At 44.3% G+C, this 71,635-nt stretch overlaps 1 protein-coding gene across 2 annotated transcripts; it reads left to right on the forward strand.

Moving 5' to 3' along the window:
• Positions 1-12,407: 12,407 nt before the first annotated feature.
• On the forward strand, positions 12,408-48,568 carry PDGFRA (platelet derived growth factor receptor alpha). 2 transcript variants are annotated; one of them, XM_062575557.1, is made up of 24 exons: positions 12,408-12,434; positions 12,553-12,581; positions 18,875-18,935; positions 20,376-20,690; positions 23,808-24,071; positions 24,946-25,076; positions 26,476-26,647; positions 26,751-26,940; positions 27,455-27,570; positions 28,047-28,173; positions 28,986-29,179; positions 29,611-29,705; positions 29,820-29,952; positions 34,730-34,834; positions 36,232-36,342; positions 36,621-36,774; positions 37,929-38,095; positions 39,287-39,402; positions 39,977-40,099; positions 40,714-40,825; positions 42,985-43,084; positions 43,214-43,319; positions 44,075-44,310; positions 45,156-48,568. In XM_062575557.1, exons 3-24 carry the CDS (start codon positions 18,887-18,889, stop codon positions 45,301-45,303), a joined length of 3,264 nt encoding a protein of 1,087 aa, XP_062431541.1. In that variant the 5' UTR covers positions 12,408-12,434; positions 12,553-12,581; positions 18,875-18,886; the 3' UTR covers positions 45,304-48,568. The 2 variants fall into 2 exon arrangements, with proteins under 2 accessions (XP_062431541.1, XP_062431540.1); XM_062575556.1 differs by lacking the exon at positions 12,408-12,434 and having other exon boundaries at positions 12,501-12,581.
• Positions 48,569-71,635: the final 23,067 nt, after the last annotated feature.

Below are 71,635 nucleotides of genomic sequence, written 5' to 3' on the forward strand. Positions count from 1 at the left end.
TGCTTTTTTAGAGCATGCTGCTCTGCTGTGAGAGGTTGAGGAATCTAAGCGAACGGTCAACTTTTTAAGATTTAGGAAACAGTCTGGTATTTAGGCTAGAGTAAAACCAAATGTTCCCTGGAATGGCAGATGAAGATGGTGTGTTTCACTTCCTGGAATTTAGGGTTGGCAAAGAAGTAGTCATTTTAATTCGTATCATATCAAGGTCTTCTGCACATTCCTTCTGAACGGGAGATGCTGGAAGTGGAAAATTGGCTCTGTTTTTTGTGTATTTCCAAAACAAAATCCTTTCAGTGGTATTCTTAACATAGCTTGAATGATTGAGACGAAAACACCAGAAACTTTTCTTAGAATCCCACCTTTTGGATACGGATTTTTCTCAGCAACATCTAACAGATCTTTGTAGATTCATTTTGTTATGTATAATGTTGTCCTTATGGATATTCTGTTTTACCATTTCAGTTCTCCAAATGTGAATTGCATTATGGGTGATCACTGTAATCTGAAAAACGATAGGCTAACACAGTGGGGCAACTTTGTGAATTTAAACTGCATTATTCCTCCTTTACACCGTTGCATTTGAGAAGTCACTGGTCTTTTTTTCCTATGCAGCTAGCAACAAACATTAGTTGATCTATCTCATCTAGTCAGTTAGACTCCATCTCATCTAGTCAGTCAGACTCAATCTCCTGGACTGTAATTCTCAGACAGCTGTATTATATATGATATACATAGGCCTAAGGATTTCTACCCTAATGTGATCAGAAATGATAGGTTGTCTAACCTCGCAACTTTGTGGATGTGCAGTTGCTTTAATTAATTACCAAATGAATAACTAGCTTAAATTCTAGCAAGAGAACATAAGCTTCTGCCTATTCTTCCTCCACAGGCTTACCTGTTTTTTCTTACCCTGAATTTTCTCTTCACCAGAAAGACTCATGCTCCTAATGTAGAGCTAACTGCTACACCTAATTGAATTGTCAGAAAAATATCCCCTGTCCATTTGAAGAATTGAAGGGCTGACATTAATTTATTTCAATAGGTGACTGTTACAGTGCGATTCTGAGATGTGTCACAACCACTTTAAGGACTAGTAGAGTGCAAACTCTTTCTGTATTCACAAGATGCATTATTTCTTTTACTGTGATCATATTCAGGTTCCAGAGTTTCTGCATAATTCATGGATTCCTGAGACCATGGGCTATGCCAAGGTCTTCCCTGATAGAAATAGCCTTTGGAGATATCTGTCAGGCCACAGCGCACCTTTGGTGCATACCCCACCAGGTGCTGGGGGGTGGGCAAAGCGTTGGATATCAATGACCTCTGTAATGAGGGTGGATTTTTGTCATTTCATCATCAGTGCACCCATTTCCCTTAACACTGCAAAGGATATTCGATCCTTCTCCCAGCAAAAGATGTAGAACAGTGGCATTGCAGCCTGTTGTGCAGAGATTATCAACATGTGTGTGCAACGCAGCCCAGACTTGCTCTTGCCTCAGCTCTGCCTCCATTATTAACCTAAGGAACAAAACAAAGCATAAATGTCAAACTTCTTGACTGTTTTAGAGCTTCCGTACAATCCCTCCTTGTTTCTCCCTTCTTCCTCTGGTCCTCAGAGTGACAGCTAAACCCTACTGATGCTCCAGACGAGGAGTACCAGGGGTGTCCCTTTCCAGGCTCCTAAGCTACATGCTTACTCTGCAAGGTAAGAGTGGCCTCGAGAGCAGCACAAGCACTGCGTGCTTGACGTCTTCACATTCTCTATCCACGTTTTGCCTCCAGGAGAGCCAGGGAACTGCCAGGGCATGCTGTCAAGCGTGTCCTTGAGCATATTGCTGTACACTCCCTGTGGTCACTTCTGCAGGCTCACTGTGTGGTGGGGCTGGGCCTCCTCAGCAGATGATAGAGGCTTCTGCCCCATTCAAATAAGTTAGTTATTACATTGCCATATCCAAGCACCAAATTCAAGCTATGATGTCAGGGTGACATCAGATCTCACTTAGTGCTGATTCCTTACCAAAGAAAGCCAGTGTTGGAATATTTTCAGATTTGCCAGCTGCTCTTAAAATCAAAACAGGGTCGCTCTCAGTAGATTTTAACCTCTGTAGAGATTTGAAAGCTTTTCTCCCTGAAGGATGCCTCTCCATAGTGTACTTTGGATTTGAATATCATGATATCTCCTTTCTGCTGCTGATCTTGGAGATGCCACAGAGGTTCTAGGGCAGGCGAAGCCAAGTGCTACTGGCCCCGCGGAGCTGGTCGAGGGAGCCCATGGTGTCTGTGCTCACAGCCTCTGCCAATTTTATTTTTGCTTCTGGGTGGGAATCCAGCAGTTGGTTTTAATCTCAATTTAGAACACATCCTTTTCAGAGTCTGGCTCTCTGCTTTTGTAACATTGCAATGCTGAGATATTCTGGGCACTTTTACTAACTATTGCAGATATGCATTCTTGGAGACTGGAGTGAGGGTGTTTTTCTGTGTCGGGCCACATGTTTTAGTGATTCCAGCTGGGAAACCCACTCTCTCTGGTGGTCTGATGGAGCCCAACTTTATTGACCTTCATAAAACTGTGCCACCCACCACAGTAAGATCCCGCCCCCCCCCCCAATGCCACACACATCTTACTTCTCACTGGTCATCCCAGTAACCTGGGACTTTACTCCTGCTACCTCTTGATTTTGGCCAGACAAGACAGTTCAGCAGCTAGGATGGCACACAAGGAGAAAAGACGGAAAGAGGCTACTGTGAATGACAGCCTTCATTCAGGCACCAGTGGACTCTAAGGGATCCAGCATGTTTGTGAAAGCAAATTGTTACATTCTTAATTCCCAGTAATCTCTGCTGCTGGAATGGGACACAAACATTCTCCACTGTGATCCTGCTCCTCTCCTACTTTTCTAAATAATGAGGAGTGATATTTACAAAAGGTAACTGCCTCTCCTAGTTTCTCTTGTGACCTTTATCTCTATTCAGACGCTAATGATAGTTTAAGCCAATGTTTGTGATTCAAGGGCCTAAAGCAAAGCTAGGCAGAAGGTCTCTTAGACCGTAAAGGAGCTAGCTATTTTTAACTCTCCTTCTTTCCTAAGTCAATATTGGGATAGGCAGCAATGAAGAAAACCAACATACGGCAAAGGAATTTGAAGGAGGGAGAGTTTTAGAAGCAGGCAGAACAAGCAGCCCCACTGGGCAAAGGGCAGCAGAGGGGCACTGGCAGGTGCTAAGTGGGCTGTGGGACCATTTGTCTCCCAGAAAAAAGGCACTCAGCTCCTCAGATATTTACAATGGCTTCTGTCTGCTTAAACTGTGTGACTACCTATATATTTTAACCTCCCGTAACCAGAACTGCTCGCTTCTCACATCCCTGTTAATGACAGAGTCTATGGTTGTGCTTCTGAGAATTGGTTTGATCGGCTCCCAGCTGTACAGCTGCTGATGTCTCTGGAGTAAAGCGTTTCCTCAAACCCTTCATCTTGTCAAGTTGACTAAATCCTACTATGTTTTGGGAAAGGACAATTATAACAGGTGCCATACATTCATTCAGATGACCACAGTCTGTGCCTGCAGTTTTCTTAATGAAAAGTTCCCAACAAAGTTTCACAAAGGTAAGGATTTATACATCTTTTTCTTATAGTAGGGTAAGGCACATTGGGAGAAAAATAACTAACTAAGAAGAGAAACTAAGTTATCTGATGGATAGATATTGCAAGAATTTATTTGGATTTACTTTGGCTCTACAAATGCGTTCTTCCCTTGCAAAAAGAGAGGGAAAGTAAATTCTGAGTTCTCATGACAATGAGAAGAGCATGTTTCTATTCCCTTTGATTACGAAGACAGAAAATAGGGATAGAGCCCATCCCTGCCATCTTCCTTCCTTCCAGTGATCTGCACTTGTGGACAAAAAAAGCATTGAGTACTACTCGCTCAGCAGCTCACCTGTCAGCTCTGGGCAGAGGAGGCAAAGCATGGATGGGAATGGGAGCCAGAGAGGTGAGGTGTTAGAGCCCACTATTCATCTTTTCTAAAAGAAATCTCAAATTGATAAAATTGGAATGGGCCCCATTTTCCGGGTTCTTGAAGGGCAGGTCTACTCAGAGGTGCGTTCTGGGCTTTCTTACATTTGTTTTTTATCTCTCTGCCCCTCTCCGAAGCACCCACGCAGGACAGGAGAAGGACGGTGGATAAGCTCATTGCAGCACAGAGTGCATCCCATACGCACTCTGTGGAGTACACTGCCTTCATTTTTTTGGCTGTGACTTGTCAGTCTCAGGAGGAAAGCTGAAACATGACCTTTGTGATTGTGCTTTAAATCTGAAAGCTGGGTTTTCTCTACCCCAGTTTTTCCTGACAGTGAGTTGGGGTAAGGGCTTTTGCTATCAGAAGCAAGAACAGTATGAATCTGCAACAACTGGTACTGTTGTACCAGTGTAATGAAGAAGACAATTGGATCTGGAAATTCTGTTTATTTTTTATCATGTTCTGATGTTCAATAAACAGGTTAAAAGATTGCTTAGTGAAAGAGTCAGCTTTATCACAGACATTTTTGTTCATGGATTCAGTAGGGAATACTCCAGCCAAAACAAGGCTGACAAGACTCAATAGTCTTGTACCTCTGAAATAGCAAGAAGGATTTAATTCCTCCTACTTCTCAACCTCACTTTAAAAGAGCAAAACACATTTTTCAAGTCCAAGTCAAGTACCACAAGGAATCAAAGACAGGCACAGCTGAATCTTATTTTCCCCCTCTTTTCCTACACACCCTTAAGAAAGATCTGATTAACCTGTGGTGAAAATCTGGGACCACTAAAGAGAATGACAAACCTTTTGGTCATTTCTGGATGTCAGATGTGGAAAAATTGCTGGCTACATGGGAGCAAGCACCAGTGCCTTCTCACCATTTACAATCAAATTATGGTGAAATAGTTTCTATTAGAGACATAAGCCTAACAAATGAAGTGATGTTGGACCAAGTAATTTTTAAATGACATCTTGTCATCTGATTTTTAGCTCATGGGAGCTAAAAAAAAATGTAGTAATTTATAGGTCTTCAGTTTTCCAGCTTTCCTTTACAGACTCCATGCAGAAGTTTGCTTCCCAAAGAAAGTAAACAATTACATTTGGAAAATTGCTTCTTCTTAGTGTGCAGAGATTACCAGTCAGACAACAAAGCCTTCACCAGGTGAGGTACAAACTTCACTGCAATTCCCTGCAGTGCCTCTGTGCCTTTGGCTAGAAGAGTGAAATGCATGGCTCCACCAGCAAGTTTGCTGCTGCTAAAATTACAATTATATGATTTTAATGGATCACATATTTTTTTCTTGATAATTTGGTGAATCTCCTGAAAAGTGATAAGTTTATGTATATATCATCTATATTAAACACCCTTGGTTATCAAGGGTTAACTTCGTTAGTAGAACCAAAGTGAAAGTTTTAAAACACTGCTGCCATGGAGAACAAATGCCTTCAAAGTGCCTATAGCATATGTTATTTAAAAGAGCCCTGAAACAATATTCTGGTTTGAATTATTTTTCTTCGCAGTACTTCTCTAACTTTATTGCCAAAGAAAAGACTTCCAGAGCCAATTTTTAATCTTAATTATTTCAAATTGAAACTGGACTATTTCCCTTGAAGTTAGAGTTACACCAGATATATACAATGAAGAATCTGGCCCTCTTTCCGCACTTTTTCAAAAGATAATTGAGGTTAAAAAGCGGGGTATCTGACCAACACAGCCAGCAGTCAAAGGCCAGCAGAACAAAACCTACCTAGATGCTCCCATATCTCCTATCCTTGAGTCCCACCAAAGTTTTCCTGTTTGAGCTAAGCCCAGAGCTGTAGCTTCACATCCACGGCTGTAGGGAACTGTCCTATGCCTATGTTTTACCTGTCATCTCACTTTTCCATTTCTCCCACTGTAACTAGCTCACTCAACTGAAGGGCAAATAGCTGAATTCTCTAAAGGACTGCCAATAATGAACAGGCAAATAAACATGTAACTGAAGCAGGAAGTATTTCCTATTGAATTTGATGAGGTATACACTAAAAACTGGTAACCTCAGACAAAAAGTAAAGCCCTGTTAGTCTCAGAGGTCCCTTTTATAGAAGTGGCAGAAAAGAGAGGAATGATTTCCCCTGACTTTTCAGTGTCAGTCCCACCTATCTCCAGCTGAAGAAAACAACTGATCATGAGAGCTTTAGTCACTGGTACCTCTCAGTATGACCCTAGATACAACTGTGTGCCTTTTTGATTTCTTCCATCCCAGATCAGGATCATTTGAATAACCTCAGGCTTGTGTTTGCGTGCAGGAAAAACACATAGCACCACATGAAGAAAGACAAGGACCTTCACCCTTCCTGCCCAGACACCTTGGCACAACCTTGACAGTGCACAGAGGAATGGTCACATTAATTTCCACGCCTGGAGCTTTTTGCTGACTGTGCCAGCGAGGATGCTGATTCTTGCAATTCTTAACATTGGTTTTGGGCCAGACTGGTTTTGGAAACTATTGGGTGAAACTCACAGCCTCCACCGTGTCCACAGAAACCCCAATTCTGCAAGCTCTTAGGATGCACTAATGGCATTCTCTCTTCTTCATCCTTGGGACGGCTGACACCCATGTCCAGAATCTCTCCATGCCACAGAGATGGAATGTTTTGCTTGTCTTGATATTTTGGAGCATGCAACACCTGGGGCAGAGGAGGGAGCCATTTTTAAAGCCAATTACAGTTCAGAAACCTTAGCCACAGCTCCAGTTATTCTACAGTGGATTATCCCAAAGGAATGTATTGTTAATCCCTAGGCCCCAGAGGAAAACTTGCCATCAGATGAAGCAGAAAAATGATATCCCACATGTGGAGCATAGGCAATTCAGGATAGTCAGTGAGCATAGGTGGTGGGTCACTCCTGAATTTGGCACTTCATAATGCTCAGCCTACCTTGGCTCTTCTGCTCCCGCAGGAGGGACACGCGGTGGACACAGCCAGCCCAGGCTAGCACTGGGGCTTCCACCGAAGCAAGGTGAGGCTGCCTGTGTCCGTCGCATCAAGGGTGAGGGTGGCTGCCACACGGAGGATGGCCTCTGCACCAGCCAGCTCCACCCTGCAGGTCTCAGGGCTGGGTTTCCTGGCAAGGCGGCCCGAGGGGAGAAAGCAAGCACGAATAGTCAATAGACACAGAAACAAAGCAGCCTGGTTTGACTGCGTCTGTGAGCTGCCTAATCCATTAATTGCTGCAACCTGGCAGAACAAAGGCAAAGATAATGGCCGCAGCGGTCAAGGACCGAAATCAAACCTGGGCTGGACCAGCAGAGGCGGTCCTTTGATTTCGGAGGGAAGGCTTCTCACCTGCGCCACGGGAGCAATTGCCCTCACAGCTTTACTTGCTGCTTGCCACATCGCCTCAGACTGTGGCCTGGGGCAGGGCAGCCGGGACAGTGCGACCCCGCGCAGATGCTAAGATGGTCCCGCTTCCAGGTTCTCTCTGAAACCAGTTGATCCCTAATTAATAACAGCAAAACCAAATGCTTGCGGGTGCATCGTGACCCACTGAACTTCGTCCCGGGCACGATGACTGCTTGCAGGCTATATTTGGGAGAGAAAATAATCGCCCCCAGCTGCAAGCCGCAAACGCGCATCCGAGTGCGCTCCACTCTGCAGCCGCGCAGCTGCCCCGCGGCCTAACTGAGCGGGCCAGCATCCTCGGGGGAAATCTGCGTAAGGGGAAAACTAGCCGTGCGCGAGAGGAGCGCGCCCGGGGCCGGGCCGGGCCGGGGCCGCTGGCTCCTGCCGCGGGCTCCGCTGCCCTCTAGTGTCCCGGGCCGCGGCGAGGCGGCGGAGGCGGCAGCGCTGCCCCTGCCCCGGGCTCGCCGACGGCCCCCGCCCCGCACCGCGACGGGGGGCAGGATGGAGCCGGAGCCGGCTGCGGGGAGAACCGGCTCTCCCTTGCCTCTCGGGCTGTATTGCCTTACCCTTAGGCCGGGTTAGGGCTGCTTCTGGACCGGAGCAGCCTGTTTATTCTGCCCCAGTCAAAAACTCAGGGCGGGAGTAGAAAGAAAACAAAGCCTGTCTGCAGAGAATAAGGTTTCCACGGCTGCTTTGGCATCTTCTAATGTCAAAAGCCAAATGCAGCAATGAAAGCAAAACAGCTCGAGGTTGCGGGAGCAGCGGCCTTAGTGGGAATACGGCGGGCACAAGGAGCTACCTTAAACAACCATGTGGTGAATCAAAATAAAGGTAGGGGAAGGGAGGCTGGGGAACGGCGGATGAGCCTTAATTTCTTTTGTCTGGCTCACTTCTCCCCTGATGACACGGCATCTCTGCTATTCAGAGCCAAATTATGTTGAGCAAACAGAACGAGCGGAGCTGGTGCTGTGGAAAGGGAGCGAGAAAAACCCTGGCGAGCCTGTAAATGTTTGCATGGCTGCGGGGTGCGGGGCCCTGGGCTGGCCCGGCTGCCGCCCCCGCGGGGCAACCCGGCGGTGCCCAGACCTGTGCCCCTTCTGCCACGGGAAACCCTCGCTGCCGTATCCACCTCGCTCGCCAAGAGCTGTGTGTGCAGATTTATGGTGACAAGCGAGAAGAGGCCGCACAGCTTTCTCCCTCTCTCGGGGTTTGATGGGTTTCTGCTCCAGACTGGAGCCACACTTTTAAATGCAGGGGCTGCTGGTTTGCATTTGGGTTTGCACTCGGGGAGGAGGTGGGCTGCTGGGGGGACCAAAGCACTAGCGACCTGGAGCCCCTCGTTCCCTGGTGGCTGCAGGGATCTGCAGGCACGAGAGTCTTTGCTCTCTGCTAAAGAAGAAAGCACCACTGACCTCCCTTCTTTTTTGGGGGGAGACCTTAAAAAAGAAAAAAGAGTGAGCTGCCCGTGGATGACCCATGCAAATACAGCCTAGCCGGTATAGAGCTGTCCTCTATATCCATAGGGGAAGCTCAGCGTTTTACGGGTCCAGATAAGCACCCTGCGTTTATGGGCCTTCGGAAGGCCGGGCGGGAAGAGCCAAGCTGAGCGGGCCGCGGCCCGGCCTGGAGCAAGGCGGGTGCCCGGGACTGCGAGGCGGTTTCAGGGGAGCTCAGCCGGCGCCGTGTATCAAAGCAAAGGCTGCGAAGTTCCCTGCGAAGGGGGGAACAGTAATCAAAACCAGAGCTCCCTTGCCACCGCCGCAAAGGCCCCATCCCCTCGACGGGGCTTTTCGGCGGGGCCTCGGCCGGGCGGGCGGCGCTGCGCGCTGCCGAAGGAGGTAGCCGCGGCTGCTTGGAGTCCAAATTAACCACCTATTAGCCTGCCTAATAGCCTTCAGCTAGTTAAACTCAACCCAGCTCACCCTTGGGGAGAGCGCTGCAGGAAAGGGCTCATTATTCACAGCAAATTGGGACTCCTCCGGAGGGCTGAGCGAGGCCTCTCGCAGGCTCCCAGCCCCTCTGGAAACGTCTGAGACGGCAAAGAGCTGCCCTGGAAAAAAAGAGGGGAAAGCGCTGCTTTCCTCAGCGCGGCCTCTGCGGGCGCCGTGGGCTCGGGGGAAGGAGCTGCCCCGGCGGCCCCCCACCCCGGAGGGCACGGCGGGAGCGCCAGCGGCGAGCGCAGCCCTAACGCGGACGCTGCTGGAGACGTGCAGCTTCCATCTGTTGCCACATAAACACACGCGAGCGGGATGCCTTATGCTCCAGCCCCCTATGGGGGGAGGTAGGGGGGTGGGAGGAGAGCAGGGAGACTTGGGGGCAGCAGTGGTGAAATTCCCCCCCCCCCCCCGCCTGTCCTTTCGGTAACCCCGAGTCCCCCGCGCCTCCCTGGACGGGACCCCCCTGAGCCACACGGGGCGGGTGGGGAACCAGCTCCGGAGTCGTCCTGAAGAGTTTATTTTAAATATCACCTCCCCTGCTCGGGACCAATCCATAGGCACCGCCAGCGCTTCGGGGGCCGCAGCGGAGGGAATGGCCCAGCCGCTTGCAGGCCCTTGCAGGCGGCTCTGCGGCCCCTCGCCCGACGCCGCGGTCGGGGGCTGCCCGAGGGCTGCGGGCAAAGCCCGGCGCGGCTCCCGGGGAGGGCCCGGGGGTCCCTCCCGCTGCTCGCCACCCCGGCGAGATCCCCCCACACACCCCGCCTTGCCCAATCTCTCGCCCTGCCGCCCCCGGCCCGCTCCCCTGCTGCTTGTGGGGGGCTCCTCTCCCGCGTCCCTCCCCGCGGGCGCCCCGGCCCTTGGAGAAGGGGAGTCACGTCGGGGAAATGCGAGCGCTGCCCCCGGAGCGGTCCCGCCGGCCCAGGAGGAGCTGGCGGCGGGGACCGCGCCCGCCCCGTCCGCTGCGCCGGCGGCTGCGCCGGGCTCCCCGCCCGCAGCGCCGGGCCGGCCTCGCAGGCGGCTTCGCCAGCGCCGACTTCGCAATTTTTAGTTTTTGCTCGGCCTTGTGAGATCCCACATGGAAGCCGTTAACGAAAGCTCGATAATGATCATGACAAAGGCATTATTCAAATGAGGCAGGTAATTGCAACCAGAAGGCGCGTTCTCCCCTTCCTTTTCCATCTTTCTCTTTGCAAGAGTAACTCTCCCATTACATCTGATCCTGACGGTACCTCGCCAAGAATCACCTTCATCGCTTTGCCCGTTAAACCAGATACATTTACGCCGATAAATCAAAACCAAAACGAAGCACGACCGTGCAGAACCTCCTCAGAGCTCACAGGAAACTGCTGCAACCGATCTGAACTTTTAAATCTTCGTGGAGCTTAAATCTGCACGTACCCAGAGCTCTGATCAAATTAATGATAGGATTTTTCTCCTCAAGCCTCCACAAATTACGGGGGTCGAGGCTGCTCTGATTGATTGCACCCCAAGGTAGATAATTCCAAGGTGCAGTCCCTTTTTGCCTCGCTTTCTGCTCGCTTGGAGCCTGTTGTTTGTTCACAAGCATTACGGTATCCTGTTAGCATTCCGAACAAGGGGCTGCTCACAGATCTGACTCCGATGATTTCCTGGAGGAACATGTGGAAGCAATAGCGGGGTTGTGCACTCACCCAGGCTGAGGATGCACTAGTGGAGAGCATGCAAAAGGCTGTGAGCACCACCGGGGACCCTGCAAACCCAGCCAGGGGGACCTCAGCTTGAGCATGCTTTTCACAGGAGTTGGTTCTCCCTTCTGCCCCCATTCCCTTCAGGGGATCCGCGCTTCAGAAGCTTAATTCTCCTTCTGTTAGGAAAGAGAAAAATCACTGGATCCCGTTGCTTGACTTCGAGAACAAACTTTTCTTTGGTGCAATACTAAACGGGGGTGGTGTGTGTGTGTGTGTTGGGGGGGATGCAGGCGCGTAGGGCGGAGGGAGAGCCTGGCGAAGCGAGGATGGGGGCAGCGGGCGGGAGCGCGGCGCGCTCCGTTCCTGGGGCTGCACTGCCCCCTCGCCCGCGGCCGCCGCATCGCCCGCCGCCGGCCGCGCCGCCTTTCGCACGGGCTCGCCAGAAAAGAAAAAAAAAAAAAAAAAAAAAAAAAAAGGAAAAAAGAAAAAAAAGGCAAGAGCAGCTCCCTGTGAGCTCCCACGGCTACCTCTTATCGCCAGCAAATAGCAAGAGCCAACAAAGAAGAGATACCCGACTCTCCCCAGCGGGGATCAAAGCCCTGTCCAGAGCGTCTTCAAACAGGAGCAGCGCAGACGTGCGCAGCCCTCGCCTCCCCGGGCACCTCCAGCCCTCGGCAGTGCCCCGTGGCTTCGTTATTACTGGGTCTTGTTTGCGTTGAGCAAACCAGAGGAAGAGAGGAGTAGAAGAGCTTTCCCGATCCCGCCAGGGCGCCAGGCTTTGGCGTGGCTGGCTCCTTGTGAAGGTTACCTTTCGTTGTGTCTTTCATTCATAAATATTAGTGATTCGTCTGTCCCCCTCTCTCAGTGCCTCCTGCTTCTGGCTGGCACCCAGCCGTCCGTCCAGCTCTCTACATCAAGCCCAAGCTCAGTAGTGTACAAAGGACTTGAGGAAGCTGCAAATTCGTTTCCAGATCAAACTCCCCATCCATAAACTCACACCGTGACCGTGGACGCCGAGCCCGGCGCCTGTCCCACCTTCCTAGAGGGTCTGAGGAGGAAGGCTCATTCATGAAATTGGGAACACTCGGAGTTTTCATGAAAGTTTTTGTCCCCCCCCCCCCCGCCCCGCTGCAGCGCAAAACTCTCAGATTCCCCCTTTCCTCCCCCTCGCCCCTGCCATATGGCTAACCTCCCCCCTCCCCTGCAAGGCTGGTGAAATCTGGAGGCTGAGACTGGCCCCCCTGCCTGCGTAAGAGCCCGCCGCCGGCACGGCGGCCGCCGGCCGCGGGGCGGGGGGCGCCGAGCGCGCCAGCGCGGCTCTTATTCTGAAGGGGCCGGAGGGGGCTTCATTTCCTGACAGCTATTTACTTAAAGCAAATGATTAGTTTTGGAAGGATGGACTATAACATTGAATCAATTACGGGACGCGGTTTGTGAGACCATTACAGTCGGATCTGGAGGGAGGGCGAGCGGGAGGGAAAGAGCGCGGCGGAGCGGGGAGAGTCACAAAAGACGTGGACATATTTTGGATACTTTACAATTTGCAGGGCTGTAACTGCGGATTACAAAGGAGGAGGTAAGAGGTGAGAGGGAATTTTCCCACCTTTTTTCCCCCATCCTTCCTCCCTCTTCTTCATTTTTGTTTGTTTGTTTGTTTGTTTTTTCCTCTCTCTTTCTCCCTCCCCCCCCCCGCCTTATTTATGCGGGCTTTTTCAATGCTCTGCCCGCGGAGCCCCGGCGCGGTTGGAGCCCGCGGCGCTCTCCGCGGCGCTCCGCGGGCCGTCGGGCGCGGCGGCGGCCACGGCGCCGCGCTCCTGCCGCGGGGGCCGGAGCGCCCCGACGGGCTGCGCGGGCTGCGGCGGTGCCCGCCCGGGGCGGCGGCGGCGGCGGGGGGAACAGGCGGACAAGCACCGACCAAGCGAGGTAGGGTCGCGGCCAGCCACTGCCCCTCTTCTCGCAACCCGTTTAATTCCCACCTCTGCCCTGGCTTTCTTCACCCCCAGTGCTCTCCGGTCCCTTCCCCCATCCTTTGTTTTTCACCTCCTTCCCCTCTTTAGAGCCCCCTTCACCACCTAAGTCCCCCCGATCGGGTAGTCTAAAGAGCCTGAGACCCCGGGAAGGGGACGCACAAATACCCCCCGTCCCAGGCAAGCCCAGCTCCATCCCGGCTCGCCCCGTCTTTTTTACACGTCTCGGCGGAAGGGAAGATGCTGAATTCAGGCAGCCCGACTGGTACCTGGAGGCTTTCCAGCCTACAGTCCCACTTACAACGGGAACCCAGCGCTGCTCCTCCCCAGCGGACTGCCGGAGCCCACCGCCTCGTACCCCGGGGGCGGGCAGAGTCTTCGCGGCACTGTCTGGATTTTGTCAAGAGCGGAGGTTGCAAACTTGCCAGCCTTTGCCAGGCTGGAGTCCCCTGGAAAGCCCTAGGAGCAAGTAGGAAATGGCTTTTTGGCTGTCCGCAGCATTGCTCAACATTTTTGGACGGGGATCCAGCAGCCCAGGAGCCGTTCCAGAGAACAGGACTTGGACAGCTTTTTCTGGAGTGAGCAGCGACACATTTTGCGAGGTGGCAGCAGCCCCTGAGCCGCAGCAGCCGGCCCCTGGGGCTTGCTCACATCCCTGCGGATGGCGGGAGGCGGCTGCAGGGCAGCGGCCAGTGCCCTGAACGCCCCCCCCCCCCCCCCCCCGAGCCCCGAACACGCTTCCTGCACCCCTCGACGGCCTTTTTGGCAAGTCTCTTGCAAATCCAGAAGCCGCCTGGCACGCCGTTGGTGCCCGGACCCCACCAGCCGGGATGGACTGGCTTTGCCCTGGGCCGGGGGGTGCCTAACGGACCCGTTGGTGGGTCTGTGCACACGTCGCTCTTCCTTGGCCCCGCTGCCACGATGTGGGACATGATACTGTCTTATGCCCCTGGCGATTCCCGGCTGCCCCTCAGCCCCCTGGGGGGAGTGGGTGCAGTCCTCTGAGGGGGTGCGGGAAGGTCCATGCCTGGCCAGATGGAGAGGGCTGGGAAAAGAAGCCCACAGCTCGCATCAGTCAGAGCGCCAGCCGTATTTAATCAGCTCTGCAGGGAAACGCGCGTTTGCTCTCGCCCTCTCTTCTCCCCATCTCTCTTTTCTTTTTCCTGGCTACCTCGCGTAAAAAAAATTTGCTCCAGCTTGGCAAAGACTTCCCTATTGTTTCCTAGACAAACAGAGACGGGCTGGGAGCTGCCGTCTCTGGTCTCTGCAAGGTTTGCTGGGTGTCCCGGGCAGCCTTTGGGCATTCACGCAGCAGGGTGTGAATGTAACCTCTCCTGCCCCAAAACTGCCAGCCAATAGTGCGGTTGCCCCCTGGCCAGGCCATGCTCTGCGGCAGGGGGTGCCCAGGGCAGGGGGACTCGATGCTGCGGGCCAGCCCCGCTCCCATCCCGCTGCAATTCCCCTGCTTTGTGCCCTGCCAAGTGGGGCTGGGGGCAGTGGTGAGGCAAAGGCACCTCCGGGCACCCCCAGCATCCCAGCTGGACTCCCAGCTTCGTGTGTTGTCTCGGTGTCCCTGGATGGGGCAGGAGATGGGATCTGGCAGAACAAGGAGACAAGCATCAAAGGTTCTTCTGTCGGCAGCTGGAGCAAAATGTGAATTGTGGAGATCTGGCTTTTAATTATGGGTCTTGAAGTGAGAGAGGAAGATCTCCCAGCAAGGGACTTCACTTTTAGCTTCTAGTTAACAATGAGCATTTTAGAAAGGCCCTCTGCTAAACAGTGGTTTAGTCAACCTTCCTCTCAGGGCTTGAAAAAAAAGTTTAAAGAAAAATGAGATCATACAAAGCACTGGGATTTAGGAGTCTGCAAGCAAAACAGCTCTCCCAGCTTGCAGGCAGTCACCCGTTGCTTAAAATGAGATTCCTTGTACTGGTACTGCTCTATAGGCATCAACAGGCCGAAGGTTTGCCAGTACGGCGCTGATCAGGCACTGCAGCCATCTGGCCATCACTCTGCTACTTGCTGCTTGATGAATGGCAGATCGTTGGGAATAATATATATGTATTAGATTTCATGAAAGTGGGAAGTAATAAACATTTGAATAACATACCTCCCCACAGTACTACAGTATCAAGCTAGGATTCGAGTGTCATTTATATAAGCCAAAAAAGTATTGCATACCACAGAACTTGTTGGTTTGGTTATTTCCAACTATATCACTTGGTCTAAAAAAGAATGTAAAATGGATTACCTTATGCAAACCTTGCCTTGCTTGTATCCTTTGTTCATCATGGCTAGAATGGCACTAGTCCTACATGTGAACTCTGAAAACTTTAGTAGAATACCCTTACTTCACTTGTTTTTAAAGACTATGGCATGACTTCTGAGAGGTCATTTTTCTGCTGCTGACAAGAATAGATGATAATTTAAAAGAAGTAAGCAGTCCCTTCTCTCCCTCTTGCCTCACTCTCCTGGTTGATTTACCTCTTTCAAGCCAAAAAAACTTTGCGTGGGCACCCAAGGGAGAGGTTCACAAGGGCTGCCTTCCTAGATCCTGTAGTCAACAGAGATGAATTGTTTTTTCCATGCAATGCTTCTGAGTGCCTAAGTTGGGTTCTGAAATGTTCTCTGAAGGTCCTTGTCTGATTTCTTGGAAATGCCAGTCTTTGACTACTGAGACAGTCTGGAAGTCCTTTAAGGAAATTTAGACTTTGCAGATATCCTCCTACCTTTAGCTCCCAGACTGGTGGAGTCTGGCCTCCTGGCCGGAAGGCTTGCAGGAGAGCAGCCGTCTGCGCTGCGCCCTGCACAGCACGAAGCGCCCTGCAAGAGCTCAGCGCTGTGCTAGGCTCGCTGCGTAGTTACTTACTCCTGCACAGCTCTAGTTACTCCCGCCTGCCTCAGAAGAGGCATACAGGCTATGCTGGATACAAACACTTGTAAAGGGATGGGGAGGGAACCTCGGTTTAGGAAAATACTTGTGCTACACTTTTTCAAGAAATGGAGAAGTTTTCTTTTCTTGTTTGTGCCTTTCCCCAGTGAAACCTTCAGAGCCTCCTATTCACTGTGCAGGACAGTTCTGCTTTTGTGGAGTTCTCTGAGGAAGGGAATTAAGAACCAAGAAAAATTTCAAGAGGTCCCATCTAAACATTTAAATTCAGCTAGTGAAGTATATCACAAGGAGGAAATGATTTCCTCTTAGGCTGGCATTAAATCTTCCTAGGAAACATCAATTTCCCCAGAAGGACAAACTGCCACACTGACAAAATTGGCATGGAAAGTATCCAGCTCTTCTCATAACAAGGATAATCACGTTATTACATACTAAGATTTGCATCCTAACTATTGTCATACTGCTTTTGTAAATACAGAGCAATAGGGATTTTTTTTCCAAAAAAGTGGAACTCGCATAAAGCGAAAATATAAATAATTTGAATTTTAAGTTGATCCAGGAGACCTGGTTTAGATTCCATCTGCTGCTTTGGAGACTAACGTTTCCTTCTGCTAGACAAGAATTTTTTCTCATTAATGTGGCTCAACATTGCCATCCTGTGGCCAAGACGATGAATTGTAGTGCAAGCGACTAGGTAGCTGAGAGGAAAGGAGTTTGCTAGTCTCCAGTCTTCTGACAGATGCAATATTTTTCTATCTTGAAAGAGTTCTTTATTTGATTTACAACAGTAAATCTTTCCTCCCCAGATGGGGGGGAGGGGATGCTTTCTCTTTGGTTCATGCATCTAAAACATACTTCCTTTAACATTCTGGATATTGATTTTAGTTTGGCTTTAACAGCAGTCAGTGAAGCCACTCTTTGTAGAAAGCCCCGAGCTTGGCAGCGAGGCATTGGAAGATTAGCTCCTTGACAGTAAAAGTTCTTCTGATGTTCCTTTCCTATTTCTTTTTTTTTTTTTATCATTAAAACACACAACAGAAGTACCAAATCTCAGTCAGTATAGTTAAAGTAGACACAATGAAGTACAAGTAACACTTTGGAAATACAGGCCAACACCTGGATTTACATCAGTGTATTCACCGGGCTTCAGCGCCCCCCCCTCCCCAAGTACTCATAGAGCAACCATGTAAGTCCACTCGAGCAGAGCTTCTCCAGACTTACTCGTTGTGTAAGAGATGAGTTAGCTTTGTGTTTTCTCTTTCTGTGCTGCATGACTTGCACTGAAAACTCTGGAAAAACAATGCATTTGGGGAGAGATCTGCCTTTTCAAGACAGAAAGGGCAGAAGGAAATTTGGCAGACAGCAGGGTAACATTGTCTTGTGGATTTTGGAAACTTAGAAGTCAGATCAATAAAGCAGACCATGGGAATTCTTTCATGACTTATAGTCAGTTATTTTATCTGAAAAATTACAGGATATAAATGTGATAAAAATGAGAAAAGAGGCTGAAGCCAAGGGACTTCTTTGATGTCCAAGAGTCTGTTATCAATGGGAGAGAGATGCATAAACACATGACAATTACTGCTAATGGAAGACTTGGGCAAAATGGCTCGACTCTGCTGGAATGTTGTCAGCCAAATTTCTGAAGTTGTTTGTACATGTTTTTCTTGGGCTCATACTTTGTAAGTCTCCTAATCCTACTTCTGAGACCTCCATGTTTTATTGTAGTATCAAACACTTTTTGCTTTGCAAAAGACCACAGCCTATTCCACATGTTGGTTGAGGAAAGAGGGACTAGGTCAGAAATATTTCTTGGCATTTGGTAATCATTTAACTCCTGTCCAACACTGGCATAGTCTTAATAACGAGATACACCTACGTGCTTTCCTGTCTCAGAGTCAGGAGTTGAATACTAGAGGATGAATAGAAACTGTCCAGGACCTTTGAAAAGTAGTCCCTGTCTTGGCACATCATCCTTTTATTTACTCCTTGATTTGAGCTTCAGATCAGAGGCTCTTCTGTACAGTCTTTATTTAATCTATATTGGCTTTGGGCCAAATTCAGTTTCTATTAAAATGACTAACAACACATCCATTGATTTCAATGGGAGCAGGGACTGTAGGAGCTTTTCCTTTGGAAATTACCTAGCAGGCTGGTTGAGGATTTTAATCAGAAATGTGATTAGATAGCACACAAATTTCACAGATGCTTATTTCTGTTTTTTGCCACTTTGAGGCTCATACTTCATGATTATTTGCTTGAAAGAGGAAATTATCTCAAATAATCTATGTCTCTTCATACTGGTAGGGGAAAGAGATGCTCTCTTTATGCTGGCCTATAGTCTGTCGTATGTTTATTCTTTTAGAAAATTTCAGTGTAAGTTTTAGGCAGCATGTCTCTTGATCAAGGATATTCTTACAAAATATGAAGAAAACTGTTGTATTCATATTGTATTTAATAAACTATATATATGCATATGTACAATGGCAAAAGGAATATCACTGATGATAGTACTGTTTGTAATAAAAGTGGCTTTTAAATATACTTGTCCTCCCATAAAATTGACTTGCAGCTAGAAAGTCAGAACTTTCTTGCATAAAGCCATTGCATCCTCGCAGGCTTGTGTGGCAATACTGTATCTGTGCAGGGGTGTTTCGACAGGCTCCATCCTGGAGGCTGCGATGGGCACCAGAGCTGGTCGCAGCTGCAAGTGCCTCCTTTCAGCTTTGTGCCCGGCATAATTTCTCAACTCACAAGGCTGAGGGGTAGGACCTGGCTCCTTGTGCTGTCGGTGGAGAGGTCATGGTGTCCAGCTGCGTTCACTGTGCAGAGAGTCTGGCCCTGTGCACCTTGCGGGAGGGTGGTGGTGCTGGGCTGGGTGGCCAGGGCCATTCCTTGCTGTGGCGATCTGCAGAGTGCATGTTCACTGGCCTGGCGCACTGGGGTTGCTGCATCTTACATCTGTTACCAGTCTGCTAACTAGCTTATTCTTCCTTCTTTCTGTTTCAGTTGTTGATAGCTATGGGTACTTCCCCAAGGACATTCCTGATCCTGGGATGTTTCTTCACAGGTAATATTCCTCAGTCCTCTAAACCTCACCAACCTTACTCCTTTGTAAATTCGTGTTTAAGTTTGCTTCCTCTGTGTCTACAATAACAAATGCCAAACGGTTGGCAGCTGGCTGCAGCCACCATTCTTCTGGTCTTGTCTTTAGTAGATGAGACAAGAACTCCAGAAAAGACAGTAGGGCTTTTGCTAGCCTATGTTGGCTACCTTGGCACCTCTACAGCTCCTATAACCACCTGCATTATTTGCCTGCCTTCACAGGGAAAATGGGCCTGTGTACCTACAGCTATCCTAGCCCTGCCACTCCGGAGTTTCTCCAGCAGCCTGGTACCGACGAGCCCGCCTGTGTGGGCTCCCTGCATCCTTCCACTCCACACCACATAACCACACTTGCTGGGCTGCCTGTCCAGCTGGCCACATCTGCCGAGCGAATGGCAGTGGGAGGGGAGGGCAGGATTGGCCACAGGGTGCCAAATATAGAAAGGGCCTGTAGACTGAGATAACGTGCAAAAGTGAGAAATGGGTTTCAAACAAAGTCTGGATGCACACAGAGCCCACTTTCACACCACGGACCTAAAAGTCTTTTTATCAAGGATTACTGTATGGGTTTTGTGCAGGATATTTGATACTCTGAAACAGCAAATCTGTCTCCTTGGTGAATTGTTTTCTCTCCTTCTGTGGGGCTTAAGATGTGGATCCTCTGATTTTTTCTTCTGGGAGTTGGACCTGCAACAGTCCACCTACAAAACGTGTAGGCTTGAGAATCTGACTCTACAATCTAGAGTGCATCTGAAAAGCCGTGCCATCTACAATATCTAGTTTGTTGAATTGCAGTTTTATTTGGCTATACATTTTCTGTATATTTTGGCTGGGGGTAGACTTGGTGCATGAAGTTAGGTGCTGAGCTCCTGCTCCAACCCTTTGCAGAAACAGAGGCCAGAGGCAAAGCGCAGGTGCTGGCCTAGAGAAGTGGCCCAGAGAACCTTTTGGACTGATTGTCAACTGTGAATGTCCTCGTGGGCTCACAGAATTGCAGATTTCCTGACCGTTACTGTGAGGATCTGTAGACCAGCTTGTAAAATGCCAGGGAACCACGAGCCCCAGGGGGGATTCACTGGCCTGCAGCAAAGCAGTGCCCACATTTGGGGTGGGAAGCTGCGGTGTGGATTGGGACCCATCTCTAACTTCACCTCGTCTTTCACCTCTTGACTTGCCAAACCAAACTCAGCAAGCAAACTTTTCTCTACTTTGCATTTCAAAGGAAGCCATTTGCCCTTCATTGGGAAGAGCTCTGGCTTTTAACAAAGGCAAATGTCCTGAGATACCAGTGTGTCAGAAATCATCATAAAAGCATCTGCTATGGATCTGTTCTTCATTCTTTCACATCCCTGTGCTGAGGATGTTCTCTGTGTTCATACGCTGTTTATTCTATTCTTTTTTGCAGGACCATTTTTAACATTTTGCCAGCTTCCTCTGCCAACTATTGTTCCCAGTAGAAACAAAATGGTTGTACAGTTGAATTCCAATTTCACTCTGAAATGCTCTGGAGACAGCGAGGTGAGCTGGCAGTACCCGGTGATTGAGGGAAGCCACAGGATAGACATCAGACATGAGGAGAACAACAGTGGCCTCTTCGTGACGGTGCTGGAAGTAGGAAATGCCTCGGCCGCGCATACTGGCTTGTATGTTTGCTATTACAATCACACTCAAGTGGAGGATGGAGAAGTGGAAGGGAAGGACATCTACATCTACGTGCCTGGTAAGTGGGGGAAATCACAGCAAAACTCACGGGTATGAATGGGAGGGCTGTAACGTGGATGTTTAGAAGATATATAATAGCGGCAATTTGTTGTGAGGGGAAGAAAAATAACCCCCATGGCCATTTCCTAACATGTAAGTTAAAAGCAGCCCCTCTGAGTCTATGGATATGTTTTTCCATATTTTTTTTCCATTTCTCTAGTAAGACTTTTAGTTCTCAAGAAGAGGGGTGAACTCACAACCTCATAGCCTGAAGTCTCCTGACCACCAAAGGCCGGGCGAATTGGCCATGGTGGCCAGAGCAAGCCACAGCTCCACCTGGAGAGGCTCTGCGGGAGTGTGTTCAGACCTTGTGTCTGCCCAAGGCCTGGTCCTCGCGCTTGCAATTCCTCACCGAGCAACACTGATGTCGGTTGTTTCAAGGGAGACTTTGCTGGACGTTTTGAGACTTGTACTGAGCAAACCAGCACCATGTTTGACACTAAAGCAGTCACCAGATGCTAAAGACCATTTCTCACTTTTAGCTTGAGTAAGGCTTGAAGCAGGAATCTGTGACCGAACGCTTGCCAGAAAGTGCCCACATGTGCAAGGGGCACAAGAAGCAAGGCAATAAATAAAGCAGCAGAGTTATCTTGGGGTAGCTGTCACAAAAGACGTCAACAGAAGAAATATTACTGTTGGCCAGTCTGATGCAAGATCAAAAATATGGTGTTTCCAAGCATCATTTCTCTCAGTGCCCTATAATTTTCATAGTCAACACAGCCTGTCCCCATGCCACTTTTCCCTTTAGTAATGGAAAATCTCTTGGGCCCAGAAGAAACGACATCCCTTATTTTTACAGGAACCCATCAGCAGCTTTGCCCTCCCACCTCTTTGTTCCACTTGCAAATTCCTTTAACAGCTTTCTGTGCTGGTGATGGGATCAAAATCTTTTCTTGTGGTAGCTGAGATAGGCACCCTGGGCTGAGCCATAGCCAACTGACTGCCTTTGTAAAGTGCTATCGAGATGTTTTCCGAGCATTGGCTGGAGCTCAGGGGATGAGTGGCAGAACTGCAGGATCACAGAAGATTAGGCTAGTGAATTTGCAGTAAATATTTTGAACGGGAAATGAAAGAATGAAGAAGACACCGCAGATTATCCTGTAAAGCTTAAATACGGTTGTGAGGGAAATGATGTCTGAAACTGCGAAGAAGGTCTGAAACTGCGAAGAAGGTGGTGGAAGGGGAAAAAGGCAGAGCATGCCAAGGGGATCTTTTAAAGCTATTTTGTCACAGTATTAAATCTGTGCAGATCATGATATGTGATTTGACTGCCGTGATTCTTCCATAATTTCCTCTACATTTCCCATAATGAGCTTGAAGCAGCAGTATTCATTCTCGAGGCAACAACAGTTTTCAGCAGAAGTTGCAGAGGCTTTGGCACACGTATCTTAACTTCCAAACAACTCTAAACAAACCATCAAAAGATTTTGATGCTATTAAACAGTCTTGTAACTTACTTAACACAGAGATTTCCACACAATAAAGGAGTATAAAAGCAAGAGACGGACAACTCCTTCAAGAGTGTTTTTTTGCTTCAAATTTTAAATGCCTCTAGATTTCAGCCTACCAGATTTGCAGGGCAGAAACACCCTGTAATTTTTTCTGTTCACTAAACATGAAGATGTCAGAAATGCAGAAACATATCCTTTTCTCCAAATTATAGAGAATGTTTCTGTTCCCACTATAAAGTCTGTCTTTACAATTGTTTTTTTTTCCTGCAATGAATCAGGAGGGCAATGGGTGGCAGCAACCCACTTTAACCAAGGCAGATTGCTTTGAGACTTCACACAGGATCCCAGTTTCACTAAAAGCACACACAAAACTAAACTAGGTGAATCCCGCCTCTGCTTCAAATTACATTGGGAAAATAAATACATGGAGTTGGCAGAGTGTTTGGGAGGGAGTGCTGTGTTGGGAATACTGCTACAAAGAGCCTGCCAGCACAGCACAAATTCTGCTGTTGGCAGGATTTGTATCACTATTTATTAGATTTCATTATAAAGCTTTGCTCAGAAGCTTCAGGCTAGCAGAGATTATTTATTTATTGCAGACAGCCAAATTTAGATAATTTGAGGCATGTCGTTCTAAGGCTTGGTATGTTATGCAATTATGTTTTGGATTCGGAACAGGGATTGGTTGGATAGGAAAGCTGGCATCTATTTTGTTGGTTTTTAAAAAAATACAAGCATCAGGTGTTTGTTTGCTTTTTTATGGTTAAACATCGTATTTTGGAAACCACATGCTATGACCATAATTAGCTATACCTCCTAGCCATAATGTTGGACACGTTAGAAATGTATGAAGATAAGTACTTGAAGTTATTTTTGATAGAAAGTGGCTTTAACAGTGTTAGCCATAAACAACTGCAATCTGACTTCTGCTTTTTCACTTTAAAAATTATTTTTTTCTAGAAGTGCTTACATACCGTTTAGGGGACAGCTAATATTACCAAAGGAAAAAAAAGTCTAACTGAGGAAGAAGAGGAATGAGCTATGCCAATACAAGGCAGGATCTTTATTTAATATATGTTTTTAATGCAGTGAAGATTATACCTGAGTGCAAAATCTTGTATCATAAAAACAGAATGTTAAAGTCCAAATTTTGCCCTAAAATCCTTGCTCCCCCAATATCTTGACTGTGACAGGGAAAGGGCATTCATCTTTACATTATTCCCCAGCAACTGCACAAACATTTCACATCCTTTAGTGATTTTCTTGCTTTTTGTCCCTTAATATTCTTTTGTTCTCACTATGGGAATATATCTGAACTAGATCTAAGGGGAATAATAATTCTTATTTTTTTTCCTGGAGTCCTTCACAGTACTGCTTTTGCCTCCTGAACAGTCTCAACAGAGGCCTTTCCTGTGTTGCATTTAGGCTGAATGTCTTGCTACATATCACATCAGAGAGGAAAAATGAGATACTACATACCATTTAGCATGCCTTAACTGCAATCTCTGAAGACATGGTGTGATGAACTGTACTAATTTAAGATCTATAACTGGTCATTAATCCTGTTGTTGTATATGAACCTACTACAAACAAGACAAAGTTAAAACACCCCTTGTTTTTTGCAGATCCAGACATGCCTTTTGTTCCTTCCATACCAGAAGATCAGTTCATCCTAGTAGAAGAAGGTGATCCCACCATTATCCCTTGTCGTACAAGTGATCCAAATGCTCAAGTGACTTTAATTAACAGTTTAGACAAGGCTGTCTATGCCTTCTACGACAGCAAGCAAGGCTTCATTGGGAATTTTCCTGCAGGCTCATATACATGCAAAACAACAGTTAAAGGTGTGGAGTTCAAGTCTGAAGAGTTCCTCATCTATATTTTAAGAGGTATTTATTTTTATTCATTAAAAAAAAAGGAAGTAATAACATTCAGCTCAGTTCTTTTCTCATACTGCATCCCAGGATTCAGTGTAGGCTCCAAATTTACCCTGGAAACTGAGTATGAGCTGCTTCCCCCACACTGAGCTTCTTGCCAGTAGCGCCTGAGCTAGGCAGGTTAAAGCTAGCTTGGATACATGTCTGCATAGTGTTGTTGTCTTCATAGTCAATACAATCAGAGTATCAATATAGTCTGAATCACTTTTGAAAACTGGCCCAAGAAATCTGATCTCAGTAGTTGCATACAGTTTTGATGAGAATAAAATGTCCTCAACTTCACCTCATCTCCCAAACTGTTGCTGGAAAAATCTTCTGCAATACATGTATTTTCCTCCTACTTGCTGAATTTCTCAGTGGCTTCATGTCTTAGGACTCTGGGTAGTGTGAAAAACTGCAGGGTTCAAACATTTTGAAAACAAGATTTTTATTGGTCAGCAATTGATTCTCAGAGTCAGTCACTGATTAGCAAAAAGGGAAATGGCTTTTGTGCTAAGTGTGTTTTCACAAAGGCAACCTACCTTTCAAGACAGGAGCTTCTACTTGAAATTTTATGCGTGGATCCTTTCTTTGTGGGGTTGAACTCAATGCCGGTAAACTTTGTGCTTTAAATACACAATGTCTGGGTAACTGTTAATAAAATAGTTAAGAAGGGACCATCTTCTATTTTTGTTTACATCTCTGTAAATCAGAAATGCTTTCATTGAATTTTCCAGGGTAGTTCCTCAGTAGAGAAAGTAAAACGGAAATTTACCCCTGAAATCACACCATGCAAAAACTGCATACAGTTTTAAATTAAATCTACTCTCTCTCTCTTTATCTTTAGCTACTTCACAGCTGCCAGTTGAAATTGAAGCTCTTAAAACTGTCTACAAAACAGGCGAGACCATTGTAGTAACTTGTGTGGTCTTTGACAACGAGGTGGTTAATTTACAGTGGAATTATCCTGGGAAAGTGGTAAATATCTCTTTTTTCAATTGAATGATTGTTTTTACATATTAGAGAAGAAGGTGGGACTGTAAAACATTCTTCTCTTTTCTGATTGAATGTGGACCGCTGTGGAGAGAAAACAAAATAATTTCTTTTATTTTCAGGTTATCACAAAAGAAAGTCAGTATCAAAAGTCAGAGTTCATGGTTAGTAAGTATGCAGAGCATGAAAGGAAGGTGAGGTGTGACTAGGAGCGCATGTGCCAAGGGAGGAATGCTGACTCTCAGGTCTTGCCCTTAGAAAGTTTTCTGGGACAAAGAAAAAAAAAAAAAAAGAAAAGAAAAAAAAGAAATGTTGTGGAAATAAACTTAGAAATGTGTCTGACATCCCTGTATAACTCTGTTGATGAAGTGCAGGTCTGAACCTTTAAAATGATGCTCTTAAATCATGAACTCTTGAGCATAAAAAAGGACAATGAAGAATCAAGTTCTTAGTCTTAACTGTTCTTTATTGTGCAGGTGTAAATTAAAATGACTGTTACAGTCAGCGTAGCTACATCCTAACAAGAAAGCCTTAAAATTTTTGGAGACTCCCACAAATTTTTCAACTTCCATAACATTCTTCTACAGCAAAAATTTTTATTCAGTGAGAATTGATTAGAGCCAGCCAGGTCCCCTGCCAATGGAGAATTTTGGTGTGTCCCACGTAAAAAGTCTGTTAACTGGAAGTAGTTGAAATCGCTACCTAATTGTGATCACAAACCATAGCTTTCATTTAAATAAGTTAAGAGCCCAATACAAAAAATGATTTCAGAAGATTTTGTTCTATTTTCCACATTACACATCACAGTCTCTGCTATTTGTTGCCATTCAAAACTATCCCAAGCATATTTTTTATTCCAATCTCTCATAATAACCTCACCTACCATTCTCACCGTCCTTATTCTCACCAGAATCTTCTCCTTGCCAATAAATTATCCCCATTTTTGAGAGCAGACAGAACATAGCATTTAGCAACTGGTCACTTTTTGTCTGGTGGAGAGCATAAAAATCCACCTTACTTCACAGGAACTAAACAAAGAAAATACAGAATAAAAACCTACTGCTTCTGAGGAGAAGGTAGCATAAGCAATAAAATGCTCTTTCAGGCTGTTCACCCAGATTTTGGATAGTATTTTACTTTGTGCGAACCAAATATGAGCTCTCAAACTCCTCAGCCTTTTGTAGCTGCTCCCAAACGGGTGTATTCCTATGGATGTACCTTTTGTGCCTGTGGCTAAAAATACACCCCCAAATGAGTAAGCAAGTCTTTTGCCATATGAGGTTTAGATCATTGCTCTCACTCCAGTGGCATCGTAAATCCTCAGTGCTATGCTTTCAGCTCAGTTACTTAAGTAAGATTTTTCCTTTCCTTCTCCAAACTACAGAAAGAAAAAGGTCTGATAAAACTTGATGATATCAAAGTCCCATCGCAGAAGCTGGTTTACACCTTGACCATTCCTGAGGCATCAGTGAAAGACACAGGGGATTATGAATGTACTGCTCGTCATGCAACTAAGGAGGTCAAAGAAAATAAGAAAGTAGTCATTACAGTACATGGTATAGTCTGTTTTTAGTGTCCAAAAATTATTAACATTTTGGAAAATACCATTCTTGCAATATGCTGCACAACATTATTTATGCAAGGCTTTATCTTTTACAGACAAAGGGTTCATTCATCTGGAGCCTCAGTTCAGCCCTTTGGAAGCTGTCAACCTACATGAAGTCAAACATTTTGTTGTTGATGTGCAGGCATATCCAGCTCCAAAAATGTACTGGTTGAAGGACAATGTGACTCTGATTGAAAATCTTACTGAGATTGTTACTAGTTCAAACAGAGTCCAGGAGACAAGGTAAAAATATTCTTACGAATCTCACTTTGTTATATTGACTTGAGTATTTCTCCTCCAGAAACCTCGGCACCACTCCTGGTCTTTCTTTTTTTCTGCAAATCGTTGCTTCTTCCTCAAGCACATTAAAAATCCATTCTTTGGTTTCTATTCTAAAGGGTAATGCCTAGTCTGCCTCCTTTTATCCTTTTGCAAATATTAACCTCTCCAAACTACAGAAATCTTGGCTTCTGGGTACTAATCCTCTTCAGTCTCTCCATAAAGTCTCTGTTCAAAAAACTTCTAGCTATTTCCAATAATACCAGGTGCTTTGTCAGATCCCTACAATGCTCTCTTGATTTTCAGTTGTATTTTGGAAGTCATTTACCGTTTGAATAATGATTTTAGAATAATGATGTGCTGGAAATGCCAAATGTTGACATATTACGATCTCCATATAGATAGATTATAAGTTGTATTGAAGTGGGTTTTTTTATGTCTGCTTTAAAAATACAAACAAAACCCCTTCATTCTGCAGGTTTCAAAGTATATTAAAATTGATCCGGGCCAAGGAAGAAGACAGTGGGTACTATACTTTGGTTGCTGAAAATGAAGATGAGATTAAAAGATACACCTTCTCATTGCTCATTCAAGGTAAGTATCCCCAAAGCCTTGCTCACCAGAAGTGATGGCACACGACAAACATTTGATCTGCTTAGCCATGGGGTAAACACTGAGTATTGGATTGCCTGGAGTCTGGAAACAAGAAAGGCATGAATTGGTGTGTCCAGAGGAGCGCGTGCATGCTGAGTCCTTGGAGCACTTAGAGTCTGATCCTGGCTTTGACTTCTGCACTGGCTTTGCGCCAAAAAGAAACTTTATCCTCCTGTCTAAGTTATTCCAGCTGACGGCGGGAACCAAAGCTCATTTAGTGTGACATGTGGACGTGGCATAGCCGCAGCACTTCCTTTGCATGGCCCTAACCTAGGATCTGCTCTCTGGACTGTATCTGGGTCTCCTACCATCACTAAGCTGTTGGTCAAGCAGTACCTATCCTGCTTTATTTGAAATTTCGAACTGGTTTTGTAGACCCTGCCAAATATTTTAACACACTCTTGCTTCATTCCCAGTTCCAGCCTTGATCTTAGACCTGGTGGACGATCACCATGGCTCAGCAGGGGGGCAGACGGTGAGGTGCTTGGCAGAAGGGACCCCACTTCCCGACGTGGAATGGCTGGTTTGCAAGGACATTAAAAAGTAAGGAGAGCAGGTGCCCTGTTATCTCAAATTGTGACTGGTGTTATCCTTGTCTAAGCTAGTACCATGTTTTCCTTATAAAGGGCCAGAAAACTATAAATCTGATTTGTCTTTTTAGAGGCAAGTTGCTTATATTTAGACAGAGGTTGTCAGTGTCCTTCCTATTGATCCTATCCTGTAGGACACAAAGCATCAATTCAGCAGGTTTCTCTACAAGTTTTATGTCCAATGAGTGAACTCAGCAGATTTCACAGTCCCAGTTTGAGGAGAACTGTGAGTTTAGAGGATTAGATGTCTCTCCATGCAGGGAGTTCTTATCATTTCACAGACAGACCAGTCTGTCTCATTAACACTCTTGTACTCCAAATTTTCATTTCTTTTAATTGATTTCTCCTAAAATGATACTTTTCACCTTCAAAGTCCCTCAGACATGCAGAGCAGTTATTCCCATATATTTGCTAGTTCTAGACTGATCCCTTCTAAAGCCGTTGGGAAGCTGGACTTTTGCTGGGAAATTACACACCTGTATCCTTTTCGTCAGGGAGAGAGAGACCACACATAAAATGAGGCTAGAAGCCCTGGGCACCTCCCAGCTATGTTCTGCTGTTACTATGCTAAAATTGCTCATGCTCTGGTGGAACAATTGTCTTCCTAGACCTACCCCAACTCCCTGCACTGCACAACATGGTGCTGTCTGCCAGAAATAGAGGTCCATTCAGTGCAAAGCTCTATGGGATATATAGTAGCACCAAGGTCTGTTTATATCCATACCTAAGACCAATATCCATTTCTATTGCTTTTCTTCTCTGCAGATGCAGCAATGACACCTCATGGACTCTTTTGACGAGCAACATCTCTGATATACACATGGAAGTTCATCAGGATGAGAAAAACATGGTGGAAAGCCAGGTGACCTTCCAGAAGGTAGAGGAAACACTGGCTGTTCGATGCATGGCAAGAAACGACCTTGGTGCTGTTACTCGGGAACTGAAGCTCGTGGCACCCAGTGAGTTAACTTTGTTACTTCTGTGACATTTTAACACTAATAAATAAAAGCATGAGTTTGCTGCAATTTAAAGAAATGAAAATGGATTTTTTCCACCATAGGACATCTGAGAATGAGGCTTTGTATAGATCTTTATTGTGCATCTGTTTTTCACTTATTAAAGTGAAAGTGAAAGTGAAAGTGAATAAGGTTCCCTTATTCATTTTAATGTTTTATTACCATTTGCTATGGGAGATTCTTCTAGAAAACCTCTGCATTTGGTCTTAAAACAGGAAGGCAGAGTTGCTCTGGGCTGGGAATGACCAGATTTGACCTCCTGTCATATCTACTGAACACAGGAATTGCCGTGGTATGGGAAGTGGGTGTCTTGTACATGTGTCATGCTCCTCATGGTTCAGGAGGCAAATATAGTCTGTCTTTCTACTCCACAGCCTTGCGATCAGAACTAACAGTGGCTGCCGCAGTCTTAGTACTTCTAGTGATTGTGATAATTTCACTGATTGTGTTGGTCATCATATGGAAGCAGGTAATGTAGAAATAAAAATGTTTCAGTTTGGATACTGAGCTCACCTAACTTTTGATCTACTCTGAAATCAGGCACAGGGCTAACATTTGGTTTCGCATTCATTGTACTTTGCAGAAGCCAAGGTATGAGATAAGATGGAGAGTCATTGAGTCTATTAGCCCCGATGGCCATGAATACATTTATGTGGACCCAATGCAGCTGCCTTATGACTCCAGATGGGAGTTTCCTCGAGATGGGTTAGTGCTTGGTAAGTTTCCTGTAAGGGACTAATCCGATTGCTTGGAGAGAAGGATGATTAAGGGCAACTCTGAAGTCTCTGCTACCAGGATTTGTGATATAACTCATGGCCGTGGAGTCCAGAATCTCTCTGTATCTGTTCTCCTTAGTTCTCCTCTCACAGCTTCTCTTCTCCCTTTCCTTTCCACATTTGACAAGTCTGCTTGTCACCTGGGCTCTACACCTCTTTTGCCTCCCTCTATTTAATTGCTGACATCCAGGCTGCTGTTTCTATGTTCCCAGCAGCTCTCTTTTGCCAGAAAGACAGAATGAATACTTTCTCATCTACTAATAATAATCTCTTTCTTCTAGCTCCTCTCCAGTGCTTAGATAATCCATTTGTGGAGATTAATTTGTCGCCTCTAAGTACACGTGTGCTCCTCTAGGGACATGCCCACACCAAGTCATGGAGCACTGTGTGGAGCCCCAAAGCTAATACTGGCTGCTCTCGCTTGGAACCCGGCATTGGAAGGTGCTGTGAGCGTGGCTCTGCAGCAATGCTAGTAAGCCCGACTGAGAAACCGTGTGGCTTGTGTTGCTGCCGTCTTGGGGCAAGGAAGATTCTCTCCCCACCTCTTTCTGTTCAGCCATCTGGATGTGCTCCAAACAGTCCTTTTCCTCCCTTTTTTCCATCAACCACCTCTGTTGCACCACATCAGGTTCAGACTCCCCTAGCCTACCTTCATGGCTCTGCCTCTTCACACTTGTCTGAGAGCATCTCCCTTTACATCACCCCTTGCCTGTCCTCTCTTGCAGTGGTGTGGGCTTTCAGCCCCATACGCTGGTGCCTCCGGGCCTCCATTCCAGCCTTCTACCACATGCCCCGCACGTATCAGGCCTGCCTCGAAAGGGCTTGTGCCACCCCTCCCACTGTCGAATTCCAGCTCCACGACTCACTTCTGCTGAGGCACCCACAAGAAGTGAATAAGCTTTTTTTTTGTCTGCAAGACACTCATATATTCATGTGCAGAAGCCAAGTGAGATCTGGAAAGAATTATGCAGATTTATTAAAAATATTTTTAAAATTATTAATCCATGAAGTACATTTATCGTTGCTGAGTAACTGCATAATCTTATTTTTATGAATGCTGTCCTTCTTCCTTCCCCCTCTGCTTTTTTGCTTTGTTCTTCCTGCATTGTAGTTCATACATAATTCAGCTAATAATTCTTCAGGGCTGGCCCAATCTATCATTTATATCAATTGAAAGTAATAGATAATTATAATAATTGTAAATAATTGTAATGGTCTATCCAGGTTGTGCTTTAGATATTTATGATAGTCCTCTCCTACACGTATCTGTGCTTAAGCTGTACACAAAATACAGGAGAAGAAAACTGAAAGATGTTTTTGTCTGATATATTTTAAGGAACATGTTCCCTTGGTGTACTACTTCTCCTGTTATATAGAAGGAATTGATATTAATTCTTGAAAGAAGAGGCACAAACATTTCTGGTTCAGGAACAATGTCCTCTAATTAAAATCATATTGCTAATTGAAAACTAGGAGAGGGAGGATATTTAAAGGAGGAATTATTTTATTACAACTCAGACTTTAATTACATGCCTAAAAGGATTTGTCACATCTGAGCTGTTAATAGACCACCACTGCGATTTTGTTTCCCTCTGACTCATGAGGTTCAGTTTACTTCAATGCCTTCCTGTTTACAAGTACAGTCACAATAGTAACTGCTTTAAAAACTAGCGCTGCATGTTCTTTTAGTAGTTTTCTTCCCCCTTGACACGGTCAATATATATCTGCCCAGCAGTTTTGCTATATGTGATACCTTGTCTCAGGCTGCTGGGGACCTGTTTTGTTTCTGGGTCCGATGTTCTGGTTTGCCAGGGTTTTCTGCTGTTGGAGCGGGAGACAGCAGCAAGGGGATTGCACCTTTAGCTCAGGGGCACTCTGAAGCACCGAGGATACAAAGCTGTTTCGGCTTGTTCAGGCGAGCGCTTGCCTTCGTAGCTGTGGAAGCCAGCTGGCATTGCTTTGCTCTCCTCGCTGGTAGTGCCTGGAGTGCTGTGCCGTTTTACACGCCAGCTCTGAACATCGGCTAGCTGCAGATGCGATTGATAAATCTGGGTTACGCTGCAAATTTCCCTTTGCTATCCCTCCCCCATAAAGTATATAGTAGCCTGCTGTTTAAAGCACTAAGCAACTTGTGCAAGATGTAGGGAAGAGAAAGCTTGCAATGCAGCGAGCTGCCTGTATGCCACTGCCTTCTCCTGGGAGGACTCTGGTACTGCCACGGCCGTGGCCTCCTCCTCCAGTGGGACAGCAGAAAGTAGGGTGTTTAAAGGATGAGCTCCCTCCCCACTGTTATTCAGGATTTTTGGATTACAGTAGAATGGGAATATGTGTGGCCCCAGGGAGCCACATATTTCTCATGGTGGCCTTAGTAAAATGAAACCCTGGTCTAACAAAGTTAACCTGTCTCTAACCCACCCCATCTGCAGCTTGTAAAAGGCAAGTTAAGTAGTTATACAGCATTTAGCAAAGTGTTATCTAGTTTCCTGTGAGTCTAGAAAATGGATGTAGATTGTAAAGCCTGTCACTTGCTGCCTTTTGGTATTGATCATGAGAGTATGGCTTGAATTTGAAGGCTTATTTAAATGATCTGATCATCGCAGCTCCATTTTAACCAGAGAGGCATCCACGTGAGAAGGTTATGTCTGAACAAATTCACAGACTTCATGTTTATATTTGTATTCCCCAGAGCAGAAAAATGGCATCTCTTGGGCAATCTCAGCAGAGTAATTCTGTGGATGGATATAGAGACACAACAGAAAATAACCCCCATATGATTCCTCCACTAGTTTAAGGAGCCTGGTGTAACTGGTCTCTGGGCAGTCCCTCTGTTACAGAGAAGTAGCACTGTTCTCTGATAGGCAGGTAAGGGTGGAAAATACTCCTTTATATTAAGAAAAGTAAAACTTAGTATACTTTTGGGCTACAGTCAAGGCCTCCACATCACAAACACAAAGAAGCTTGTTGCATTACAGATGCATCTAACCCTGGCGCAGTCAGCTCCCACCTGGCTCCGAATTTCAAGTGTAAAGCATGTGGGGCCGGGCCTAATGTATAGAGAGGGGTGAAAAGGGGAAATAACAGTAATAGCTGCCTGCCACTCAGGAAGTGCTCTCACTGTCTCCACATGCTCCCAGACGTGGCGGAGGTGCTGGGGAGGGAGATGCACATCTCATGCTCGATTGGCAATATGGACTGAGGAGGAATTGGCTTGTGAAGACAAGAAGATCAAGGAGCCTCAGCAAATGCCATCACTTTCTGGAGGGCTGCATCCTGCCATGTGGCTCCCAGATCTTCGCTCTGAAAAATTTCAGGGGCCAAATTTCAGACTCAGGTTGTTTGAATTAGTTTGAAATTTAGTGGGAAGCTTTCTCACATCCTGACTGGGAAGAGTAACCTTTGGAGCACAGGAATCTTGAAAACAAATTGCATTTTTTTTGTGTGCATGACAAACTACACTATCATAACCTTGGAGAGTCTCTTTAGTGGTAACACAGCTAAACATGCTTTAACCATTTCTTGTGTCTGTTAATGATGCAAATCTTTTCTTGGCTGAAAACACCCTGCTGAAAGCATGTATATGATAAAAGTGTAGACTGTAGCTTGAGGATAACCGAAACACATGGTATTGCATGTCAGATAACACCTTCAAAAGTGTAGGAGATAGCCAGTTCAAATTGCATGCAAATGTCAAAGACAAAATGTTGTATTTCTCTATAGTAAGAAACACCACTTACTCTCCCTGTGCTGGATGTTCAAAAAACAACATAAAATAAACCAGCACGCTCATCAGGAATATGATAATGTCCTGGCATCTGGAGTTTATATACAAGTTTATTCACTGAATAAACATTTCCATAATGAACTTGCTTTTCAATATGGAACCTATGAAATATAGTATTTTGGAGTATGTTTGTGCAGTTCATATTTCTCTAAAATCTGGCTCAATCTGTACACAGTTATTTTGCATGCTGTATCCATAACGGAAGGCAGGATATGATAATCCAAAATTTTTGTCTAAATTGATTGTGGAAAGAGTAAAGTGTGTATAAACACTGGCTGTTTTATTATAGCACTTGGAAATTTGCAATAAAATTTATTCAAGCATATGAAACACACTTGTACATTAAACTTCAGAGGAGTTTCTCCTCATATGTGATCAATATGTATTTCAACTTCTTTCAGATCACTGATGGTCCTGGTTTTATATTCCCAAATATGCTGCTGATTCTCTTTAGTCTATCCGACTGCTAGATGTATCCAACATTGGATAACACCACAGCTAAGGGGTCCAATTCAGATCTTAAGTAAAGGGCACAGCTGAAACTAGGCACAACTAGTTGGATATTGACTGAGACAGAAGAGTCAAATTAAACACAATAAAATCAATGTTTAGAAAGGGTAACATAAGGGAGTTAAGGCAGAGCGGGAGACAAAATTGTATGAAAGCAGTTGGTTCTCAAAGCTCCTTCCTACAGGCTCCCACGGCAGATGTGCTCCTGATGTTTGCTTGTTTGATTTTGTTCAGAAGTTGCATTTAATGGCAGCATTTGTTTAAAATATATTTGCTTTTTCTGCTTAACAACAACAGTAATTATAATAATACCTATGGTCTGGGTAAAGGAGTGTGCTCATTCCACGGGGGAAGAGGAATGGAAGCAGGAAACGAGGCAAATTGCTGTTAATCTCTGGAATAAAAAACAGTCTCTGTTGTGTTCAGGTCGAATTCTTGGTTCTGGTGCCTTTGGAAAAGTTGTTGAAGGGACTGCATATGGGCTGAGTCGCTCCCAACCAGTGATGAAAGTAGCTGTGAAAATGCTGAAACGTAAGTTACCATCCTTCCATTTCCCAAGCTGAATAGAGCATGTTTCCACAAGGTTATTTAAGCATTGCTTGTGTATACATCGTTTCTCCTTATCTGAAGTTGAAAATAACCTACAGAATGACTTGAATTTGAAATTATATCTTAGATTTCTTCAAGACATTTGCAGTTTTTTCAGGCAGTGTCCAGCCTTCTGAGAATATCAGAGGTTTGATTTTAGTTGTATGGGCTGTAACACTCATGATAACACTCATCAAGTTCAGAAAAAGATAAAATAATCATGAATATTTCTGATATCAAATTAAAACAGTATAGCAAACCAGAAATAGTCAGGTCTCATAGGATACTCTTCAGCCCACTGAAGATTATCCAGTTGATCACAGCTAAGAATTTGCTGTAGCAACTCTGGAGGGAATGTGAAATGAATATCAGCCACATCAAATGAGTGTCAAGCATAGGGAAATATTACATGATGAGATGTAGATGATAAAAGTAATGCCATAAATAATTCTGGGCTTTTCTCAAGTCAATTCTGTATTGTGAGGACGGCAGTATGGGTCTTGTACACATAAGTTGCTACAAATAGAGGCCATGCCAGGTATTGTCAAAAGAATGGCACAGTTGGACAAAAATGTCTTTCTGTCACTTTGTGGTCCTCTGATCTTTGAATGTCCAGCTTGCAGTTAGTCTTGCAGCATGAAATCGAGCAGTCCACAGAACAGCGCTACTTTATTTCATCTGCTAGGAGTCATTTCAGCAATCAGGTGTCACCAGGGAGTATTAACACTTCGCTGTGGTCGTTTTCCCCAAGCAGCCTTCCTTTGCTCAGGGGTGGGTTGCCTTACAGTGCACCTACACTGTCAAGCCAGTTGCTCTTGGTGCTATACTACGACCATACAAATCACATAGAGTACAAGTTGGTTTGCACCCAAGGTGTGGTCTTAAGTGGGCACAAATTAGATATTCTCTGACAAAGTCCAGACACTACCTGCAATAAGGACAGGAAACAGTTTGCAGCGCTTGGCCCAGGAACCACCATCAGAGGATGTGGAGATGAGCAGCTTGCAAAGTGCTTGGGAATCCACTGACTCGGGAGGATTGGAGGATGGAAAACATCCTCCCTCTGGCTGGCACCTGAGGTGCCCACTGGAAAGGGGCAAACGGACTGGGGCAGCTACTGAGCTGAGTCAAACAAGACCCTTGTCAGTGATTCGTGAGTCCTTTCCAAGTCTTATGGAATTTCCTTATCAAGTAAAAGACAAAATCTTCTTCAAGAGAGCACGGCATAGATGTTCTAATTAGGCAAGTGATACGTCTAAAGATTACTTAGCCGAATAGAGATTGTTTCTGTAAAAAAAAGTGAACGTTGTCTCTGAGTGGCTGGTGTGTTCTTTCAACAGCTACAGCTAGATCTAGTGAAAAACAGGCGCTCATGTCCGAATTGAAGATAATGACACATCTTGGGCCCCACCTGAATATTGTGAATTTGCTTGGAGCCTGTACAAAATCAGGTGGGTTTGGCTAACACAAAATGGAGATTTACTGTGGAGCCACTGCTCACTGTTTAGCAATCACACAAATGTCAGGCAAAGCATTTTTAAAATGTATATAAACAAAAGGTTTTACAAATCTACTTGCTATTTGGTAGCAGTTAAAATCATAACTGTAACTATTGCAGTCGTAACAGTAAATGGATATGTTACTAGCTCCTGATAATCTGTATATTTTATATATTATCTTTGGATTTCTTTTTAACTTATCTATGTGTTATTTTGCCTTATTTCATTAGGTCCTATTTACATCATCACTGAATACTGCTTTTATGGTGATTTGGTGAACTATTTGCATAAGAACAGGGACAATTTCCTGAGCCGACACCCAGAGAAGCCAAAGAAGGATTTGGACATCTTTGGGATGAACCCAGCTGATGAAAGCACAAGAAGGTAGGAAACTGGACAAAAAATTCTATGTCCTGCAATTTAAGGGCATGTCACCTTTATTACTTTCCTCTTATTCCTTGTGCTACAGCCGTCAACAGTGATTCTCACTGGATTTTCATTTATCAAGTTTCATAGGTCTGGGAAGGTTTCAGCTCTTTTCACTCACTCTTCGTGACATAGGTCCCAGATCCAGTCTCTCCTCTCTTTCCCACGTGCAGGGACACCCTGTGGCCCCAGGAGCCCTGTGTCACCAGCTGCTCAGCAGCCTTCCCTCCAGTCTCTGGTAAACACATATGCTACTGGGAGCACACAGACTTCTCAGACTTTCCAAACAAATTCCTCTCTGTTCAAAGCAGCATAAGAGATACATGGATCAGGAGAAAATAATACAAAACTTGTGTGTTCTTCAGCCTCACATTTCTAGTTTGAAAGCATAGTCCAGTGTTCCTCTCTTCTGTCTAAATGTCCTTCTGCCTCTACCTATCCACCTGAATTTTAAAAGTAATCACTTCTAGCTGTTCTCCTTGTTTCCTGGTCTGGGGAATTTCCATTCTTCAAAACTTCTTCCTTTCAAGCACCCTGATGCTCTAAGCTCATGTAATCTTCTTTACCTATTGATGGCTTAGCTAGACTAAACAGTTCTGTTACGGTTAATGTTCATCCTGTAGCTTTATCTAGATGATGCTAAAGAAGGCTTGTCATTACACATTCAGCAATAAAGCAGTCATAAAATTCAGAAGTTGTACAGAGATTCTTCAAAAAAATCACTCAGGCTAAGAGACCAGCTGCCTTGGTAGCTGACTACAGCAAGGACTGTTTGTCTGAACATGGGTTTGCTTAGCAGGGCTGGATCTGACGCAAGCTGAGTGAATAGCTTACTTATATCATTTGGAATACCTTGAAATAAATGTCCTAGGCAGTAATAGCTAAATTCAGGGGGATTTTTAGAAGCTAGACAGTATGTGTTTGCATATCTGGTTATTGACAGAAAGACATTGTTTAGACACTTGTACTTGACCATTGTGATACTTGGTAGCAGATATAATATGCGGTAATGTGTGTACGGTAATATACAGATACACTACCATACCTGTGGCAGGGAAGCCACCTGTGCAATCCTGGCCAATACATCTGTGCTTTTTTTCCCCCAATTTCAGTTATGTGATTTTATCTTTTGAAAACACTGGAGAATACATGGATATGAAACAAGCTGATACAACTCAGTATGTGCCGATGCTGGAAAGGAAGGAAGGCTCTAAATACTCGGATATCCAGAGATCTGTGTATGATCGCCCTGCTTCGTACAAGAAAAAATCTATGCCAGGTAACAGAACTGTCTGTTCTTCATTCATAAGTAATACCAATAATTCTTGCATAGAGCCATGTCTTATTTTTGCTGTCTCTGATATGGACTCAAACCATTGTGTGCTACAAAAACGAGAGTATAAAACTATATGAGTATAAACTGTAAGCTAAAAGCTTATACTCTTGGTTTTCATCACGCTCTGATGATAGGAGCACAAGCTCCTGCTGAAGCCGAAGCGGTAGAACTGTGTCTTTGCTTCTACACAGGAGTACAGAGTGGCTATATTATACAATACAGCTACAGACACAGTCTTTGGAGGCAGTGATTTTATTGCTGCCTTGTATTTTGCAACATTTTGAGCAATAATAATAATTTATATTGCTTTGTTTCCATTTACATTTCGTACTAACTAACACTTACCAAATGGAGAACACTCCCAAATACTTTCCTGGATTATGTAATGAAGATAATGAGTGCATCCTATTCCCTATCCCTTTTCTCAGAAATTAAATATGCTTTGCTTTAAAAATAGGCACAGTCACTTCTGGCTCTAGGTCTCAGGAACTGAAGCATATCCAGATCCAGATTTACATGGCAGACTGATGTACTCATATTCTGCCCTGGGACAGTAGGGGTAAATGAATCACTGAATTTTGAGTGCTTTTGCTGACATATTTCATAAAAAAATAAGAATCACTGCCATAGAATTCCTGACCCCTTTTTGCTGGTATTGGATTAGTCCCAGTGAATACTTGCTGGGAAACATAACAGTGTTCAGCAAAAGTAAATGGATAAAAATGTACATGCATACACAAAAATCTTATGAAATTACCACCTCTAAATAAATGTTTTTGAACCATATGCTGAACACTATAAACAACCCATGTGATATTTTAGTGGACCTTTTAATCTTCATCTTTTCCCACAGTTCTCTGGGGAAAAAAAAAAAAAAAAAAGAAGAAGAAGAAGAAGCTATGGACAGAATAAAACCCCAAATCTATTTTTAATATTGGATTTTTTAAAATAATGCAATATTTGTCAGTGACTGATGCAGACATGAAAAGTGATTAGCTGTTATGAAAAGCCTGTTTTGATCACGCTTATCTGTTAAAGTCATCAGTTCAGAATCACGGTGGATAAAGGGAAATGGGTGCTGCTTTCACACTCTCTACTTTTGTAGCACAAACATTTTTCTCTCTTTTTCAACAGAATCAGAAGTCAAAAATCTCCTTTCGGATGACAGTTCAGAAGGCCTCAGCCTACTGGATTTGCTGAGCTTCACCTATCAGGTTGCACGGGGAATGGAATTCTTGGCCTCTAAAAATGTAAGTAAATAAAAAGTAAGTAAAATGTAAGTAAAAATGTAAGAAAGAGATCAAATGGCTTCACCTCCAACTATGCGTTTCAATTTAGATTTTGAAAACACAACAAAAAATAATAGTCTTTTGGGGTCCTAGATGACTCTCTCACTTCCCCAGAAACCAAGAACTCCATGGTTAGAAAAAAATCAAAGCATCGGTCCTCTTCTCCCATCACAGCCCATGACATTGATCAAGTCAGGGAGTCGGAGCTGGCGGATCTCAGCAGGTTCTGAGTGGAGGGTCTGTACGACCACAGGGCCAGCCTGGTCCGAAACAGAGCCGTGTCATTAGCACATGATGAGTAGTGGGGAAAGGATGGCACCATCACTTCTACCTTCTGCCCACCACAGTAGATCTGCACGAGCCCCCTCTGTTTCTGAGGACTCGTGCCTCCCTGCCCCTGCTAGCGGTGCACTCCAGGTGCCTGCGCAGTAGAAGGCCTTGTTAGGACTGTGCCCAGAAAGTCAACAAATCTGGAGGGGAAATGGACCTCATGGAATTAGCATGTCCTTGAATGACTTAATTTCTCTCCATACAGTGTGTACATCGTGACTTGGCAGCTCGTAATGTCCTTCTGGCTCAAGGAAAAATTGTGAAGATATGTGATTTTGGACTGGCTAGAGACATCATGCATGATTCCAACTATGTCTCCAAGGGCAGCGTATGTACTTCTTAATCTCCCGAGCTCTGTTTTACTCGAAATGAGAAGTGTTAGTTTTAAATGCTGTTTAATGCTCTCACCATTCGGTATTGGTTATAGTAATTGACAGTTGGGATGAAAACTCTCAGGAACAATTTTTCCCCACTCCATTAATTCACATAACTTTCCTACGCCTACTTGAAAGATGAAAAGCGGTTGGCCACACTTAGTACTTTACCGGCTTACATTTTAACTGGCAAGTTATGTGACTGGATAAATTATTAAGGAACTGTCACTGTGATATATAGAGTAATAACACATCAATCGATGATATAGCAGATCTAGATCAGCAGTGCCACCTTTTATATCATGTCCTCAACCAGCCTGGTCATTTGCTAGTAGTAAATGAATACAGTTATGTCTTAATTAATTTTTCTGGGGAGTGTATTGTAACATTGCTTATAATCCTGGATCCTCACTGTGTTATATGGAATTAAAAATAAATACTAGCAAGGCTAACCCATATTTTCTTATTAGGGAGATGTTAATTCTTGTTGTCAGTCAACCACTCTAACTGGAAACATTTCTTTAATGATTAATTTGTGAGATTTGGGGTTTATTTCTTTTCACTGCAGACTTTCCTTCCAGTAAAATGGATGGCACCTGAAAGCATTTTTGACAATCTATACACAACATTAAGTGATGTCTGGTCTTATGGCATTCTGCTGTGGGAAATATTTTCTCTTGGTATGTACTGTGTACATTTTCTTACATGCAATAATTAAACTTTTTCAGTTCAAGCTGTCCTGCATAAAGTATTTCAAATTCCACAGTGAAAATATATAAATGGAATTAATTATTAGTTATTCTTCTATATGACATTCTAGATCCCGATGCTAGGTATGAAATAAAAAGTCCATACTCTCCTGAAGTTCTCGTTTGAATTTTTTTGCAAGATAATTTTTTGTTAGAAAATCGAAAGTACTGAGTGAAAAATTTCTATGGAAAAGTATTGGTCTCTCCAGGTCAAGAAAGAATTTCTGGCTAAAATGGGAAAGAAGGTGTTTCCTCGATTAACCTACAGTTTGATGGCCAGGGGCCTCCTGTGTAACAGGGAGCCTTGGACCGCACCTGAGCCTAGTGGCTGTTCTGAAATGGTATCTTCATATACATTTCAGAAGATCTCGTTTTAGCCCCGTTACAAAATGAAAACAAATGCCATTCTTCCGGGACACCGATTCCTCATTCCCGGGGCAGCGCTGTTCACACGATTGGTTTATGGCAAAGTGTAGTGGCTACGACACTGCGTAGCAGTTACGATGTTTGGTTCCCATTTGGGATCAGCCTGATTAACTGGCCTCCCGGGCGGGCGGCTGGTCTGATTCATCGCGTGTGCGTCGCCTAGATTTACTGCGAGTAGAACCCATCACGCCTGGATGGTATCTCTAACTGGCCCGTGGCAACTCCAAGCCTGATGGTATTTTCTATAATAGGCTGTCATATAACTGCTTCTCAGAAAACAGCATTCACCTCATTATTTACAGTGTTGGTTACTGCAATCTCTGAGCACCGCAGGAGCCTGTAAACATCCTTCCCTCAGCATCCCAGGGAAGCACAGTGGTGCCATTGCAGAGATGGCGAGCTCAGGCACAGCTAAGTCTGTGCTTGCCTGTCCAGTTTATAAGGGAGAGTCCGAAGCTGTTTTAGGCGAAATCTTGCTTTTGAAAAGATTGACATCTCTGCAGTAAAGATTGCAGTGTGCGTGCTCCTCAGAAAGCTGCTCTTTCTTGTGAAAAAAGCGTATCTGCAGCTCAGTTGGTTCAGAACGTCAGTTTTGATATCTTGCTGTGACATTGACTTCTGTTTCAGTGAACCTTTTACCCATCAGCGACAACCAAGCCTGAGAGCTGTGATATCTGTGCACCCCAAATGATCACTTAGTGATGTTAGCTTAGGAGCTGAGTCGAAAATTCAAGTTTACCCTTGCACTTCATGTGCTAGCTGTGGTCTAAAACTAGTTGTCCAGTCAGAGCGGCTTCATTTAAGCACTGCAGTATGCATGTTATGCTGTGAGAGGACAGTTCTCCAAGAACCCACCAACAAGCCACATGAAAGCTGAGAGAGCTGCTGTGCATTGGTGATAGCTTGGGTGTTGAGCAGCTTTTCCCCAATGAGCCCAGCTATGGAGGAGTCCGTGGAGCAGCAGACTGTGGCTTTGGCTGGTCGTAATCAGTACAAATAAATTGCAGCAGATGCATCACACAGTGTACTTCATTTTTTCATTTTTACCAGCTTTAGCTCAGTTGCATTAATTTTGATGGCATGTTAAGCTATAATGTTAACATTTTTTGACATGAGCATCAAGACAACATTTGGCACACTCTTCATGGATAGTCATTCCCCTTCACCAGCAGAAGGGTGATGTTTCAGTTTTATAAGCAAGTTCCAATTTAGGGCCACTTGACATTACAAGTAACAGATTATAATGCTAGGAATCTTCAATTCTATGGAAAATACAGTTCCTATGCTTGTTAACTATTATTTCTACCATCAGTTCCTTGTTCTTGATACTTCACAAAACATAAAATGATCACTATCCAGAAGGGGTATTCCAGTCTTTGAACTTATCTTAAAACAGCTTTACAAAGCTGTCTCTCACCCTTCTACACTCACATATATCCTCAGCACTCTCCAAGACTTCTTAAAATTTACCTGAGTATCAAGCAGAAAACTGAATTGTGCACTTTTCCATGGTTCAACCTCTTTATATAGTTCAGCAAACACCCATTAGTAGGTATTGGTGGATTTGTGAACCTTCATTTTCAGTATCATGAGCAGTGGTTTATTACAAGGCTGCAAGTATTAATACAATATATAATAGTCTTTTTCTCATTTTTTGTCTGCAGGTGGCACACCTTATCCTGGCATGATGGTTGATTCTACTTTCTACAATAAGATAAAGAGTGGTTACCGAATGGCAAAACCAGATCATGCTACCAATGAAGTGTAAGTACGCATTTGGCTTTCAGTGCCCAGTCTGTCTCCAGAAAATTTCAGCTTTAGTTTCTGTTTGATTATGTGTTTTCCTCTCCCAACCAGTTAAAACCAGTTAATTGATCTCCATCTTATCTGCAGGTATGAGATCATGGTGAAGTGCTGGAACAGTGAACCAGAGAAAAGACCTTCTTTTTACCATTTGAGTGAAATTGTGGAGAGTTTGTTGCCTGGGGAGTATAAAAAGGTTTGCTCTTTGGAATTTCTGCTGTATTTTCTGCATACATTTTCAGAGGGGTTTGTAACTGTTGTTCTGACAGTCAGAGCCATGAGCATTGAACTGACACATCCTAAGCCACGTAAATTAAATGATTCAGACAGGAACACTACATGTTTGGGGAACGTGAAGCTAAGGTTATTGAGAGAAACAATTTTTCAGTATTAGCTGGGAAGCAGAACTCTTCATTTCTAACAAAACCCTATTGTGTTAATATTTCTACTGGAGAATAGGTTTTGTATATTTTAAGGGAATTTTCCAGGTACTGGAAGAATTCTAGAAAAAGGAATGCTTGGCCCTATTGTCTAATCTCCCCATCTCCCTTTGGACCTTAACACCATTTATTAGGAAGTTTTCTTCTCATATTTTTAATACTCATCTCTGGACAAGCTCTACCTGCTCCTCACGTAGGGTTTCCTTTCCCCAGCTGCCTTTACACCTTTCCCTCTCTCCCTACCCCTCTTCCATATCTACAGGTCTACTCTGTGCTGCCACACTCACCCCTGCATTTCCCAAAATCTACTTGTTCTCTCTCCCTTTGAATTTATAAATTGTTGCAGGCTCTAAATTATGTGCCCTGTGCTCATGCTCCTTGGGGCAACCATGCAGTACTTTTGGTCAAAGGGCAGAATATTTGCTAGGTTAGTGAATCACAGCTATTCAGCTGAAGAAAGGAGGCCTTAATGAATAGCATCTAATGAGAGGTTTGAAACTATTATTTTCAGAGCTATGAGAAGATTCATCTGGATTTCCTGAAAAGTGATCACCCAGCTGTCACACGCATGAGAGGGGATGGTGACAATGCTTACATTGGTGTCACCTACAAGAACGAAGATAAGTTAAAGGACAGGGAAAGTGGATTTGATGAGCAGAGACTGAGTGCTGACAGTGGATACATCATTCCCCTGCCTGACATTGACCCTGTTTCTGAAGATGAGCTTGGCAAAAGGAACAGGCACAGGTAGGTGGAGTCAGCAGCCCAAAGTCTTCATTCTGGGTCATATTAGACTATCTACATTCACAGTCTCTAGAATCTTACCACACAAATAGTTTCCTTGGCTCTGCTGGAACTAATTGTAAAGAAGATCCCACGTAAGCGTGGCTATGGTGTGCTCAATGAGAAATGCCTCGTGTGGACCTCTTTGGAATACTGGATGGGATGGGGATTGCTGGTAGGTGCTCCTGTGTGCCCCTGAGATTCTCTTGCTAACTTGGCCCGCTAACAGCAGCTGCTGATGGCTCTTTGGGCACGTTTTACAAGACATTTTCCTCCTACAGCTGAATGACTTGGACCTGGGTGTGAGGTCTCAAGGGCTTGATTTGTTCCATGTGAGACCAGCTCCAAAATTCACAATAAATTGTTTTTTAGTGACTGCACTGGCATTTTTTTCATTGATGGAAGGGTATCCAGGACCTTTTACTACTTCTGGGTTAAGATTTATGGCCTCTCTCTGTTACACCATCTTATTGTCATCTAAGTTCCCTGTATTTGCCTGACTGATCTACTATCACAGTAGTGTCATAGAGTAATATCCAGTTAATCTGTTATTTCTCTAATGAGTCTCTGGCAGAAATGGTATTGAGGAACATACAGTCTGCCCATCTGAATTCCAAGGTGGCTCATTATCCTTGAGATGCAGGATGTGCCATATCCTAATAAATGTGCAGTCCAAGTTACCTAAGAGTGCTCTGTGTGTGAGAAAGTGTGTGGGGAGTTGGTGTTCAGTTCTACTAGAAATTAGAGTATTATGCTTGCTTAGCTGCATTTGTTGTGTATGTTGGTGCTGAGAGGTTTGTGTCTTCCAGTTCCCAGACATCTGAAGAAAGTGCCATTGAAACTGGTTCCAGCAGCTCTACTTTTATCAAGAGAGAGGATGAGACCATTGAGGACATTGACATGATGGACGACATCGGGATTGACTCCTCAGACCTGGTAGAGGACAGCTTCCTGTAACCCCCCAGAAGCCACAAACACCTTCCAGCTCTGCACAAGGAGAAGCTTGCCATACAGTCTACAGACTTCTGCTCCACAGAGAAAACCACTTTATTGCGATGTAAAGGATGTGAAGACGGACTTTTACAGAAAAACTCCCAGTGATGGGCATGGGAATCAGCCTGACTACGAATGAAAGAGACATGTTGAAGATGGATTTTTTTTAGTGTTGCTTCTTGCAGTATTTCAGTAGCATCTCAGTGTTGTTTGCCATTTGAACTGGTAGAAGGACAAAGGAAAAGGCCACAAACAGACCAGTTGTGTGTTTCAAGGGCATTCATATGACTTTGATGGATGGAATTTCCACTGCAGCAATACTTCATCTTTGTAATTATGTAAATAACTGTCCACTCAAGGATCTTTTGAGGTGCACATTGAACATATACTATGGATTTTAGAAGAGATCGCTCATGAATTCTGTGTACTTCCTCCCTCAATCTCAGTGTCAGCTGCTGTTGAACTATCATGTGAATTGAAGAACATGCAAAAACCACTTTTGGACCAAAAAGGTCTAAAACCACAAGGGACTAACTGGTACTACAAAAATGTTACTTTTTACCATTAATGCAAGTAAAGGGGAATAATAATAATAATAATAACAATTAAAAAACGGTCTATAATAGGTGTTAGAAACCTAGTAAGTCTTTATTAACTATAGAAGATAGCTGTTTTCATAACAATACTACTACTACTGTTTTCAGTAACACTAAGTATATATTTTATAATTCATTGTCCTTCAGAAAAAGCACAGTTTCAAGAAACTTTATTAAGTAGGAGAAAAAGATTTATGACCTGAAAATTTTTATGAAACTATTGTTTTATCTGGCTGCACACAGCATAGTAAATGTCCTGGTTAGCTAAAACTACTTTCACATGGAGAAAGGTTTGTATCTTCCAATGTGCTAAGATTTAGTTTTTTATTATCAGCTGAGTAGCTTTTCTAATCAGATGTACTAAAAGATCACTGTCGTCTGATTTAGACAGGTTCTAAACATTTTAAATTTTTTAAAATGAAAATTTATGCCACATTTCCAAGGTGCTGGAGAATGGCAGTACATGATAAACTACCGGCAACATCCCATTATTAGTGCTTCATGGGTGCTCAAATGAAATCTTATCCTGGGATAAGCTGTGAATAATTGAGTTGATATTTGACCTGGTCATGGAACAAAGACATCTCTCCTAGCCTGGAACTCCAGATTAAACAAGCAGAAGTAATTCTGCAACAAATATACTTGTCCTAGTTATCAGGTTTAAACAGCATCAGAAAACTATTATCTTTGCAGACTGTAACTACAAACAGTAATTGCTTCCAGGTGTGTTTTTTGGAGGAAGGTGCATGAAAACAAATCCACTCTCAGTCTGCACTCGTTGTTTATTGTTTATCTCCACTTACACAAACAAAGTATTATGATTACTGCTATCACTGTAAAGTGTATTATCAACATATGATGCTTCAGAAGACTTACATATGAAAAAGGTACATTACCACAGTGGACCCCATCCTTTCTGGTGCTCAGCTTTCAGACTCGGCACTAATTCGGTGCAGTGAGTGCCTCATACAAAATGACTGGCATCTGGCATGACACACTTGATGCAAACACGATGCAAACTCACTCTTGTGTTGCAGCATTTTCCTGGGAAGTGTGAAGGACAGACCAGCAGTCGTGGAGAGAACATACTGGCTGGATCCTGAATAACAAATCTGAAATTCAACTTTAAATGGCCCAGGAAAAGCTGCACAACTCCTCTTGACTTCAGCTGTTGCTGGGAGTTGTTGATCAGATGAAAACAAATGTAATATTGTCAGTGTTACAGGCAAATAATTCTGGATCTGGACTTAAAAATGTCATCTGAGTAAGGCCATGTACAAATGTACTGCAAATGTGAAAATATGACTTGAAGCAAGGCACAGAGATTTTCAGCCCTGAGGATGGCTAACAGTCCGAACGAGCTATGAGCAATGGCACATCCTCCATTCCTTGCAGTTGACAGATCGAGTGTCTTTTTGGAAGCAGTGCTTTAGCAAAACACAGGGATAAACTGTGTCTGTATAGGGATAACTGTGAAATTTAAAGGCTCTTGATGTAGCCAGGACAGAAGATATGATGCTGCCCTTATGACTATGAAATACAAATTCGGAAAACACAAATGATCTATTAGATATCCCAGATATCTGAAAGGCCTCTTGAGACCACACATGCCTTAATTTGCATGTGTAATCAGTACAACTACACACTCAAATTAGGCAAGCGGATTCACCTGCATTTTTGCACATGGCCTCGTGTTCTTTATGGTTTGAAAATCAGGCCCAGCATGTTTAATTATATCAGGTACTGGAATATAAAGATATTTTCACTTGGTCTCCCCTTCCTCTCACTGGTTTCATCCCGAATCTCAAAACGTGTCTTGGCTCTAGACTCAAACTGGAGATGTGAACCAGAACTGGCTTACTTTCTGATCCCTGGTAATGATAGTTTTCCATCATGTCATGACTACCATGTAATGACCTGCATCCTTGCAGGGGTCTAGCTGAACCCAGCTCATTTCAGGCTCGGCATCAGAAAAACTAGCCTAGAAATTGGTAAGGAGAGGTAGAGGAAGAGAGGGGACTTACTAGAGTAGGAGAGGATAATTCATTTTGTTTTACAGTATTTTCAGTATTACAGACTTTTTCTTTTATGGCTTTATTTTTGAGAAGCCGCTGGAAGAGATATTCCCAATTCTTTCTCTAGAGTAATTGTATAGTGACAATCAGCATTAGCCTATGAAACACAGCTTGTGATTTGGAATGGCCAACCAATTCCTTACAGTGTGGTCTGCAACTTGTAAAAAATGGTCCTATTACACGATGAAGGACGTAAGATATGGTGATGTTATACATCAATATGTATATAAGTATTTTTATATAGACTTCTAGAATACTGCCAAACATTTATGACAGCTATATCACTGCCTTTTGTTTATATTTTTTTTTACTGTGATATATTCCACAGGCACGTTAACTGTTGCACTTTGAATGTCCAAAAGTTATATTTTAGAATAATAAAAAAGGAAGTATTTCCAAAATGGTGGCTGTTGTGAAATGTTTCAAGAAGGGCAAACTGGCCTGAGTGATGGTAGGCACAAAATGTATTACAAAATGCCCCTGTTGATATTTTGTCTTTAAAAAGCCCTGTAAATTAAGATCTCTATATTTCAATAAATGATATATAATTTAAGGATATGTGAGGGGTCTATACTCACTTATTGAAAGATGGTTATAAAGAATCAGTCTTGCTTGGGGGGGGTTGTAGATGTTTTTGGTTAATTGAGTGTTCTGCAAAGCTACCACACAGCAAGGGCAAGCAGGGCTCTGAGCCCTTCGAGGAGGTGAAAAAGTGCATATGAGCATACGACCCGGAAAGCGAGTGATGTCTGTGGGGAGCCGCGTTGCCCCTCAAAACTTGACTGTGGTGGTGTGCAGAACACAGGCAGCGCACGGGGCACTGAGCCGCCATACGGGACGGCAGCCCTTGGCGGTCGCCGCAGGGTGAGCGCTAGCAGGTCCACCACCTGCTTGACTGCACCCGCAGAGGCATGGGACGCTGTGTCCCATGTCCCTGCGTGCCTGGGTGGAAGCTGCCACAAGACAGGTATGTTCTCTGCCTCTTGTAGTGCAATATACTATCCAAAGACTGTTTAAAAAGGAATTTAAAGTGGCGAGCGAGGGTCTTCAGCCTAAAGCTCTTGATGAATACAGAAGATTAGATGACCATGTCTTTAAATGACCAAAGTTTATCTTTCCCTGGCTACAGCTGTAGGTTTTTTCCAACTTGGACTGAGTTCACCTTCTTTGTGAATCAAATTGGATTTTCTCTCATGATTCTTTGCTCCCACAGTAATTAATTTAACATAGCAGATATAATTGCATGCAAGTTTGAGAAGAATTGCAAGATATTTGCATGAAAATAGAATTAAACTTGCCAGATGCCCTTCCTACATTAAAGTCTGTCCCTACTTGCCAGTGGGAGCTAGTTAAGGCTCATTGCAGAAAGACATTGTGAAAAAACAGCTTAGCAATCTCCTGTTCTTGGAGTGGTCACATCTGATAAAACCATCTTTGAGACGAACTCTCTCTCTAATATCTCCCTCTCCTTCACTAGCTCTTTGCAAAGCAAAGCCTCTCCTCACTTTGAATAGGGTGGAGCAGCCTCAGCCTGTGCCTTAAATATGAGTTAAAGTAAGTTTCCTCTCCTTCACAAAAAGGACTCTTTATCCTATAATGTTGCATGGACATGTTACACTCCCTGTTGCCCTAGGGTTTCAGGAGAGAGTCACGGCAGTGCTCGTGTCCTTCTGTCCTCCTCAGCCCTGTGGCTGCTCCTCTGGAAGATCAGCGATTGTGTGAGACATGAGAACCAACAGAATTGTTACCACAGATACGCATGATAGACGATGGCGATACCAAAATCCCTCCCTGCACAAGGGCCACTGCCTTGGGTACGGAGTTCAGATTTGGTTCTCTGACTCACTTCTTTCCCTCTGCAGAACAGGCGTGTAATCATTGATGTGTAAGACACCACCGCACCCATGTATGTGTATGGGAAGTGTCACACTCTCTGGCCAAAGGGATGCATTTTGTGCAATAACCTGAACCCTCACTGCACTGAAAAACACAGCCCAGATGTCCCGCAGGAATCATGTGAGCCACAGCATGTGGGCATCACACTAGTGAGCCAACTGGGAGCCAATAAATGGAGCCATTTGCCAAAAATGAGCCTGTGACCTCAGCACAAAAAAGTAGTGGGGATGCAAAGAAGCTGTAAGGGAAGCATAAAAGAAACAGCAAGGGCTGCTGCTGGACCAATAAATACCAAGCATATGACAGGGCAATATAGGGACTGTAGGGAATAGTTTTTACATGTGCCCTTGGGAGGAGACTTCAGCTTACACAGGTAAATAGACCTAAGGCTGAACTTTGGGATTGTTATAAATCCTGTGAAAGGTTTATGGCTATGGAAGCTGTGTGCTGAGATAACCTAGTCAGAAGAAAGACTAAATCACAGAGAAAAATCAGAAAAAAAAGAAAGAAAAGAAAAGAAAAGTGAAGCCCTTCATGTGCTCAAAAATGAAGGAGAGACAAAGCCATCTCATGGGACCTGGACTGGCTCACCAAACTGGCAGCTGGAGGAAGAATCTGTAGGCCATGGTAGTCCACTGCCAGTGCCCACAGCCTCCGTGGGGGAGTGCTGGACTCAATGCCCCCGAGTCTGACAGCCTTGCCATGTTTCTGTCCTCCATCCCTTCTGGGGGGGACAGTTGGCTCTTTTGGGGCCACAACACAGCAAGGTTGTTGGGCAGCCAAGGAGCCATCTAGCCCCTTCCTCTCCTGGTAGGATCACTGGGACTTAGGTCATTCCTCACCAGGACTTCCTTAGCCTGTCAGCTTGATGGAGGCTCCTCAGGATGTCTACCCCAATCTGGAACTACCCTTGCTGATAAAGCTTTTCCTAAAATCTAGCTTGCATCTTCCTTGGTGGATCTTGAGTTGCTAAGAAGAGAGAAAGGGAGAGCCTTTTGGAAAAGGACCAGAGAAATCCTTCAAATTAGAAAGCTTTCACCCAGCTGTGAAACTGAAAACTGTATTTCTTTTCTAATAAAATAGTTGACTTTCTGCTGAAAAAAAATGGAAATCAGAAAAAACAAAACAAATAGAACTTTTTCTTTCTGAATCATGATTCCTTTCTCCCTTTTTCCCCCAATGTCTTTCTAATGGAAAACTTCATTTAAGTTCCAGCTCCCAATGGTCCCACTGCCACTAATGGGATAAAACATTCTGAGATGCTAGATTTATGATCTCTAAAAGTTCTAAGGCTTTCTTACATTTTACTGAACTAAGTAGATAAATTATAGCAAGACATTTACTTCTTAATGTGTAGTATTATTTCTACTATAACAAAAAAAAAAAAGCTTTTAAACATCTTCTAAGAATTACTGAACCCATATCATACGGAGTAAAGTTTTCTTTTCTGAGTTGGCCACAAGATGGAAGCATCTGACAAAAATCCATTAAATAGCCTTCTTTTCCTCATCCTTTTTTCTGCTTTTGTTTCCATACAGATGTGCTGCCACTGCAGAGGCAAAGCAGCTGGGATTCTTTACAGAAATAGGAGATGAAGAAATACATGTATTTTTGATCATATCCGAATGTTTTGTTTGGGAGCACTTTGAATCTGGGTATGATAACAATAATTTTCCATTGGATAAGACCTGGAGTAGACCTTCCTGTATAAGAATAAAACACACACTCAGTTCTGCTCTTACCAGACAACTGAAACAAAGTCATGAAAGTCAGCAAAGTTACTTGAGGTTTACCTGGACCAAAGTTATCCATTTTGTGTTACAGTTCTTTGTGTTACAGTATAAAGCCCAAATTTTGCAAGGAAGGAAATTTCTGTGGAAAATGCCATGCTATCCCACTGCTCCAACAGGTCTGAAGGACACTTTTGCCTCAGAACCCCCTATTTTCAGTAGAGAGAGGGGGGATTTAGAACAGAATGTGATTTTATATATGGAGGTGCAGTGAGACCTTAGATATCCCAAGTTCAGTCAAGATTGCTTCCGTCACTTCCAGATTTATTCTCTTGTTGCTTTGGTATTTTGTTGAGATCAGATGAAGTGCCAGAAGCACTCCTGAGCTGATGGCCAGATCCAACCTTTGTGATACTCCAGAAAGCATGGAAATAGGCTTTGGAAGAACTTGCACACCATTTCAAATCCTGCAGCATACTGACAAATTACACATTTCAATATCCTCTTTCTCCTTGGTATTGCTGCACTCTGCTAGGAGGAGCTTCACCTTCTATATCGTTTCTCCACAGAACTGATGCAAGATTTGTAAGGAGAGGAATGTGACTATCAGATCAGCTGATACAGATGAAAAAATCTAGAAGTAACTCATGTTGGGACTTGAGGTAGGGCTTGGATATCTAAAAACTTAACTGTGTTTTCTGGCTCTACTAATTAGTCTAATAAAGGACAACAATTATCTCCACAAAGCTGGCCCTTGCCTTCTTGATCTCCTCAGACCTTACGATTGCAACAACCATTTCTTTCCTCATTTACTTGAAAAGAGTAGAATTGCAAATTTACTTCTGGGTGACTGAGACAATAACCATTGTGTTGCCAGCAGTAGTATGTGTCAGCTGATACCAGAGTTTTGGAAATGCCTATTTAAAGCAGGCTTTAAGCTTTGAAATCTGAGTCACCTTGTCAAAGGTAAGCCAAGTATGTATGTGCTACCAGAGACAGCTCTGCAAAAGATTGGCTACAACTAGCAAATGTGTTTGGATGTATTTGTTTTTATACAAACTGCATTTGTCAACTTGCTGATTGATTGCTTTCAAAGGTAGAATTTTGTTTTGCTCCCAATCTATTTGACATGCAAAATGAAGAGTGCTTTGGTAGGTAAAAATGTTGCTATGTTGTGGGAAAGATGTCAACACTTTAAAGACAATCTTCAATTGTAAAAATAGGAGTCTACTGTCGTCATTTAACCTGGCATGCTGTATGACACAGACCAGAGGGTTTTCCCAAATTAATTCCCATTTGAACCAGAGCCTGTCATCTAGAAAAAAAAGCAGTCTTTTCTCATTTCTGTGAATCCTTGTGTAAATATCAGGTTTTGCAGCTGCTTACATATGAGACAAGTGTTATTAGTTTGACACTCCAGGCATGCACCAAACCAAGACTTACATTTCCACATTGTTTACATAGAGGAGCTCAGAAACCCGTTAGCCATCATTTCTAGGCTGATCGGCTGGGTGAATGGGGGAGTGGTTGGATTTCATCAACATATTTCAATCATTTTCAGTTCAGTTTCTCATTTCTGTCTTTGGCAGTTTTGGTTATGTGTGTGCGATGCTCTGTGCATGGACCAGGGCTTCCTCTGGCTTGCAGTTAGTGGAGGGGGACCGGCCTGAAGGAGGAAAGGTGTCCGTAGCCAAAAAAAAAAAAGAGATTGTAACATTTCCACACTGTAAGAAAACATTAGTGAATTCAGTCAAACGCTAATGTTTCCTCTCTCTCCTAAGGGAGAGGGCATACTCCATGGCTATGTGGTTAGTGTGTAAAGCCTTGGTGGGATCCCTGGAAGGTGCTGGGACACAGCATTTTTGGCTTCTTCTGCTGCCTTGCTAAGATGGCCAGATTTGTTCAGCAGTGCATTTGATTTGGCTGGTTTTCCCTCCCACGCAGCGTTTTCAGCCTTCCCCTGGCGAAGCCGACCAGGAGCAATGCCACTTCCCCGATTCAGCATTGCCAGACTCACTGCCCAAGGCCAGGGCTGCCGGGGGTCCCGCGCCCCTGAGAGCCTGCACGGCTAATGCGCTGCCACAGCTCTCTTCCTGGGATCCATGGCTCTCCCCTCGGCAGCGAGCAGCCCTCAGAACTAAATCCTGCAACGAGCGCTGTCGAAAGCGCTCAAGAGAAACTGGATGTTAAAGGAAAATGGGTTTGAAAATGTCAGCATTTTGTAAAAGAGAAAAAAAATGTGGTGTGAATATATGTTGTTTTACTGTCAAAAACCGAACAGCCTAAACCTGTTCTGCACTGCCAAAAATTAAAAACTTTATTTTTTGGCTCAGATATTTTGGTTTTCTCCTGGAAATGCCATGTTCGCTATGGAAAATGTTGACAGGAAGCTTTTGACTTTTCTGTTGAAATCCACTTTCACCCTTTCCCTTCAGAAAAGACTAGCAAGCGCATGATGAGGTCCTGTGCTGAGAATGAGACAAAGGCATTACAAGGACCTTTCAGAGGAATGGCTGTTAGAAGATACCTTTGAACCACAGGGAGTACCACTTGAGATCTGTTATCCTGGCAGGTTCCCAAAATGCTGACAGCCTCTCTAGATAGGTCTGTGGACACGGGAGCTGCACGTGACCTGGTGCCGCACGACGCTCCCAGGGAAAGGCACGTGCCCACCCGCCCTCGGCTTTTGATCCCAGGAGTAAGAAATGGAAGAAATGGACCCAAATTCTGCCACTGCCTCACTACTTCATGTAGGTCAGAGATGCTGACCGCACTGTCTAGGCTAAAAACACAGCAGATGTCTTTAAAAAAACCCCAAAACAGAGTCTGAAAGAGGGTGGCCTGAATCTTGAGTTTTGTAAATAAAGTAAGGCTTATAGGAGGAGTTAATATAATTTATCAGGTTCACTGATGTAATGTGCCTCTTTTATCAGCTACATCATTAGCCTAATAAAAGAAATCACCTCTGCTTGTGACCCCTGCCTCACTGCTATCTTGAGACCACCACAGCTACAGGAGCTCTATTCCACCAGCACCAAATTTTATGTTGTGATGTTGTTCAGCTCTTCTTCTCGTACACTACAGAATGAACAAAGGGCTTGCAAGAGGTGCTGAATTAACAGAAAGGAAGAGGTCTATTTTCTTATATATTTACTGAAGAGCAATAATGTAGCTCATGGCAAATCTCTCCACTTTGTCCTCCCACTGCCAGGATGTGTCTTTTCCCCAGATGCCTGCTGAGGTTCCCCAACATGCATGTACTGCATGCATGAGACCAGGCTGACTCGTGCCGTTATCCACCAGAATCTCCCAGCAAATGGTGGTGTAGAAGCTAGCAGAAGGAATGGTCCACGGGTATAACAAGCACCCGCAATCATCTCCTGAGGTGTGCCTGCATCTTGATGTGGTTGAGTGTCTTGCCTTTGAACCACACTCACTGGGATGTCCTTGGGGATGCTTTCTGGTGTTTCCCAGTGGGCAACTGCCAGGCCCCCAGATGCATCTTTGTGGGGGCAGCTCCAGCTCTGGCCTGGGGCCAACATCTGTAGCAATGGCAGGGAGTGCTGGATGGGCTACTGGTGAGGGACCCTTGTACGGTTGTGTATGGAGTGACTGTAGACGTAAACACTGAATTGGCAGGGTAAATGCCATCGTATAAGATTGCCTATATTCCTTACAACAGGCAAAAGCTGGCACCCTGGTCTAGGGCAAAGCACCTCTGTTCTCATTCACACCAGAGCACCCAACAAAGATCTAGTGAAGAACCGTAAGTCCTGAAGAATGATATTCTCAGATCACCTGGATGGACATACATAGGGACAATTAAGGATTTAGCCTTGAGGATATCATCAGGACATCTTCAGAAGACTGTAAATGCAGTCACCAAAGGAGGCCCCTGTAGGACTGAGAGTTTTTTTTAATTTCTGTCTTGAAGTTTCTTACCATCACTAAAGACGCCCTCGTTAAGTTTTACACATTGACACCTTTCCTCTAGGAAGCGCTCTGAGAGATTTTATGGTACTGTCTACAGACTGGCATGATGGGTAATCTAAAAATATCAGAGTAGGCCACTGACTCATTTCACTTAAGCCAAACAGCTGTCAGATGGTAAAGACTTTCCATTACTGTTATTATTTCTGTTGGCAACCTGGGCTAGATTCAAACAGCTGACAAGCTATATATCCTCTTATCAACTCCCCATACCACTCATTCTGCCATTTAGTTATAGTTTTATGTCATCTAGTCATACAGCAGCAGAAATACTGAGAAATCCTGATTTTATGATATTCTTATGTTGTTCAAACTGATGTGATGAGATTGGATTGTTCCTATTTCTGAAAATATATGCATGCCTGTATCTTCTTCTCTCTGTGAATGGTCAAACATTCCAAACATTTGGCATTTTGTGCAATGAAAAATGTACTCTGTATCTTTCAGGAAATGAAAAGAAACATTTTATTTACTTTTTATTTCATTAAAATACCAACCAGAAACTTTTGGAAAAGTTTGGAAGTTTCTCCTTTTTTCTGAGTCTAGGAGAGAAGAAAAGGTTTGATTTAGTAATTTTTTTTTTAAAAAAACATATAAAACGTATTAACAGCAATGCAAAATCAACTACTATCTATCTTATATGCCCCAGAGCCTAAACGGAGATCAAATCTTTTTCAATAGATAAGGCACATCTTGAAGATATACAGTTTTTGCTAACCAGCTGAATTCTTCTCGCTTCAGTAGTTCTATGACTAGAAATGCTCAAAAATTGGACACAAGCATTAATACCTCAAAGCATAAGAGAATATTAGTTTACTGCAAAAGCTATATATCCTTCCAACTTTTCAGTATATTATGATGACTACATCATGAGGTTTTGTTGAAATTTTGTCAAAAATGTAAACATGCAGTTTCAGCATATCACCCTTTGCATTCTGTAAGTAATTCTACTAAATATAGAGATGTATGGTTATGTATCTGCCAAAGTCCTTCCAAAAGGGCTACAGTTTCGTTCTGGTGAGACAATTGTTCTCATGAAATTGAAGATACTGTTTTTGGATGGAGTAATAAAAGCAAAGGTAATAAAATGATCCTAGAGGAGCTATAGGCACAGGTACTATCTGGGCAGTGACTATGTTTGCCTGTGCCCTGCTGCCAAAATGCTCTGCCCCAATATAACCACCACTAGTTTAGCATTCAGCAAGTGGAGATCTTTTTGCAAAGAGAGTGGTAGAAAGCCTCATTAGTACATAACAACCAGAAAGTGGTGTCCGATGTTCATGTGCCTTTCCCTCTTCCCTCCTAATGCTGTGAGCATAACAGTGTGGAAGACATCCAAAAGCAGTACCGTTCTCCTTCTTGTCCTTCCCCTCCCTTAAGGCCACATCTCTCCCATGATATGTCAGTGGTCAGTACTTTGGAAAATCAGTTTGACTCCTTCTTCCCTCCCTGCAGGTGCTGTGACTCATTCTCCTGAACACCGCTCCTGAGGACACAGATGCTTCACTATATACTCACTGCAATACTTTGAATTGTAGCCTGGTCTTGGGTTTAAAACCTACAGATTTCAAGGGAACTTAAATATGAGTGACTATCCAGAACACAGCTAGATCCTCTCTTTAAAAAATAACTGTTTTGATGTAAGGGCTACTTGTTTGAGGAGGGAAAGAAAAGGCAGAAAATGGTATTATTAAAACAACAAATGGCAATATACACAGACTCCTTGATACCATCTCCAGATCCTGAATTCGTGACTCTCCAGCCCTTCTTAAATAAGGGTCCATTCCCTTCTCTGCTTCTAGAGGCTTATCCAAAGGGCTGCCAAAAATGTCCTCATGTGGTGTGTCACCTCTGCACGTGTTCTGGTCCAGGTCTGGAAAGATTCCTACTGATATAAAAGGAATTTGAGTCAGGGCCTTTCTTGATTTTGTAGTGTCCTATATACTCTTAACTGGCTGAACTTACTAGCCCTGATAGCTATCTAGGGAGCAAAATGGTGACAGCCCTCAGGAAAAATCTGAAGTATTACAGTACCCAATAGCAAAAAAACATAGGTCGGTCCTCCCATGCATGGTTTAAAAACAAACTGAAACAGCTGTTTTTTTTCAGTTCCCCTCAGTGAACTTTCAAGTTGCGCTTGCCTTGCATTATGACGTTTATCTGGGATCACGAAAGCTAGTAACACTCTGTGTACAAACGGAAGCGAAAAAACTGTGATCCCAGCAAAAGCCATCCATTGAAAAGCTATGGCAGAGCAATCTGATGCAACACATTGCCCTGGCAGTCCAGCTCGTTGTAAATCCAACTCTCCTTCTGCCAGCACAGATGTCCACAGAAGGAGTTCACAGAAGACTTTGGGACTCTTTCTCTAGAACTTCATTCTCTGGGAAAACCATCAGCATTCAGATGTTCTAGTAAAATTATGTGCAGTGCTATGTGCTTCGGCAAGAAAAAAAGTCCTTCCTCTCCTCTTTTTCAATTCAATAATAACTTTTGTAAAATGAGAGTCCCAGAAACTGTTGTTAAGCAGTACCACAGTTTGCCTGGATAAGCTGTAATAATTAGCAGTTATCCGAACAGGACAGAAGGAGCGTTCCAGGGCAATACTCTATAGGAGACACAGGCCCTGCTTTCAGTCTCAAATGTTCACACTTGTAGAGCAGAACTGCAAGAAAAGTGTGATTAACTTCTATTCATCTCCCACATTCTCACAAAGGCCAGCTTATACTGTGGTCTGTGTGCAGTCATTAGCATGTAATAACATACAAACCCCGTATTCCCTTATCGGGCTGAGTTGCTTGTCTGCTTTTTGTCTTCTGCAGGTTGCAGTGGCCGTGTGTACACAACCGCAGGTGTGCACGCGGCATCTGCTTTGGATTCGTTGCGTTCTCTTTCCTCTCACCCACTCCTAGCGAAGCAGAGATGAGCATTTCACTCCTCCGAAGGCCATTTCCTCTAGCTGCTCCTTGTCATTTCCTAGCAGGATTTGTCTGTGTATGTGAATGTACAGCTGGAGTTTGCTTTTTTCTTTCCCTCCAGCGACCCTGTGTGTGTGTGGGGAGCTGTTAGCGAGGCCGTGGGGCTCTTGGATGCAATGGCGAGCAGCATGGGAGTGTGAGAAGCTGGAAGAACCTGACCTTGAATTCTTCCTCAAACACAAACATCTCCATGGTTTAAATTTGGTACTTCCTGGAGTTTTAAATGTATAATTGTTTTCACTATTTGCTTCTTGAGAAAAAAATAAAAGAGGAATAGAGAACCGAGAAGAAAACCCACAGTTGTGAGACTAATGAGAAGAGGTAGGAAAAGAGCAGAGACAGGTCCCCAGATAGGGAAGGCGCTGGAGACTGAAAGGACCAAAGTTAAACCTGGCCCCAAGTTTCCAGCTACAGAGCAGCTGCAGGTAAGGAAGTGGCAGCAGCAGAGGCAAAGCTGATGGCTGAACACCAGCTGTGAAGTCAAGGGCAAATGCTATTAGACTTCCTTCAATTTGCATCCCACCATAGCAGTCGTTTAACAATGACGTTAAAGACAGAAGAAGCTGAACTTAAAGCACGCCTTTCTAAGCTGATTTCACAGAAGTTGCCACCCCAGGTGCAGCAAAGCTGGCCCTCTGGGTTCACCCACAAAAGGGGGAGTGGGCTCTTCCAGGATCCCGTCGCTCCCACTAGAAAGGCCCCCTCTTACCCTGGGAATCTCCAGCCATGCTTGCTAAAGGGATGCTGTCAGACCCATACCTGTTTATTCCCTCCCCCACCCCCCCATAAAAAAAGCAGCTTGAGGATTACAGTTGTCTTTGCCGATTTCTGTCACGATAGGATTTCCTGTCTCCAGCTTCATGCTTTGTTTCCTGCTGGTGGCTGAGGGATGCACACTGACAGCACGCAAAGTGACTGCTGCGAAACAGCGGCGCTGGCTCTGGGGCCACGACGAGCAGCAAGGCTAACCGGCAACCTGAAAAAGATGTTTTCTTTTGTTGTGTCAATAGTCTACTATCAGAAAAATGTGGCTTTGTTTATCTGACGCGATTCGCTAATCAGGCCGAATGTGCAGATTGACTGAAGCACATGCTTACGGTTTGGGAGATCCAAGTTCAACTCTGCCATCTGTTTGAAGCTTATTTTTCCTGCAGCGTGCTCCAGTCAGTAGACCCTAGGCGGAGCTGGGTGAGCAGGTGCAGCGTCTCTCTTGTTGAAGCTGTTACACTTTGCATACAAAGATTAAATATTTATCAGTGCTGATGTTCTCATGTGTCCCAGCTCCCACCTGGGTGCCCTAATCACTGCACTGCAATGCTCTCTCTTGCACAGTTCACGTTTAAATGTAATATGCAAAGTGAGACCACATCAAGAGGAGAAATAACAGAAGTCTTTCTGTGCCACACCATAGTTTGCAAGGCTAAGGCAATCTCCTGAGGAAAGGATGCAGGTGCAAATCTCCTTGGACAGAGGAAAGCAGGACAGAACCAAGGTTTCCTTCACCTAGAATATGCACCCTAGCCCCTTAGCTCAGCGGGTTCCCCTTCTGGCACACAGACTGTCCAAGGTTTGTGAGCTATGCAAGGGACCAGGAAAGGTGGTTAAGAAGCCTAAGCCTGCAGCAGAGACTTTATACCCTTTGTACTGCAGTCCTCATCTGGCAACTTTGCAGGACTTTAGAAAATCAAAAGATCTGGAAACAAGTGGAGAACTGGGTAAAGGGGAGCAACACATGATAGAAAAAGATGAACTAGCAATAGGTGCTTGCCTGTTGGCTTGTATCAGTTCAGATAAGAAACATTAACAGGTCCTTGAGGTCTAAAGTCTCAGGATCGGGAGCCCATTGTACCTCGAGCTGTAAAACTGCAAAATAGAGTCCCTCTCCCTTCGAAAGCTCACAGGCCACAGTGGGTAAATAGAGTTCAGACACAAATATGTTTTTTAGCTTAAGAGTGTTCTTTTAAATCTTTTCTCTCTGTTCTGAGAGTGCCAAGCAGTGCCAGTTTGGAAGTAATTTCTGAAATGTGGGCATCTGTCTTCTGGGATCTGTACTGAAAACACCATCTTTTTTTCGTATGGCTCACCAAACAAGCCATTCATTAGCAACTACTTTTAATCTGTAATGACTCTGGGTCTGATTCATGGCTGTCACTCTTAAGCCTTGTACCTTTATCAGTGGGGTTTGCATGAACAAACATCCAGGGTGCAGAAGTGAATCTGGTCCTGTTCTCTGGTCAGACTAGTGATTTTTATGTGACGTTTCACATCTCATCATTGACCCCGTGAGCCATCCTAATGTCTAAGAAAGAAAAAAACTATAAAATAATGCCTACCCAATGAAATTGCTCTAAAAATAACAGCTAAACTTCTGTTTGAGATGCTAATTTATAGGAGGAAAGGTTTTGGAACAAAATCTATATCTTGTAATTATGTGATTTTTTTTTTGAGGTATAGAAGCAATTCTTCTGTCCTTAGCCGAGAAAGTATGTGCTGTGTTCTGCCCACAGATCTTTTAGCACTAGCTAAAAGGTATTTCACACAAGTCCACATGTAAGAAAAAGCTTTTCATCAGTCTGAAACAAGGTATAAACAACCTCAGGAAGTTTGGAATATGTTATTAAAACTGTTCTCTAGTATCCTTGTTGCATGGTGTTTTGGCAGTATAAGCTTATGAAATTCAGTTGTTGGCTAGCCTCTGATCTGCCCCACGATCTCTCATCAGAAAATCACATCCTTTTACAAGCGGGGTATGGCAAGAAAGACCGTGTGCTGCTGTTCATTTAACGGTTGTTTTTCTCCTCTTCAATCCTTTCTTTTTCTGCGTTTCGGCCCGCCTGGCTCTCAGGCGTTTCTCCTGGCTTTCCCAGCCTTGCTCCTCAGTCGCACCTTGCGCCCAAGGGCGTCCAGCCTCGCACAGGCCCCTCGCTGAGCACCTGCGGGAGGGAGGAGACGGCCCTTGGGCCCAGTCACGAGCCGCGGAGGGGCCTGGGCGCTGGGGCAAATGGCCTAAAATCAGAATGAAGCTGGGGGAATCTGGACAGCGTTACTGTGAGCGGCCGGCGTGCGATTACGTAGGATTCACTTAGGGCTTTTCGTAGTGACATAACTCATTAATAAAAGCCTGGCTACCGGTTGGGAAAGATGTGCATGAAAACTGGCAGAAAACTAAGGCTATCAGACGCCGAAGTGAAGGCGCTAAGTCTCCCGAGGGAACGGTCCTCTCCCAGGGCTGCGGGTGGCCCTGCTGCAGGTTTGCGGCCGCCCGCGGCCCCCCGGGCCCGGGCTCCCCCGAGGCTTCCCCTTCGGCGCCGAAACCTCTGCAGAAACCCGCAGGCGCTTAGCTGCTGGCCAGGGGAATCAGGCAGCCGCATTTGGAGCTTCCAGCCCACACCTCCAGCTCTGGCCTTGCACGTGCCGTAGGAATACGTGGCATTCAGGCCACAAGCAGACACTGCCCAGAGAATTTTGAAGACCAACCAAAACATCAGACTTGGAAAACGCTGCCAGGTCTCGTAACTGTGGAAGCAACGTGTATTTATTAATGTCAAGAAGGTATAAGTATATGGGGGTTATAGGAAAAATATGAAAATGATGATGAATGAATATGAATATTAAACACGAATATGAAGCATTTATAGTGCTATATGAGGAGAAGTGTCAGGTAGTTATTTTCTTTGACAGTACAACTTGAACTGATTAGGTCTGTATGTTCCTTATACGACATTTGTCCCTACTTATATAATTAAAACACAAATTGTTCTCAAGAGGAGCAGTTGTCTTCAGACTTTTGTCATAGGGCCCCAGCCGTAACCGTCTATCTCTTGAAAAGATCTCTGTACTTTTATCAGTTGTGCTCATCACGTTGAATAGAACAGAGATCATAAATCTCCCTATAGCTTAAATAACAAGGCTGAGCACAGCACGGTAACATGGAGTGCAGAGCATTGCCAGCACCGGAGGAAAAGTCAGCTCAGGCTTCCGGTGCGATTAGGGAACTATCTGAAGTGTCCAGAAGTCCCATAATCGATCCGAATTCAATCTCCTTTAGGGCTTCCTGTGCTGCTTATCAGTTCATCAGGTAGCGCCCGCGAGCGCAGCACAGCCCGGGCCGGCCGAGCATGGCAGGCGCCGGAGCCGCCGGAGGTGAGTGGGGAGAAAAGCGAGCGTTCAGAAATTGTCCCGGGCTCTGCAAAGCCTTGCAAACCGCGACGCTCCTGTGCAGGAGGAGCGGGAACAAATGCGTTGGGAGCGGTGAGATGAGGAAGCCGGGAGGGTTTGCCAGCGGCCGTGCTTGCAGATCCTTCCTCCAAAGCTTTTTTGGAGATGAGACTAAAATGCTCCTCAGCTCCTCTTTGCACGAGGGTATGCTCAGAGGGGCAAGCGGGAGCGGGCGACGGCACGTCCCGCTGCAGGCGGCGGCGAGCCGCCGAGGAGCACCGAAGGGGTCACCCCACGGAGCGAAGGGAGCCGCCGGAGCAATGCCTCGGCACGCGGAGGGACGACACGGCACCACAGCAGCTACTCAGTGATCTGGGCAAATTAAAGTCCTAGTAAAAGTTCCTCTGGATGGCTATATACTGGAGTTGTAAGCTGTCTGTTGTCCCTTAGAAATTATGCCTATGTTAATGATACATTATCTATTAGTAAGCACAATTCTTTATATAAACCAGAAGTTTTCTGCTCTTTCTTTGGCTCTGTATTTTATGTTCACTGAAAAATGCAGTTCTGGATCTACTTATGTGCTTATCTGAATTGCTTTTTCTGCTTTTGCTACCACTGCTAAAAATTTCCTAGGAAACCACCCTGCAAAGCCTCTGTAGGAATTCCAACCTTTTTCATTGATGGCACCATAAATAACAAATTTCTTCAAGGTCAGTCACATCAGAGGTGCTGTTCAAAGCTTTTAAAATAGCTAGCTTAGTGCAGAATCAAACGTATTTTTCTTGACTTGGTCTGTACTAAAGGCCTGAACTACAAACCTTACTCAGGCAAAATCCTCATTTGTCCAAGTGGGCGCTCCTTGGCGTTGGCTCCCACTGCTTCCTGGCTTTGCCTGCCTTGGCAGAAGCCGGCTTGCATAATATCCTGACCAGCGTGTACAGAGCAACCCGAACCTCCTTGAAGCAAACTAGCCTTGCTCACCCAGCGTATTTAGCATCTACCACAACAGACGTGGAAGGAGCAGTGAGGAAGGGCTCAGACAAACCGGCTGCCCACAGCCACCTCCCGAACCCTGGGTGCAAGCAGCTGAAGCCATCTCGGGGGGACCCACCCATTTTCCCAGGATGGCAGTATGGCTTTCAAAGCTGCAGAGGTGGCCTTAAGACCATGCAGTGACACGCTTTTCCCCAGTAACAGGTCATGCTGGTGCATTGCTGGTGCCTATTTGATGTCGGGATTGGCACGTCAGCTCCACACTTTGCTTCTGTGAAGGGGAGGGCGAGGGCCAGCCAGGAGTGAGGTAGGACACGCTCGTGGCCTGCCAGTGATGCACAAACAGCCGCAGGAGTCCCCGGAGCTGCCGGGGCTCCGGGCGCGTGGCTGAGCCCAGCGGCTGGGCAGCCCTGCCAGGCAGCCGGCATCTGGCTCTGCTCTCCCGTTCGTGTTTGCAGGGCAGGCAGGAGGAAAGTGAATGTTTTCGTGGAAATGTGATAAAAACCCTTGAGAAGTAGGGCATCTCCCGGGCATGCAGAAGAAGCAAAAATTTGGGAAATCCATTTCGTTTTACTTTGGTACAGCAAGCTTTACTAAGTGGAAGGGGAGTTAGATAAATGTCACTCAGTTTCTAAGTTAATTAATAGGTTTAACTTCTTTTTATAGTCAAACCTATTGTTTTTAAGATAAGCTGGGATTTTCTCCTCCTTTAAAACAATGGTTAAACTTGATATTCATTTGCTTGGCTAAGAGACTGATAGGATTAAAATCTAAAAATACAACAGATAGAAACCAGATTGTGTTATCTAAAATATACATCCTCTCCTGTAGTGTTGGTAACTTAAGTTCACATAGTGTAAACACAGAACTAACAAGCTCTGGTATTGTCATTCAGGTTAGGGGATTTTTTTTTAATATATATATAAACTAGCTCCAAGCAGCTCATGAAGCTCTCTGAGAGATCAGGTGCATAGATTTCAACACGTCTTCAGTCCATAAGTGTTTGACTGATACAGCACAGTACTCTTGTTCATATAAATATTTGAAGTTAGAAAAACCTTCTGTTTTTAATTCTGTTTAAAAAAGCCAGTTTAAGCTAACTTCCCAGAGCAGAATGGTTCTTTCTCATCGCCCCCCACCCCTAAATCTGTGTGCAGCTCTGCTTCTTGTACATAGACACCACCGTGAGTGATGGGTTCATGTAGCCACTTGGCCCTTCTTGCTTCTGGTGGACCTCTACCAGCAAGAAGGTAGTAGGGGCCTGATCCAGAGCCAAATGATTTTGCAGAGCCAAATGATTTTGCAGTGTCCTGAAGGACACTGGGAAAACAGAGTTGTACAATTCCCTGCAGATCAGTCACTTCCTTGATTTCACACATGTGTTTCTAAGGAATTCAGTCGTTTTCCTCATCCTTCATGCAATCTCTATCTCGTTTCAGCAATTTTACCGATCACTGCCAGGATACTAAAGGACCTGTAGACTCCACTGGTAACATCAGCCTGTATGTCCAATTCATACAAAAGCTTTCTCATTGCATTTACTGTTTTCTGAAAATGTAGATCTATGTTTTTATCTCTCTGTTGTTACAAAGCAGGAAAAATGTTGTTTCCAATTAGAGTGTACCCTTATAAGCTAATATTCAAGAGATAGGAAATACAGATACTGTTCAGATTCTTGTCATCTTGTAGCATTGGTAAAAGCTACAAGAAAGAAAATCCAGAAAAAAATGTCAGCAATGTAGAAATTGAAACTGACACTAAAAAAATTCTGAGATGCCTAGCTTAACAAATGCAGAGCTAGAAACTATGTGTAAGAAGCAGCAAACAAAGAAAACAACATCTAAATGTCAGAAAAATCAAGAGGCTGATTCTGTAATCAGTGAGGGCTAAAGCCTTAGCAAAATAGAAGGCATAAGATAAAAACAGACGCTTGAATTCCAGGATATGCTTGTTTGTTTTTTTTTTCTTCTTCTAGTCTCCGCGATTCTCTAATAGGATGTTTCCTTGCCTACACTTTAGTACTGAAAATACCACCCTTCTGCTTACCAACCTACCACCCCTACCACAGCGCTGATGAGCTCAGTTATCATCGGCAGCCACAAATAGAGAGGAGATGGCTGAGGTACTCCTATCCCAGTCTTTAAATTCAAGATTAATAAACCCAAGCACCAGCAAAAGTCAGAAGTAATTTTTCAAATGCAGATCATGTGCCAGCAGCAACTAGAGCTCTGCAGAAGACTGTGACAAGTGTGACTCACTGAATACAACTTCGGTTCCAGCACGGCTTGATAATAAACGATAAAGTCATCGCCATCTGATGCGTGCTCTATGGCTTCTGTTAAACGCATCGGCAGTCACAGCGCAGCTCCCGCTGAACAAAACCTACAGTCATAAGCACCACGACCTGGGTGCTTTCCCGTTGTCCCCGCCTCAGTCCCTGCTCGCTGCAGGGTGAACTGCACCGTCGTCGTCCCTCGCACTAAGGCACCAACACCCCAAGGAGATACCCTCAGTTAAACCTGAGGTCACACGAGGTACCCACAGCAGCTAGCCCAAGGTAGCTAGACGAGGTCAGTCCCGTGTCCCTCGCCGGCGGTTAAGCGTGACCGCTGGTTTGGCTCGTAGGAACCACCAGCAGCATGACTTTCCTCCGCACCATCAGCAGGAGAGCTGAAGCACACTGCTTGCAGGCCGTGGCCAAGGAGGTGCCAGCCCTGGCGGCTTTGGTAAGACGGGAGGCTGCTCTGGACTCCCCGGCGAAGCGGCTCTGCGGAGCCGGGGCCGGCGCCTCCCCTCGCCGGCTGCCCGGGGAGCTCCTGCGGGAGCCGTCCCGCGCCTGCGCCCTGCCTTGCCCCCCGTTTCCCAAGCGCAGCAGGCTTCTGCCACCACTTTTCCAGGAGAAATTATTGCAGGAGCAGGAAATCTACGGAAGGAGCAAAAGGCTACTTCTACCAAGACGAGCGAGCTCGAAAGCTTGCCCGGCGCGGGGTCTTGTACCTCTTGACGCTCGGAACGAAAAGTGTCTGCAAAGTCAAGGAAGAGAGGCTGCGCCTCCTTTAACTTAGGCTTTGTAACTTTTTGCATGTTGTCTGTTTTTTTAATTCTGCTCATACAAGCGGAGACAGTCCACGCATTAGCTTATTGCCCTCTGCTTGTGGCTTAGTGGTTTAGGCGCATGTTTTAATGTCATTGCCCTTAACAGGAAACAGGAAGCTGTGGAATGCAAAATATCACTCTAGGGAAAATAATGCTGCCTAACAAAACCCGAGTGATTTCGAGTGTATGTAAAAAGGCAGATAAGCCAGAGAGGCTCACTTGGAAATAGTATTTGGTGAATAAACCTTTTTTTTTTTTCCACACTGCATTATTTGAGGGGAGGTGGATAGATACGGAGAGGCTGACTTGCGCAGGAGGTTTGTTACTCCTCACTTACTTCTCAGACGTTGCTCCGAGCAGACACAATATGCAAACAAATCCAGCGGGCGCCAGCATCCCCAGCAACGAGGGGACGTCCAGCGGAGGCGACCTGAAGCCATGCTTTTTCTGCAGGGGTGATACAGAGCTGACAGCGACCGCATGAGGTCTAAGGAAAGTAGGTAGCTACTTATCCTTGGGGTGAAGTTACAGGTGGTCAAAAAGCAAGTTTGAATGTAGTAGATATTCATTATTCACTAGTGAGAAATCTTTCCTGTTAAAATTGTAAGGAAACTACTTCTCTTAGCATTATACTGAGGACTGAGGGACTTAATGGAGAAAGCAATACAGGGTTTCCTCATTACCTAGAAAACAGGTAAATGCTGGGGTAGCAGCGGCCCGGCACAGCCTTGAACGCCAGCGTGTATGTAAGAAAAACGGAAACTCTGCTTGCAAGGTGTTCATTCATTTAACCTGGAATTTACTACTCACAACAAATCTGTCCTTACTGACTGAGTCCATCCTCACCAGCGAACGGTTAATTTTGCTTGAATATGCACTGCAGGAACGAATGAAGACTTTTCCACATTTGTAGCTGAATTTTGGCCATGTAGAGTAACTATAGAGAAAGTATATTAAATAAAGTGCACTTTAGCTTGCATGTTGCAGAGCCTTCCCTTGGCAGATACAGTTATTTCCAAATACACTGCTAAGGTGATGTTGCTCTGGCATAAACTGCCCCAGAAACATTATTGGAGTGACTTTAAGCCAGTACCCACGGACAAGAAAGTCAGTCTGTCTTCCACAGGAGTGTAACTATCCCTAAAAGCCCAAGGTGCTGACTTGCTTGATGGGCAGTGAGAGTGGAAACATTGAATTGCATGGTGCCACAGCAAAAAAAGAATTAAAAAGAAGCTGTGGCTCCGCTGACAGGTGAGGTAACCGCACCGAGCATATCTCTGGGATGCAGCTGTCCCAATTTGGGGAAAAGACCCACATTCAATTCAGGTCAAAAATATAAAGGACACTCCTGTGTCTTTAGTAGAAAAAGAGAGTAAATTTTAATAATGTAAGTATGAGACATAACCCCTGCTTTATTAACAGCTTATCCATAGATTTTTTCTTCTTTTATCTGAATGCTTATAATAAAATATTAGTGGGAAAACATAGGCCACCAGTTTCAAAGATCATGCTTCGTGCTGACCACAGCATGGGACAGGTACAGCTTCCTAAGAGAACATCTGGCATTACATTTGGCAGCGTGCGTGTTACGATTTTGTTTCTTCTGGACATCATCTTTATATTTTGAAAGAAGAAAAAAAACATTTGCCTGCTGCTCTCCGTGCATACCTCAGGTCTATTCATTTTATTTTGTTGTTTTTCATATTCCAAAGTAAATATGTTCTTCCTGAAAGTGTTTGGTTCTCTTTACGCACTGGGAAAAGTTTGCTGCTGGCTGTTACTTTCTCTTTTGTTGAAAAGGAGCCCAAATCTGCAAAAACCTTACACCTGTGAGTAATACTCAAATAAATGTGACACTGCACAGTGATTAATAACATGAGCAAGGATTGAAAAGCCAGCCAGCTATTAGGTATGAAAATACTCGTGAGCCTGAACAGGAAACGGCAAAAATGGAAGTTAAAAGTAAAAGAAAAAACTAGGAAAGAGAGAAACCTGAATGCCAGGCCTTTATATCCTAGAGTCTATTTTCTGCATAGAATTTGCAGGTAAACTAATTGCAGACACTGATGTTATGTCCACAATCAAGTGTTGAACAGTGAATGTCATTTAGCTACTTCTGTGCTTGATACGTGGATATAAGGAGATGATTAATGCTTACTTTATTTCAGTTGCACCTGGTCATCAATACTGCCTGCAGAAATTACCCCTCAGTATCTAAAATGTCCAAAGTAAAAGAGATGTTGACATGCAGGTGACCTCAATAGTATGTCACCGTTATTTCAAAGCATCAGAAGAGAAAAATACCCTATCTGTGTCAGTTTCTTAACTCTAGAGGACTTGGGTCAAATCATTTCCATGAAGATGATACCGTAAATGGAAGTGTCCAAAAGCGAGCTCGAGTCTCAGAGTGAGACCTACTGCCAGATGCACCAGCTAGGTTCTGCCGCTTCCACTGAGATATAGCGAAAGCTCACACCAAGGTCACTAAAGGAAGAAAAGGGTCCCAAAACTGTGATCCCAAGTACAAACGGCAGTTCAAACATTGCAAGAGGGGCCAGCTCTGGAGAGCAGCGCCAGTGAACACTTCTCGCGAAAAGGGACGGCCCCCAGCGGGGAGGGCTGCTCTCGGTCGGACAGGGTGGGATCTGATCCTGCTAAGCTTCTCCTCACCTAGCCGCATTTTCACAGGAGGTCCTGTGGGATGTCAGTTTGAATAATTGGACTTTTCATGTTACTTCCAAGCAAAATATAGGCTTTTTTTTTTTTTTTTTTTTCCCAATGGACAACACAAGGGTAGATACAGGCTTTCCAGTAGCCTGTGTCTGAGATTGGCAAAGTGTTCAGATTTGTTTTCCATCCATTGCCATGTCACTTCAATTATTAAATAGAAGGCAAAGTGAGAAAACAGAAATTTGTTTTTGGTTTTCACTAATCCTTTTGAATGAAAATGATGGAGGATCTCATGGGCTTTTTCTGGTTTTTTTTACACTTTTTTCTATTTAAAAATAAAACGCATACAGAAGCGTATGGAGCGGCAGCGTTGTCTCTCCTGGGCTGCGGAAGCATGGACCTTCCCAGCTCCCCGCAGCAGCCAGGGGCTGAGGTGACTTGTGCTGTGTCGCACCAGCTGACCAGGTAGCGGTCACGAATGGTTCTGGTGCTGACGCTGCTTGAAAGTCATGGTAAAAACAGTGAAAACCATGGCAGTCAGGCTTTTGCCTGATATCCCTCAACTACAAGGCTAAGCTGTCGCTTCAGAGGCGTAGAGGCTCAGCGTGCGTACATTAGGGGTGGAAATGATGCAAAGTTTCCAGAATAACTCCCACTTCTCCATACCCCCTACCACCATGGTGAAAAGGCTCTTCGCTAAGTCACGCTATCTTCAACAGCTAAAAGCCTGCATTAAGATATACTCATTCCTGAGTTGTGCTGTTGGGTACAGCTGTCTCCAGAACATTAAGAATTAGGAATACCTTCTTTAGATAGAAAAGGTCTTTAATGAAAAATTTTTTCAGTATAAATAAATCTCCCAGCAAAATCAGGTTTGATACACTAACTTTCAGTTACTTCTACTATCTCTTCATCACAGAATATATTATTTTGATATGCACAAATTTTCATACATGCAATTGCTGTTTCGTAGTCTTACTCTTAAAGAGTTTTTTTTTTTTTTGCTTTATTTGTGCAAGTCAATTACAACAATGTAAACCTGAGATTATAGTGCAAGAATATAGGATTTTTCCTTGTCTGTGCTCAGGTTTGCTTCCTGATATGAAGTCTAATATGTGTGTATGAAAAGCACTGGTATGGAAGATTCAATTTGTTGAAAAAGCATAGTCATTGATTTGTGATTCTTTTCTTCAGCTGTAGCCTCATCCATTGTATTAATGCAAATCAAAACACTTTCTTTGTGAAACAATAGCTTTTATACAATTGTATGGCATTTTTATTACAGCTCCATTTCATAGAAGGTACAGATTTACTTTAGAAATTCATCTTCCATGCTTTCATTTTTTCTCTTTTTTTTTTTTTTTTTTTTGAGTAGTGTAGAGTTTAGCCCCAAACAAATATTTTTCAAGCAAATTTAACTAGACTTTTCTTAACCGTGAATAGTCCTGGCTGCTTATGTTTCAGTTTCTGTGGGAGTACTTGTGTCAGCCATGGTAGTGTTTGGTCCTGCAAAACCCAAGAGAAGATGTTACTGCTATGAGCGTGTGTGTGCTGGGCACTGCCTCAAAGAGACTTGCTTCTATATCTTTGTATAAATCTCAGACTTCTAGACCTTTGTTTTCAGAAAATACCCTTCTCACTATTTAATGACTGCCAGCTTCAGAATCTGTTTCCTTTAGGCTAGCTCCAACGCTTCCCTGATGCCAGATTTCAGTACTACAAGAAGTCCGCCCGGCAGATTCAATTACAGTGTGGGAGAAGACAGGTGAATAAGATAGCAAGTTGCAGCCGTGGTGATAAAACCTACTATGCTTAAAGAGAATCCAGAATAATACACTTCAGAAAGGAAAATTTTTACCTTAAATACTGTGAAAAATGGAAGAGCAGTTGCCTGAATATAAAACGAGGCCGTGGCATATTCTCTTGCATGTGTCATTTTTATAGAGTATATCTTTTGGAAGCTGGTTAGAGCTGAGATGATAACTTGCATGTCAAGCAAACTGTCTTAATTTCCTTGTTCTTGCTTCACTTCTAAGATGTCCCCACCCGGTGTGTGTTCTAACAAACATGTTTGTCAACGAAGAAATCACAGCAAATGCTCAAGTTAATGA

This window comes from Rhea pennata, chromosome 4 (genome assembly GCF_028389875.1).
Source record: "Rhea pennata isolate bPtePen1 chromosome 4, bPtePen1.pri, whole genome shotgun sequence".
Taxonomy (NCBI): Eukaryota; Metazoa; Chordata; class Aves; order Rheiformes; family Rheidae; genus Rhea; species Rhea pennata.

Coding starts and splice junctions, on each gene's coding strand:
- PDGFRA (XM_062575557.1), top strand. CDS start 18,887: ATGGGTACTTCCCCAAGGACATTCCTGATCCTGGGATGTTTCTTCACA. Junction 26,648..26,750: donor AGTAGTCATTACAGTACATG/GTATAGTCTGTT, acceptor TATCTTTTACAG/ACAAAGGGTTCATTCATCTG. Junction 38,096..39,286: donor CAAGAAAAAATCTATGCCAG/GTAACAGAACTG, acceptor CTTTTTCAACAG/AATCAGAAGTCAAAAATCTC.